General features: G+C 45.2%; 1 protein-coding gene across 11 annotated transcripts; it reads left to right on the top strand.

Annotated features, from left to right (window-relative positions):
- Window positions 1-21598: 21598 nt before the first annotated feature.
- Window positions 21599-59714, top strand: LOC142580743 (kynurenine aminotransferase-like). 11 transcript variants are annotated; one of them, XM_075691170.1, is made up of 13 exons: window positions 21607-21887; window positions 23329-23379; window positions 24664-24871; window positions 28134-28283; window positions 29485-29571; window positions 31062-31181; window positions 37165-37285; window positions 49229-49305; window positions 52154-52243; window positions 54773-54959; window positions 57147-57217; window positions 58740-58826; window positions 59468-59714. In XM_075691170.1, the coding sequence occupies exons 3-13, from the start codon at window positions 24674-24676 to the stop codon at window positions 59534-59536; spliced, it is 1257 nt and encodes a 418-aa protein (XP_075547285.1). In that variant the 5' UTR covers window positions 21607-21887; window positions 23329-23379; window positions 24664-24673; the 3' UTR covers window positions 59537-59714. The 11 variants fall into 11 exon arrangements, with proteins under 11 accessions (XP_075547289.1, XP_075547291.1, XP_075547290.1 ...); XM_075691165.1 differs by having other exon boundaries at window positions 21612-21887; window positions 24727-24871; XM_075691171.1 differs by lacking the exon at window positions 21607-21887 and adding an exon at window positions 23012-23117.
- Window positions 59715-72089: the final 12375 nt, after the last annotated feature.

Raw genomic sequence — 72089 nt, 5'->3', positions numbered from 1 at the left:
GTTGGCTTATCATATATGACTAATAAAAATCGGGCCCCTCGGTTAACCCCGTTTCTTCTCGTTTATATATATATATATATATATATATATATATATATATATATATATATATATATATATATATATATACTGACGATTCGGCCATGGGACCGGTCTTCGTCGGAGTCATTTGCTCAGGCTCAGACCTCCGACAAAGGCTAATCCCACGGCCGAAGCGTCAGACAAGTTCTTTTATTTTTTCTACGTGTACGTGCTTTTGTTCTTTTTTACTATTTCTGTGCCGGTTTCTGGGATTGTATGCTTCACTGATATATAGTCACAATCATAAGAAGTCAATGAAGAAGGACACGAAAGACAGATTAGGGCAATTATTTGTAGTTCTTAATTAAAATAAGGAAATGATAAAGCAATGAAAGTGAAAGTGGGTGAAAATAACAAATGGTCGCAGGTTGGATATGAACCCATGTCTTCGCATTACGTGTGCGATGCTCTTAATGATTGAGCTACCGCGGCGCCGTTTCCCATCCACTTTCTGGGATATAGATGTTTGTGTAACAGAACCCTGGGAGTGTTAGCCAGAGCCACCATTCACGGCCAAGGCAGCGGACGGGGAACATCCTATCTAGCGCAGGCGTCGCGCAGTACGTGATCTTTCTGGATTAATGAAGCTAGTCAATAAACACACACATGCTACCTGAAAGTTTTTACAGCAGTTTACGTGGCGTTGCGATTGCAAGTTCATTTTTCTCCGTGGGATCGGAGTACAATTTTTACTCCGTCCGGCTGAATTTTTTGCGTGGTGCATATCATACTTGTGCGTAACGAATTACATGTCATTAGTTACTTGTTCCATTACATTTTGTGCTAATTTTGTAATTTAAGGATTACTTTGTTTAACTTTGTTTAATTTATTTACTTTTTCCAGTAACCAATTACATATAGCTAGTTACTTTATTGACGATACATGATAGATAGATTTTATTCATAGGAAAGAGAGAGAGGTCGACCTGAGCTAGTGCGCTCTAGTCTGCTACTATGCACTGGGGATGAGGGAAGGGGAGTAAAACTACTGGGATGGATTATTATTATTATTATTATTATTATTATTATTATTATTATTATTATTATTATTATTATTATTATTATTATTATTATTATTATTACTATTATTATTATTATTATTATTATTATAAGAGGAGTGGTGGGTGCTTATGTACATTTGACGGTGGCCCTACTAGAGCCACTCGTCTAGTTCCGTGTCATGTAGAAACTTCAACAAGGCTTGAGTTGTCCGCATTGAAGTTGGAGAGTCAGGCCATGGACCGAGAACAGCTTCCTCCGACATTGGTTGCCTGCCAACGCTTGCTGGGGAATTATCCAACATCCTTCGCTCCAGCATATATGCTGGGCAGTCGCACAATATGTGTTCCAGTGTTTCAGGCGTCTGACAGTGTTCGTAAGGAGGGCTGTTCGACTGGCCTATGAGGTGTGCGTAGCGGCGGGTGAAAGCAACGCCCAGCCGAATCCTGCGTACCAGTGACGCTGTCCTCCGCTTAAACTTCGATGTCAAACAGAATTTACTGTCTTGCTTGATCATATGTAGACATCTGTGGATGCGATCAAGGGTGGGTTCTGTATGCCTTTATAAGGTCCTGCACGAGTGCCTTGATCATTGAGTTGGTGTCAGGTGGCGAGTAGGCAATCTATACTTCGTCAGAGGAAGGGAATGCCGATCTTGCCTCACTGGCAGCGAGTTCATTGCCAATGACACCGCAATGACCAGGGACTCATTGAAAAATGATCGAGTGGCTGCCTCGCTGGGCACTCTGACGAAGTTCGGTGATTTCCAGCATGAGCAGATAGTATGGTCCTTTCTCTAAAAGTATTTTAGCACCTGCAACGCTGATTTGGAATCGCAGAACACCGTCCATTTATGAGGTGTCGGCGTTCTCATAAAACGGACATCCTCCCGTATTGCCGCCAGTTCCGGAGCCGTAGATGTCGATTTGTCGTCCATTTGAAATCGCCGGGTAATGCCAAGTTGCCGGATAAGAAGTGCAGTTTGTGGCAGATGGTGTAACCGAACCATTGGTATATACTTGTACAGACCCACTATATAATGTTTTACGGGACAGGGTGAGCTGCTTTCACGAGGCAAATTTCAACAGACGATGCCGCTTTGAGAGCCTGAATTCGGCGTGAAATGCAGTAGAACACACGAGATCGTGCCATGCAGCGACCTCGCGGATTTGCAGACAGGCAAACCCATGCGCTCAGTATTTGTTTGTTCGGCTTAACGCTCCACCAGATGTTGGCCGATGAATTAAGTCGGTAGTGATATGTCTCGATTATATATATATTACAGATTGTACCGTGTGTGTAAGCCTCATCTCTCGGGGTCCATCAGCTGCAGTGTTTAAATAATAAAAGACCGAAATCGCTGTTTCTCCCGAGGGAACATCAGTGATGTGGCCAATCGCCTGTACTGTTATTTTTCCGCTGGTGCGCATGCATTTACGTTGACCGTATGATTTGGTCCTCTGAGGTCATTGCGAATATATATATACAGGGTCTTTAAAAGTTACCTGTGGCAGATATCACAATTCTAGTTCATGAGTTGGTCTATTCGAAGCGGCGGACAGTACTTGCATAAAAAATTGAGATGCAAAACCGACTAATTAATAAAAATTCACTAATTCAGTTTTTAACTAAATACATTATGGCCCATATCGCAATTTACAAATAATAGCCGTGGAGTTCGCAAGGCGAACTCCACTTGGAACGATCCACTTAGAACGAATTTTCAAGATGACACCAGTTTCGAGATACAAATTCCCAAACATTGCGGAGAAATGCATTGGCCGTTTCATTCAATTTGTTAACAAAACGTCGTTTCATGCACTGAAGCACACAAGTAACTGGAACGCCAGCGCACTTCTCCTCAAAGTTCGGGAATTAACATCTCAAAACTGGTGTCATCTTGAAAATTCGTTCCAAGTGGATCCGCCTTGCGAGCTCCACTAAAGTTCTTTAGTGAATTCTTGTTCACTAGTTGATTTCCCATTTCAATTTTTTGTGCAAGTAGTGTCCGCTGCTTCGAGTAGACCGGCTCATAAACTAGAATTGAGCTATCTACCACAGGCAACCTGTCAAAAATTTTGCAAGTGTTCGCTGAAACGCCCTGTATATATATATATATATATATATATATATATATATATATATATATATATATATATATATAAGGACGTTGACATATTGGACGCCATGGATAGGTCGCTGGATGATTTCATACTTCTTTCTGAATCGGGCACGTGCTGTGTGAACGAGCTGTGGTGCTTCTTTAGGAACCTAGTCTTAAAATGCGTCAGGGACTTTGTTCCAATGAGACTAAGCATTCAACAGCGCACACGCCCATGGATTACAAAGGAGATAGTGCGGCTGGAACGGAAGGCTAAACGAATAAGAAAACAGCACCGTCAGTGTACCACAGAGAACAATGCCAGTAAACTTTCCAACATACGACTGCAACTAAAGGAAAGCGTTAAAAAAGCAAAGGAATACTATCAAAGTGTATCTTTGAAGAATTTTCTGCTGTCTTCCCCGGCAAAGTTCTGGCGTCATTTTTCTTCGAAAAAGCAACCCTTGTCTAGTTTCTGCATCGACGGGGATACCGTAACTGATAAAAGTTTGATAGCAAAGTCTTTCAATCAATTTTTTCTGTTCGGTATTTACGGATGACGACGGTCGTAAACCAAGCTACCTTCCAGTTGATTGCCCGCCAATTGCAGATATCTCAGTGACCGAAGAAGGCATTTGATCTCTCTTGTTAAATTTGAATACAAAGAAATCGCCTGGAATGGACGGCATACCTACTGCCTTTCTCGTGAGATATGCCGAGTGGTGCTCAAAATATCTGTGCATCATATTTAGCAAGTCTTTATCGCGTGCGGAAGTTCCGGATAACTGGAAGTACGCAAAGGTTACCCCGATACCCAAATCAGAAAACAGGTCGCTTATCACTTCGTACAGACCAATTTCATTGTTACCCACTTGTGCAAAAACCCTTGAGCATATTATATTTAAACATATTTCGGTCTTTCTTAATGAGAACAATATCATTGATCCCAGGCAGCATGGGTTTCGGATGGGACTGTCTACAACAACACATCTACTGGAAACTGTCCACGAACTCGCAGCAGTTCTAGATAAACAGGGCCAAACTGATTTAATATTCATAGATTTCGAAAAAGCATTCGACCGTGTGTCTCACACTAAACTGCTGCTAAAGCTACAAACAATACTTAAAAATGATTCTTTGATTTCGTGGATTTCAGCGTATCTGTCGTTAAGGCGGCAAGGTGTGTTTATTGACGGCGCGCGTTCTGGATCAGCACCGGTTCGATCGGGCATTCCACAGGGGTCCGTCCTTGGGCCTCTTTACTTTCTAATCTTTGTCAACGTCTTAATAAAAGATGTAGACGTGAAAATTCGTTTATTTGCAGACGACTGTATAATATATATAGAAGTTAATAGCGTAAATGATCAGGTCCGCTTGAATTCTTTACTAGCCAAGGTAGAAGCGTGGTGTGACACATAGCAAATGAATATTAATGCAAAGAAAACGGTTGCTATGTCAGTAACACGAAAACGCCACCCCTTAAAATTTTCTTACAGTTTCAGTGGTAATAATATATCTATGGTTAGTAGCTACAAATAATTAGGCCTCGTAATTTCATCCGACCTTAGATGGAACGATCACATATCTCATATTTCAAAAAAGGCAATGCGCCAGCTTGGTTACTTGAGAAGGTCGCTTCGACAGTCCACACAAGAAATCCGTCTTTTAGCGTACAAAACGTATATTAGGCCAATTCTTGAGTACGCCTCGGTAGTGTGGGACCCGTACACCCTGAAAAACATTACTCAATTGGAAAATATTCAAAGAAAATCTGTTAGATTCGTGTTTAACTGTTATAGCTGGCACGTATCTTCGACAGTTCTTAATAACGAAATTAACCTGGAAACATTAAAATTAAGGCGATATAGGGACCGCTTGAAATACATGTATTTACTTTACCATGATATGCTGGGGATAGATAAGGATATGTTCATTACTTTAGTCACTAGGCGTGCAACACGATCTAATCATCAGAAGAAAATAAAGGAATTTTCTTGCAGAACAAACGTATTTAAAAACACATTTTTTCCTCGGACGATAGGTGAGTGGAACGCGCTCTCTGCGAGTACAGTGGAATGCCCGACCGTCCAGTCATTCTTCAACCAGCTGAAGAGCATTTAGACTTGATGTTAGATGTATATGTATGTATGAATGTAATTTTTCTTTTTTCTTTTTGATTTACAATATACGGAAGTGCTATTTTCGCTTCCTTGTCATTACTATTTGTAAATTTCTTGCTGCTCAACCTACCGAGCATGCGCGATGTCTTTCAGCATACCACTATGAATGCGAGTCCTTGTTATCAATATTGCGTTGTTATCAATATGCTCTGTACAGCTTTTGCGGTTCAGCGAATATCCGTATTTTAAAATATATTGAAATTCTTTGATGCTTTTTTCGTTGGAATGCTCTGTACGGCTTGTGCGGATCAGGGAATATGTCTATTGCAATGTATTGAATTCTTGTAATGATTCTTGCTGTTAATTTTTGCTTTGTTCATCTGTATATCGCGCTGTCCACTCCTGCCCAAGGCCTAAGACTAAGGCCGGCAGTATCCTGTAAATAAATAAATAATATATATATATATATATATATATATATATATATATATATATATATATATATATATATATAAACATCATCAGCCTGGTTACGGCCACTGCAGGGCAAAGACCTCTCCCATAGTTTTCCAACAACCCCTTTCATGTACTAATTGTGGCCATGTCGTCCCTGCAAACTTCTTAATGTCATCCGCCCACCTAACTTTCTGCCGCCCCCTGCTACGCTTCCCTTCCCTTGGAATCCAGTCCTTAGCCCTTATTGACCATCGGATATCTTCCCTCCTCATTACATGTCCTGCCCATGCCCCCCCCCCAGTTCTTTTTCTTGATTTCAACTAAGATGTCATTACGTTGCGTTTGTTCCCTCACTCAATCTGCTCTTTTCTTATCCCTTAACGTTACACCCATCATTCTTCTTTCCATAGCTCGTGGCGTCGTCCTCAATTTGAGTAGAACCATTTTCGTAAGCCTCCAGGTTTCTGCCCCGTAGGTGAGTACTGATAAGACACAGCTATTATACACTTTTCTCTTGAGGGATAATGGCAACCTGCTGTTCATGATCTGAAAATGCCTGCCAAACGCACCCCAGCCCATTCTTATTCTTCTGATTATTTCAGTCTCATGATCCGGATCCGCAGTCACTACCTGTCCTAAGTTGATGTATTCCCTTACCACTTCCAGTGCCTCGCTACCTATTGTAAATTGCTGTTCTCCTCCGAGCATGTTAAACATTACTTTAGTTTTCTGCAGATTAATTTTTAGACCCAGTCTTCTTCTTTGCCTCTCCAGGTCAGTGAGCATGCATTGCAATTGGTCCCCTGAGTTACTAAGGAAGGCAATATCATCAGCGACTCGCAAGTTATTAAGGCATTCTCCATGAATTTTTATTCCCAATTCTTCCCAATCCAGGTCTGTGAATACATCCTGTAAACGCGCTGTGAATAGTATTGGAGAGATTGTATCTCCCTGCCTGACGCCTTTCTTTGTTGGGATTTCGTTGCTTTGTTTATGGAGGACTACGGTGGCTGTGGAGCCGCTATAGATATCTTTCAGTATATTTACATATGGCTCGTCTACACCCTGATTCCGTAATGCCTCCATGACGGCTGAGGTTTCGACAGAATCAAACGCTTTCTCGTAATCAATGAAAGCTATATATAAGGGTTGGTTATATTCCGCACATTTCTCTATCACCTGATTGATAGTGTGAATATGGTCTATTGTTGAGTAACCTCTACGGAATCCTGCCTGGTCCTTTGCTTGACAGAAGTCTAAGGCGTTCCTGATTCTATTCGCGATTACCTTAGTAAATACTTTGTAGGCAACGGAGAGTAAGCTGATCGGTCTATATTTTTCAAGTCTTTGGCGTCCCCTTTCTTATGGATTAGGATTATGTTCGCGTTCTTCCTAGATTCCGTTACGCTCGAGGTCATGAGGCTTTGCGTATACAGGGTGGCCAGTTTCTCTAGAACAATCTGCCCACCATCCCTCAACAATTCTGCTGTTACCTGATCCTCCCCAGCTGCCTTCCCCGTTTGCATAGCTCCCAAGGCTTTCTTTACATCTTCCGGCGTTACCTGTGAGATTTCGAATTCCTCTAGACTATTCTCTCTTCCATTAACGTAGTGGGTGCCACTGGTACTGTATAAATCTCTTTAGAACTCCTCAGCCACTTCAACTATCTCATCCATATTAGTAATGATATTGCCGGCTTTGTCTCTTAACGCATACATCTGATTCTTGCCGATTCCTAGTTTCTTCTTCACTGCTTTTAGGCATCCTCCGTTCCTGAGAGCATGTTCAATTCTATCCATATTATACTTCCTTATGTCTGCTGTCTTACGCTTGTTGATTAACTTCGAAAGTTCTGCCAGTTCTATTCTAGCTGTAGGGTTAGAGGCTTTCATGCATTGGCATTTCTTGATCAGATCTTTCGTCTCCTGCGATAGCTTACTGGTATACTACCTAACGGAGTTACCACCGACTTCTATTGCACACTCCTTAATGATGCCCACAAGATTGTCGTTCATTGCTTCAACACTAAGGCCCTCTTCCTGAGTTAAAGCCGAATACCTGTTGTGTAGCTGATCTGGAATTCCTCTATTTTCCCTCTTACCGCTAACGCATTGATCGGCTTCTTATGTACCAGTTTCTTCCGTTCCCTCCTCAGGTCTAGGCTAATTCGAGTTCTTACCATCCTATGGTCACTGCAGCGCACCTTGCTGAGCACATCCACATCTTGTATGATGCCAGGGTTAGCGCAGAGTATGAAGTCTATTTCATTTCTAGTCTCGCCGTTCGGGCTCCTCCACGTCCACTTTCGGCTATTCAGCTTGCGGAAGAAGGTATTCATTATCCGCATATATGAAAAACAACTTCCCGCAGGGGGGAACCGAACCCACTACCTTCGCATTTCGCGTGCAATGCTCTACCGATTGAGCTACCGCGCCGCCGTTTCGGTTCGGTTCGGTTCGCCGTTCGGTTCGCCGTTTCGGTCCGGGTTCGGTTCCCACATGCGGCAAGTTGTGTTTTCATCCACTTTAATTTGGATTAATTTATCTCGTTTCTTTATTTCATTTAGTAAGCACAAGTAATTTCCCATATATGTTGTCCTTGGTGTCAGTGTTTATTGGCTTCTTATGATATGACTAATAAAAATTGGGCTCCTCGGTTAACCCCCATACTTCTCGTATATATATATATATATATATATATATATATATATATATATATATATATATATATATATATATATGTACAAACAGGCGAATTCACGTGCATACAGCATCAAATACACAGTATACATAGAAAGAGACTCCCCTTGTATTTGCGCTAAAAGAGTATACTAGTATCGATAGTTGTAGTAGTCCAATCGCAAAATCTGTAACAGAGAAATGGTTTGGAGAGCGTTCTTTATAATTTATTTTTCCTTACGTGGAAACAATGTTCGCTTTTGTGGAAAAGAAAAAAATGGAACTTCCCTCTGCTTTTCGATTTTCTTTGCTAAGGTATACTGTGAGCCAGTTGGTTGCACGTTCACTTCAGCTTGGCGCAGAATGCCTTGGAACGTGCAATGCATAACGTTCGTGTGTGCTCGAAGGCACGAGTGACGCTCGAGGCCCTTTCGTGAGTGGCCCCGAGTCCTGGCCGGGCCCGTAGTTTCAAGCCCGGCCCGGGCCGGCGGCCTCACGCCCGATCCAGGGCCCGGCCCGGGTCCGCCGGAAAACGCTGTCGACGGCCCGGGCCCGTGCAGTGTTCTGGCCTATATCTACACCAGTGTAAAAATTCCGCTGCTGTGATTCGCAGGTACGGTGTTTTCGACCCAAGTAACGGAAGAAGCAAATAGTTAGAAAATAGATGTCCCATAAAAAAAGGAGACCTGTTTTCACGTTTCCATGAAATCGAAGAGAGCGCCGTTGTTCCAGGAACGAAAAGACAAAACAAAGGACAGGCCCCTTGTGGATGGTCTTATTCGAGGCCAGGTCTTCGTGTCTGAAAGCAAAGGCCGAGTTTTATTTGTATGCGTGCCCCGGACTATAGGTATTTTAAATATATGAGAGGGAGTCTACAGCGTATTAAGGAACTATTCGCCCCATTTATAGTCTCGTATTTTGCCCTTTTTTGCTTCAAAACACGGAAATTCAGCGAAGACTCATTTATTTATCTGTTGAGAAAAGACGGAGCGAAAGAGCCTCACTGGACCAGACAGAAAAACAAGAAAGAATGATGAAAGCTCCAGGAACTCCGCGGACATCTCCGAAAGATGTATTGTTGCAAGCTGACGTATCGCATTGTAAACACGTCGTTTCTACCTGCCACGGTAGCCCAGTCGCTATGTCGTGGCGCTGCTTGCCTTGAGGTCCCGGGAATGCACCCGGCTGAGGTGGCCGCATTTCGAGGGGGCGAAATGCAAAAACGCTCGTGTACTTAGAGATAAATGCGTGCTAAACGACCCCGCATGATTGAAATTAAGTTGGAGTCCCTCATTGCGGCGTGTGATATAATCCGATCGTTGTTCTTTCCCGTAAAATTCCAGAATTATTGTTTAGCGTCTTTTTCTACCCAGTATGACTAACCTCTGGCGTGATGACACTTTCTACGTTTTTGGCGCTTATAGCTATGGCCCAGACGAAAGTTTTCTGGGTGCACGCGAAATGTTATTTTTTTCCTAATTACAGCCCAAGTGTCACAAAAAAGAAAAAGAAACAGAAAAACATGGCCGACGAAGAACTGAAATTATAAAAGTTATATATATATATATATATATATATATATATATATATATATATATATATAATATTTATATATATAAGATTATTATGCTATTTATGACTGATCAAGCGCATATATGTTTGTTTTCGTATGCTAAAGGGGCGTACAACGCAAGGTCGCAATTCAACGAAGCCACTAAAAGAGCGGTTTCAATTCAATGCAATTCAAGCTACCAGAGTGGCAGGAATTCGATGATAAATTCGCCGTTGTGTCGGCGCTGCAATCGGCAGTGACGTTTCTCAAGCAACCGAGTAGGACATCAGATCACTGTGCGCGCCATTTAATAAGCGCGGGTCTCATTCATTTGCTTTGCGTTATGATTCTTCCTTCCTGCGCATTTTGCACGTAGGGCAATCACCGCTTACAATAATAAATGGTGTTACGGACTTATAAACGGCGTTCTATACACGTCCTACTGGCTGAAAGAGGGTGTGCTTCCTGCCTATTGATCTAACAACCTGCCACACACGTCAATGGCAGCGTGTGTTTAAAGCTGTTATCCACTAGGAGAGCTTCGGGCAAATTGGTTTCCGGTGAAGTAATCTTGAGAGTGGGCGCGTGTCGCAGCTCATGGGCGCCGTTGCACGTAACTGCCAGCCATAATGAAATATGAGCCCATTCGAATGTTAGCCAAGCTCAGATGACTCTTACACCAACGCAGGCATTCAGACAGCAGGTACACTTCCTGTATGTTAAGGGTTCATTCCCAACCCTTAAGAGGCCGGCTGTGCCTCGCGGGTAATTCGGGCCCCTTTTTCGCGGAAATAGCATAGGTACGTATTTGGTCACACCGAACCAGCGGCATGTCAGAGACACCAATAGTTGCAAGGTATTCTGTCGCTCCCATTTATATGAAGACGCCAACTCATTAGGATTTCAAAGAGCAGCGTGCTCAGTGTAGCCCCTCTGTGAATTACGCAAGCACATTCGTGAGTACTTCAGGGTTCGATGTAAGCGCGGAGTGAAGGCGCGAGCAAACCCTAGTTTAGATGGGCGGACTCTGTCGGCACTGTGAAGGGGTCCGCAATTAACAGTGAACTCACAGAAGCAGGCATCGGAACTTGCGCTTATATTGCAATCTAATAAATGATCTCATGGTGGTGTTGCATAATATGCTCACGTTTCTGACCTATGAATTAACCTTCGACGAGAAGTACGAGGGTAGTCCGTCAAACGGATCCTTATGTAATCAAAGTGGGATCATCACTGCCAGCGATAATAAGCACCGTCTCAAAGGTCGACGATATTCGGAGGACATGCACAACAACAACGGTTTAATGACGCACAATTACGAATATTTGATGGAGTTCACGGTGATTCATCAATTGGAGGCTCTTAAGTTGAATTTGAAAGGGTGTATTCCTTTTGGTGAAGTCGTTTAGGTTGCGAAAAGGCTATATCATTCTCTTGAATCATAGTGTCACCGGTACTTCATTTAAACCAAGTACGAAATTGACGCATAGCAACAGGAAAAATGCTTCCACCCGCACGGGTTCTAAAAGGGCGCATTTCGTGTTTACACTCTCCATTTCACCTTTAAGACCCACATATACTCATAACTACCCCAGTTTGGAGTAGTTGGAGAAGTATGGAAGAGGCCTTTGCCCTGCAGTGGGCGTAACCAGGATGATGATGATGATGATGATGATGATGATGATGATGATGATGATGATACTCATGACACCCCATAATAACGGCTTGTAAGATAAAATAACAAAATCCACTCTAAGAAAACTTTACACCTTTCACGGTTTATCTTGTCCCCAAACAACAATATTCGTCATTTCCCTTGCTTGCATTTCCTTTTCTTTAACATTTCGCACCCTGTTCTTCCATGTCATTTACGGCATGCACGCTATCAGCGTGACACAGCATTCTTGACAACAATTTAGCCAGAGCAGGGTTTTCAAGAAAGAATACACATGCAAGACAGACAGCCATTGTCGTTTGGGTGATGAGATAATGCCCAAAGAGTGTGAACTTATTTACGCTGTAATAAAAAGATTAGCACCAATAAGGGTTCTGAATGTGTATATTAAGATCTACACTCGTTTTGCAATATTTAAGCAATCCATATGCAGAGTATTTAAGCGCATTGCATATACGCCTATTTACATTGTGTTCACTTGCACCGATTTTGATACCGATAAACGGGTTCGCTTATGTTGAAATTTGACTTTGCAGCTACAGGGAGATTAAGGACAGTTTTCAATTGTAACGAATGTATCTTTTGTGTTGCCAGGCGTTAGATGCGATCTGGTGCATGATTTCCTATGAAATGAACCAGCTTGATGATATAGAAAAACTTTTAGGAATAGCAAGCTTTTCTATATTATAATGATTTTGCGGAATATAATTGCGTGTCAGCACTTTTATTACTCTAGCAGAGCAGTTCCTTTCTTTCTTTCTTCCTGCTTTTTTTTCAATATTGACACTAATGTTGCAGGCTGCTTTACGCCTTCGATATGACGACGAATTGTGAGTCGCAACTGTAAGCATCCACGTTACGTTTCCTGCCACGTACGACCAACTCGAGTATTATCAAAAGTTTTGTATGGCTTGGACAGCGCTGAAGTTGCAGAAACACATCTCGCAAGTTTCGGGACAAATTCTATGTACAGATACCGACATCAGAAGCGGTGCAATATGGCAACTGTGCGCAGTAGTGGGTAGAGTGCATAACTTTCAGGTGATGTCCCCGAGCTCAAATCCACCGCCGTACATTATTTCGGCATTCTATCCACGCAGTAATTATTTGTCCTTTGATTCAAGTTTGCGTAGGTAAATAAAAAAGAAACTTACTTCATTAGCACCGCTATTGGCGTAAACATTTATATTGTGCTTGCCACAAGGCGGCATATATACTGTACCCTCAGTACAGACAACGTACAGATGAGAATGAAACGCACAAACACGAAAAAAGGTCCGCTTCAAAAGGGCGTGTTGCTGGGCAAGCTGGTGTGGTTAACAGGGCACACACAAGGCCTTTGTTCGTGTCCTGTTCTCAGCGTAGTGTCTGCTTTCCACACCACTAAAAAGAATGTACAATAAAAGGTATGTTTGTTCGACGTGCGTGCCTCGTATGCGCTTTGAAAATGCGGCGTGTGAATAGCGAATAAGCTCACATATAGACTACTCGCAAACTTTAGAAGGTTACGAGGAATTAACACGCAATACACAATTGACAGCGCAGGTGTTAGCCTCTCGGTGGTTCGCATTTATCGTGTCCGTCCATAAACAAAAATTATGATCATCAGCAATGGCTCATACTCCTCTAAGCAAGCGAAAAATGCAATCGCTCATTACCATCGTGATGGAGCGGCTACAAGCACTCAGCGAAGTGAAGAAAACAGTGCATACATTCATTGGAATCACGCATACAACGTACGAAACAGCGTACGTTTCAATAAAGAATAAGCTCAAAACAAGCATCTGTCACCATCAGCAATGGCTCATATCCCCGTAAGCAAGCAAAAATGCAATTGCTCATACGCCCGCAAGGGAGATGCTACAAGCGCTCAGCAAAATGGAGCGAACAGTGCATACATTCATTGGAATCGCACATACAACGTACAATATACAGCGTACGTTTCAATAAAGAATAAGGTCAAAACAAGCATCTGTCACCATCAGCAATGGCTCATATCCCCGTAAGCAACCAAAAATGCAATTGCTCATACCCCCGCAAGGGAGATGCTACAAGCGCTCAGCAAAGTGGAGCGAACAGTGCATACATTCATTGAAATCACGCATACAACACACAGAACAGCACGCCTTTCAATAAAGAACAGACTCAAAGAAAGCATCCGAACCCTCAGTAGAGCATTGCCTACCCCACTCAGCATTTGTAGCGGTGGTTTTGCAACAGCTTCGCTGGACATCCACTTTCGCAGGGCCGGGATGGCGAGTCCGTTTTTTTTTTTAGTTAAATAAAGCACCACCAGTGCCCATGCAGATAATTGTTCAGTTTGTTCCTATGACTATGACCTAAAGGGGATGGAAAGAAGGGTCTGTGTTTTGGGGATTTCTGGAGCCCATCACGGTGTGCTTTGCGATGTTCGGCTGCGTCAGCTGTGGTGACATAGGTCTCAGGTCACTTCATGAGGTCGATCGGATCGCGAGATAAGGCGTGAACTCGTTCATTGTCCTCTATCCCCTGGTGACCTAGAAACGACTTCAGGAGAAACTGTAATCTAGGATCTTTGTGCACATATTTGGTTAGTGTAGTCCCGGTATGATTCTGGTGTATACCTTTCGTAAAGGCAAGTAATGCTTTCTGGCTTTCGCTACGATTTTGTCAATGGCAGTCTCGTGTGTGTGCGTAGGAAAGTGTCTCCTGTAATGACCTCAATCTCTGCCTCTGCAGGAGACGGAACTGCTTCGTGCCCTAGACAGAGTGGAAGCACAATAGTCCTGTACGAAGTCAGGAATAAATATAATTCAGCACACGTATGCAAACATGTGTCTATAATGCCATGCCAACCAACCCAAGCTGCGATGTTTTTGCAGGTGCTTTCTTTTTTTTCTTGGCTTATTTTGATTCACCTCCTCTCAGGCTAGAATGCACTGCTACTATTCTCTTTCCAACAAGTACATCCACGTCCTTCCTGCATGCATACGCCGCGGTAGCTCAGTCTATGACGTTCTGCTGCTTGCATTGAGGTCGCGGATTTCCTTTCCGGCCCTGGCGTCCATATTTTGATAGCCGCGAAATGCAAAAAAAAGAAACGCTCGTGTACTTAGATTTAAACGCACATTAAACAACTTCAGGAAGACAAAACTCATCAGCAGCACTCCACTCCGGCCTCTCTCGTGAGCCCCAGTGCTGCTTTGGAACGTTAGAGCTCATCACAAGGCCAGCTCCTTTCGAATATGTTTGGGGATTTCTCAATGTGCATGAACTGTAGCAACAATTGCCACCGCAAGAGACCAATCAATAACGACTTATATAGCTGTCGACGCACTCCGGGCGCGTGTTCGCCATACATCTAGAGTTCCTGACCACCTCCTCGCTAGCTTGCCTGAGGAAAGACCCAGGGCACCGTTTACCTTCTCAATTGCGGCTAGCCAGTAGTCTTTGTCATTCAGATACTAGCCATCCCCAAGATACGCCGTTCCCTCTGTGGTGCTTGGAAAAGTATCCTGTGAACCTTGCTGTTCCAGGAATTGTGAAGAACGTTAGCTTGACCACCGCGGCTCCCAAGCAGATCACATTAGAACTTTTGCATTGTTCCTACGCTAACCGAGTACATGTTTACACAGACGGTTCGGTCTCAGAAAGTTCATAGGGTTACATTGTTATACCATCTAGATTGGTTGTCATCAAGGTTAAGGCTTCACACGCCACGACATCTACAGGTTCCTGATTGGCCGCTCTGTGGAACATACATTTAAAAGGAGCAAATGGGAAATATTTGCAAATGGGCAATATATTGTGATTCGAAAGCAGCCCTCCAAACCTTGTGAGGTTCATGACGTGGAAATTACGGCCAGTTGGTGTCCCAAATCAACGAAATTTGCCATTGTGTTTCTGAATGAGGACATGATATAATCTTTCAATGGCAGGTGGAACATTGTGGCATCATTGGTAATCACCTCGCCGATGTCGCTGCCCAACGTGGCCAGACTGGAGCGCCGACACTCCTTATACTTTCATCGTGAGTAGACGCTGCAAGAGAGCTTCGCAATCTCGCTCGGACCATCACGTTGAGTTACCGGCGTACTCCGCAGAACTTTAACAGTCGATTATACAGCCTGGACCCATCCCGGAAACTGAAGCTACCAACAAACCTTTCATGACATGACGCAACACTGTTGTTTCGGCTGTGGCTAGGAGTAGCATTCACTAACTCCTACAACTATCGTATTCGAATGGCGGACTGACCAAAGTGCTGTAAGTTCAAGTGTAAAGTGAACATCGATCATTTTCGGTGCCACTGTTCTCGCTACAATAATCAACGCCAGAGTCTCCAGTGTGCCTTCAATAGACTGGAGGATAGGCCATTTACATAAGCAAACGTCTTGGGAGCCTGGCCTCACAGCTCATCAACCCAGAAAACCATTCGAGCTCATCTTTAGTTGCTGAAGGCGACAGACTTGAGTGCCCGACTGTATACATGGTGCACCTAGCTTAGTGCATGTGAAAGTGGGATAAAAACTCATGTCTTCTCTCTCTCTTTCTTTCACTCCCCCTCCCCAAGTGTAGGGTAGCAAACGGGACTAAGTCTGGTTAACCTCCCAGCCTTTCCTTCCTCCCTTCTCTCTCTCTCTAGAACTCATGAAACAAATAAATTTTTCCCGCCACTCAAATTTTGGCTTGTGCGCCGACGATGGCAGACCAATAATCATCAGAAGAAAAACCCACTGACACCGGCCACGCTGGAAATGCCAAACATGACGGCGACATGTACCAGTCACAGTTTACGAAAGATAGCACACGAGCTTAGTCATGTTTGAAATAGGCGAACAAAATGTGCTGGAACATTCTTTTACTTTATTTCTTTTATTCGTACATACGTATGTCCGTCCAATTCTTACGTTTTACTTGATACTACTTACACCGTTTCATTTCGTGTGGTTTGTGTTCGATGCACAAGTTTCACAGATAGATTGAGAATTTCTTTTCCTTTCGTTTATTAACGGCTGCGCACTTCTGGAACTTATAAAATGCATCCTTGCTGGGTTTCTGGCAGCACTACCAGATGGCGATCGCCTCCGCGCCATCTGGTGGTGCTGCAAGAAACCCAGCGGCGCATGGGAATGCCAACTTATAACAGCCGTTCCATAAATCATAAATCCAAGTGCGTAGCAATGCAAGTCACTGCTTGCCAGCGACCACTTCGAGGACTAAAGTGGTCTCGTGCAGTGAGCACGCAGGGCAGCTGAGGCCGTTGGAGCCCTGGATACAGGACCCCGGCCCTGCTAAACTTAGTCAAGAGCGTCCGAGAAGGCCCTGACGGACTACAACATAAGACCCTGTAAATGGAGACCGATACGTGATTTTTGTATTCATATAGGAGATTGTGGCCAAGTACTGCATCAGGTTGGTTGGCCAATCCTGCTCTGGTGACGGGGATCAGGCCGCACTCCTAGCCTGTTCATGCAATTTTATTAACACGCGGATTTTTTTTAATCTGGTGGAAAATTGCGCGGCACCGGGATTCGAACCACGGTCCTCTTGCACGCGAGGCGGATGCTCTAGCTGTACGCAATCGCTGCGGTTACGGACTGGACTCCAAGAGAAGGGAGGCGTAGCAGGGGGCGAAAGAAAGTTAGATAGGCAGATGAGATTAACACGTTTGCAGGGACAACATGGCCACAATTAGCACATGACCGGGGTAGTTGGAGAAGTATGGGAGAGGCCTTAGCCCTACAGTGGGTGCAGCCAGGCTGATGATGATGATGATGACAAGTTTTTTATTATGATGATGACTAGAGCGGCAGGTGGCGGATGGACGTGTTTTTCCAGAGCTCCGTGGCGGCGACGAAAACATGTTTATTTTTTAATAGTTTGAGCTTGCTTCTGTTTTTATACTTGCTGGGTTTTTTTAGCCTTTAAATAGGTTGGAAGCGGCAAGGTTATCAGCTATTACGCTTTTTTTTTCCTGTGTGCGTGTGTGTATCGGGCATATTTGGTTTTGAAGGACAGTCAGGACGTCCTTTCGTGCCACGTGTTTCAACACGCGCACTTGTGTGGGACGTTAAGTATTTTTGTTTTTGAATAGTAGATCGGAAGTGACAAAGCTATTCGCTATTAGTCCCTCAGTGTAGACGAGGGGAAGGGCTAGAATGGAAAGTAAATCGAGTCGATCGGCAGACACTGTGATGTCGATGCTAGACTAAATAATGCGGAGGATTTCGAGGATGGGCCTGTGAAACGGGTCGACGACTCAAAAATGAGCTCAATATGGAGCGTGATGCACAGAAGGCGGTAGAAGAGAGACTTCGAATAGCCGAGAAAAAACTGAAGAGGGCCACCGTCACGAACGAAAATGGTAGCGACGATGGAACACCGTCTCCCAGCGTGACAGGACCAGAAGTGCCGACAAAGCGCGCGAAATGCGTGGAATGTGCATAACGTGCGCTTTGGGCAGCTGGAAGGTGGTTCACCTACATTGAAGTTACCATCGATGGAAAGCAGAAACGAAGGAGTCAATGACCCGTGTCAAGTTCGAATCACGCGGACAATGATGGCAAAGGGAGGCAGGAAAAGTCCTCGCCAGTGGGAGAGAGTGAAAAGGTGATAAATGCCGGTGACTCGAATCTGACTTGTGCTCAGAGGCGATTGTAGAGAGGCTGAAAAGCGACAAAAAAGTGGACGTAGGGACGTTTCCAGGGCAGACATTTGGCTATGTGCAATGCAATGGGTATGGTGCAGATTGAAGTATGCACGGTGCCGGAGGTGCTTTTACGTGACGCTAACGTACAAAGAGCGGTTGCGGCCGCTAATGAGGCTGTATGGAGAGTGAGCCCAGAGAAAGGTTTCGAGGTTATGGAAGTAAAGAGGGAAGTGAGAAGGTATGGTGGTTTTCGACGAGAGGGAATTCACTTCAAGCACAGCCTTGGACGAGAAGTGGGCTGGCGACTGGCTTGTCGCACAATTGCTTTTTCGGGAGCCCCACGTTCGCTCAGGAGGCCAGGATAAGTAGCAATGAAGAATGCTATTCTGAGGTCTCCTAGGGGAACCTCAGATTAGAATCACTGTCAATAACAGAAAAAGAAGGAAAAAGGAGGAAAACGAAGAAAGAAGAGAGCTCGCCATGCAATAGGCTACATAAACATGCACGGCGGCAGAAGGAAAAAAAGTCGTTAAGCACTGAGGAGCAGTTAGAGAACAAATATGGTGTGTATGCGTTTGCACAAAGGCACTTTAGACACTTAGAAGAGCCACCAATGACTCAGAATTATGTTTGAGAAGGGTGCAACAGAACCAAATCGGAAAAACGGGAGGGGGAGTCGGAATGCTCATACACCAATGAGCCAAATGGGAAAGAGTAAATTTAAAGTGTCAAGAGCATCTTTGGTTATCAGGCACAGTGAGTGGAAAGAAGACTTGGCTGGGCGTGACGTACTTATGGACGGAAGAAAATTGAAAGGAGAAGAATCAAGAGTTAGTGAAATGCCTCAGTGCTGATATTAAGCGTTTCGGGAATGATGCTGAAGTTATCCTGTTAGATGACATGAATGCCCACATACAGGATCTAGAAGGCTACACCGATCACAACGGGAAGTCATGCTAGATCTCTGTGAGCAACGTAACGTCGTTATCAGGAATACGTGGTCTAAATGTGATGGCCAGGTCACATGGAAAGTCGGAAATAGACAATCGACCATTGATTACTGTCTCATGACAGAAGCAATTTATGATAAGTTGAGAGAAATGATCATTGACGAGGAATGGTGTAGCAACGCAGGGAGTGACCATAAACACGTCATTTTGAATATACGACATCTAGTTGGGAAAGAGAGCAAGGAGCGAAGAACGGTCAGTCCAAATTTCAACGCTGAACAAATAACAAATATAGACGCAAGAGTCGAGAAGGAACTTGGCAGATGGCCAAGCAAAGAGTGGGAATATGGTGCGCTTCTAACTGTAATGACGAGAGAAACGAGAAAAGAGAAGCAGCACGTTTGTTGTAAAGGAAAAAAGAAACCGAAATGATGGTGGAGCAAGGATATACGCGATGCGATCGATGAACGACAGAAAGCATCACGAGAGCATAGGCAGGCAAAAAAAAAGCAGTTGCTTCAGAATGAAGTAGACCGAAAATGGGAAATGCAGGTGGAGAAAAAAAACTATGAACCACATACTGCTTCAAGCAAAGATTAAAGGCGAAAGTGAACGTTGGTTGCCAGAAATACGTGAGAAAAAGAAGGCCGCACCTATAATATTTTGGAACCACATAAAATTATTAGGCAGGAAGTCAACAACAGTACAACAACATATCGCATACGAAGATGGGAACAAACTGGAAGGGGGCGCGGCAATACACTACATTCGAAAAATAACAGCCGAATCATTTCAAGGCAATGGCGAGGTGGCTTCTGAAAAAAAAAAGCACATGAACGAGGACCAGGTGGAAAAATTAAGGAGATGGTGCGGAGAAATTTCAACTGGAAGAAAGCTGAAGAAAAAGATGCTGAGCGCACAGACACAAGGTTAGACGAGGTTCCCGTTAGGCTGATTAATAAGCTAGGACCAAAAAGCAGGGACGCTCTATTGAAAGTAGCAGAAAAAAGCTTACGAGATTGGCGAACACCAGACAGTTGGCGACAAGGTAAACTAAATTTAATTTGTAAATATAAGGGGGAAAAGATAGAGTTCACTCATATAGACCGTTGACTATGACATCGGTAATATAGAGGTTAGCAATGCATAGACGGCAGATCATAATGGCATATTGGGAGAACTTCAGAATGGCTTCAGAATCGGTAGACGTCTGGCCGATAACTTATTTGTCCGTACTCAGTGTATTGAAATATCCAGAGAAGAAAGGAGAGCGTTACATGTATTTTTTTTACTATCATGTGTTACTACCTTCATTCCAGTACGTCCGCCTTTCATTATTATATGAAGTGCATTGTCTAACTCGTAAGCTCCTACTGCCAGGCAGTAAAGACTTTTTTTCTATTTTTTTGTGTCTGCTGAACAAAATTTATATTATGTCTGAAGAACGGCCTTTAAGCTTCCTATTGCATATCATTGTATTCCATCGACTTTGTTTGTACTGTGGAATTAGTCTCACTAAGATTCCCTACTGGGTGACTAACCACTTCATTGGCAATAACTATAGGCTAGGTTTAGAAATAGTGAATGGCGAGCGCATTTATGAATGCATTTGTAATGCACGTTTGTGTCGATATGCTTCTCTCTCTCTCTGTCTCTGCGTGCGTGTTTGGGCAATCTTTCTGCTGAAGTAAACATACAGGCATTCCATCACGTATCACGGCCATGCTGCCTAATCAATGTCATGTAGCGACGCTGCACGCATATACCAAAGCTTCACCACGTTGTGCGCTCGATTCGTCTGGCTCGTCAACTGTGTGTTGAAGTTTATCCATGCAGGCACCTGACGAAGGGCGTGCAGACGCAAAGACGCAGTAAAGCACCGCATCGTCAAGACTCACTATACGCAAGTGGCCATCCAGCGAATCAACACTTCAGCCACTATGCGATGCGCCATGTGAAGCAATGGCAGTGCTAACTTTCTGGCAGGCTACGAACAATGGCGCCCATCAACACCTCGTGCATTCCCGCCTCGCTGTGTGTTCTGTGTAATGCGGTGACAAACACAAGTGGTACACGCAAAGTAGCATTTACACCACCTCCCGACAGTCGTTTGCCGTCAACGTCAGAAACAATTATTGTCAGTCAACGCAAGCAGCACAGAAATCCTCACTTACGTGGATTCCACAGTGCGTGGAATCTGCAAGCTTATTTGCCTTGAATTTCTTACTCCAGTTTGTTTTTATGCCTATATGAGATAGATGACTGATAAGCAAATAGATTGCGCTTGTTGTCATCCTCTCGTAAAAAAAAAAGCGACGCGAACAAGGACAAGAAAATAACGATGCCGACATCAACATCAAACGGCAAAAATAATAAGAAACAAGGAAAGAAAGAGGAATGAACACTTCTCTGCTGAATGGCTAATCAGTGCGCCTATCTCCATGGGCTGCCATTGCCCTCACTTACTGATAACTCGACGTTCTTGCCGACACAGCTCACCTCCGTTGCTAAAACGAACTGCCGTACTTGGAGTAGACAGCCGGATATGTTTGTGTGGTGCTTCAGCAGCTGAGGCTTCCTGGTCCTTGTGGCACCGACATCATTGCTGTACTGAACACCGCAGCATCTTATATAGCATTTTTCCGTGAGTGCAACTTCAAACCTGTTTCGACCAGGCCTTATATATCGCTATATTTAGTGTAGTGCATTTGTTGCACGCAAAAAAAAAGAGAGAAATGGTTAACTGTGCGAGTTGAAATAAATTTATTTAGTTACACTTAGAGCAACTCCATGGCCACAACGCAAAAGCTACTCAGAGGGGAAACAGCAGGACAACCTCAGGCATACTAGTATGTCGCATCGCGCATGAGGAAAACACGCGTTAGAAAAAAGCCTTTTGCCTTCATGCTCACTCATTATAAGAATTTAAAACGAAGGATTGCATGTATGTGCTTCGCCAGATCCTTTTGGGAATTATGTTGTCAGTTAATGTCTGATAACTTTTGGCTGCAAGTTAGCCGTTTACAATTTTTTACAAGTTTACAAGCTTTGTTTTCAACTGAAACCGTCCGTCTAAGCAACTATGTAATTACGTATTCTTGGCATCTCTTCGCATGTGATAGCTGACCACGTGCGATTTAAAACTGGGTGTTTGTTAAAGTGCAATAGAAATTCCCTAAAGCTAGGGAAGGGTTAATAACGGACCTATTTTCTTGAGAATCCTTTTATCAAAAAGTTATGCATTCGAAACTGACAAGAGGTAGTATGTAGAGAAGTAATATTATGTGAATTATATTAAAACGTATATTAACCGAAAAAGTCAGACGATTGGTCTTATACGAGTATATAGGAGGCTTAATTGAAGGCCGCCATTCGAGGTGTTCATAACCAGTTCCCGAACGTACACGAAGTTGACGTTGCTAATTTCTATAGCGTAATGAATTCCGGTCCATTTCACCCACGAATTTAAACTGACCTGCAGAGGAGCGCAAGTGTCACGCTCTTGCTGGCGCCGACGAGTGATATGACTGTTTACGCCTCACCTTCGGCCGAGCATGAAGCGAACGTCATTATGAAGGACCTGATCACGCTCGCATGCAGCGGTTTGAGTGCAGCAACCCGCAATTACTCTTTCTACATGCTCGTTCTACTGAAGCGGCATGCTATGGCACCCGCGCATGGTTTCAATGTACAGTTTTAGCAAAGCGTTTCCGGTTGGCTCCGCTCAGACGGGCGTATCATAACAATTTGCACACAGCCGCTCAACCGAACGCTACCGAGAACACATATGCACGTGCGCACAACGCTCATAGCGGCAGCTGAACGTAGAACGCTGCCCACGTTTCGCTAGGAACCCAATTCAGCGGAGCGTCAGGTGCGTCAAATTGCTTTCTTTATCGTTTTACAACCAAACTGAGAGCACGTCAACTCTGGAAGACGCGCTTTTTAGTTAAGCGAAATCGGTGCATTCTATGCAGGCACCGGTGCGCGTGAAATGTGTGAGGAGCGGAGTGTAAGCAAGCGCTCTGCTAAAGCTGTCTAATATTTTTCGCTGTTCTCTTTTGCTTTTTTTTATACGAACAAAGGCTCAAAATGCAAGTGGCGGAACGAGTACAGGCGATGCAACAGCCGACGAGGTAAGCTACAACAGCTTGTTGTTGTGTGTTGTTGTTTTTGTCCTAGTGGGAAATGGATCATGCACTCAATGTGGCGTAGTGGTGTAAGGCGGTGTAAATGTAAGCTAGTGCAAAAGAAAAGGCGAGAACAGAAGCAGTAGAAATTTGGTTCTCGAAAACTCAGTATCACCCGCTTATAACTGTATTTTCTTACGTAGAATTTTTGACGTACATGACGTTTTGCTTAAGTCTGCTTCACTGTGATGCTCCTGTATTGGTCGCAGGGCTTTGTCAGGCACTGTATGCTTTCTGTCATGTCGTGCAAGACAACTTCCTGTTGCAACTTTCTTTGGGTAAATGGAGAAATTAAGAAAACAATAACATGAGGGATCCGGTGAAGCGAAATTAATTACTTTTTGAGCAAGATAACCGCCTTGAATCAAGAAGAAAATAAAAAAACAGTGCGAGTACTCTCATATTGTGCCCAAGGGTACAGTGAGCCATCTGAAGCAATTAACGTGATGCTAACGATGTTTTAATGCACGGGGAAGATATTAATTAACAAAACGTAGAGAAGAGCATTCCCTCGTGTGTGTGTGCAAGGTCATGTCTTGCCGGAAGTATCAGGCAGAGTGCGAAAGGAGATGTCGCGTGATCCTGCATTTTTACGCGACTGACAACTAATGGACAATTGGATACTCGCGTTCTGTTCTGGACAGCAGAGCCCAGGTGGAGCATTGCCGGCAGTTATTGCGTGAGTAACACCGCCTGCAGAAACATCAGAGCCACCACCACCGTCACCTTAGGCTCCAGAAGAAAAACAAATATAGGAATGCACATCAGCGTCAAGAATATGGTGTCTACAAAATAATTTTCTTCAAGAAGAGAAGCTGCGACAGGATATAGGCAAAGTATCTAACATGTTAGCATCATCTGAGAGAGCGTAGGCTTGAAAGTGAGAAGGCGCTACAGCAGCCCTTTAAGGGGGAAAATTGTGCCAGTATATGACAACGTAACTTGATAACTTATTCTACAAAACCGGAAGCAGTCTATCCCAGGGAAAAAAATGTTGTTGATAACCGGAATGATTAGTATAGGATACGGCATGTCTGTTTCTTAATTTTCTTCTGCTTCAACCACCCTGAAAAGGCAAAGTGCTTAGTTTCCTATCTAAATTATTTTGATACGCGTTGACTGCCCCGCTTTCGTTTGTGCACTGTAGTACGGTGTAGTTTATGCGGTGTAGTTTGTGCGCAGTATGAACCCCATTTTTTTCTGTTCCATTAACGGCAAGCGAAATTCCAGGCTTAAGTAAATGTGGGAGACACCGTCTGAAACCACGTTTGCCTACATAATCACGCTCGCCAGGGTGCAGTTTTCATCTCCTGGTGAGGAAAGTGATATTGTCAACTTGAGTCACGGATTTCCTGACTACCCACCACCGGTGTTCCTTCTCAACGCACTCCAGGACGCCATCGCCTGCAATAGCATGCATCAGTCCACTCGAGGATCCGTGAGTAACTATTCTGTTGACTTTATCAAGGCCGGATTTTAAACAGGATATCCGCTTTCGAGCGTACGGTTTGGTAAGGATTAGGATGGGTAGTTACGACAAGTCTTCTTCACGTAGTTGTTAAAAAGTTTATCATTTCTTTTCTACAGAGCAAGCTTTATAACTACAAGTTTAGGGGGGGGGGGATGAAGGGGGGAGGCTTGCGATGTGACTGATGGTAGTGTGAAAGAATGCCTTGTGTAATAACTTATGGTCGTGGAATTCAGTGATAACCAGTGGCTATTCCGGCAAGGTAGATGGCGCAGCACAACGTCACTTACATTGTTCTTGAGGAAGAATCAATGGGAAACTAGTGCACAGTGGTCAAACTTTTTCGTGAATATAAAGAGCACAGTAAAAACGACAAAAAATGTGAAGGGACTGCCTTCAGTGATGCGCTACGAAATTGCAAACTTCGAATCACGGGACAATATGTAAGTGGCTACCTGAGCACTGCGGTCGGGAAGGCAATGAACTTGCAACTGCCGAGACAAGAGCTTCCTTGCGTGATAGCGGTATAGTGCACGTTGCTGTCGCTAGACCTGATACAAGCCTACTTCTTGGTTATCTGCTACTTGTACTGCAGCTTCACATCTCTTCACTGGACTCTGCCAGAACGTCACCAAGAGCGCCCCACAACTTTGACACCGAAATGAGGTTTCGTATGCCACCGAAATACAAACGCTGCAACACAAGCGCGAAAAAAAACCTGGACACAAGTGAAGAAAGTCACCAAAAATACTCGCCCAAGTTTCCGCGCTAAAGTTTAATGACACAGGTTTGCTGCACATGACACGACTTGGTATGCCATTCATTCGGTGGTATGCGTGCCTCATCGGCCGTGGGAGGAGCCCAGACTGCGACCGCTGCAACGTACCAGAGGCGCTAGCGCATATAAAGGCTTGTTTAAGGGGATAGCGTTAAAAAGCCTTTATATCCAGCGTAGGTGGCGGCGTCGCACGTCGCATCAGCAGAAGGAATTACTTTCTCTTCTTTTAACCTCCCCTTTTCCCTTTCCCCAGTGTAGGGTTGCCAACCGGGCTCAGTCCTGGTCAACCTTCCTACCTTTCATTTATCATTTGCTCTCTCTCTCTCGAACCAAATTCCGTACCACGCATACTCAACCACTTTTCTACCACCTGAGTTGCTCATACCTTCTCTTTCATTCTTTATAAAGTTATTCTTCAGAATTTTGAGAACGGCAGCCCACAAACAAATGTAATGAAAAAAAAAAACGCCGACAGTGCACCATCCTGTGTTAGCTCTTCTCAGACTTATCATAAGAAGCCAACAAATACTGACACCAAGGACAACATAGGGGAAATTACTTGTGCTTAATAAAATGAAACAAAGAAACGACAAATTAATGGAAATTAATGTGGATGAAGAAACAACTTGCCGCAGGTGGGAAACGATCCCACAACGTTCGCATGCAAAGGTTCATTTTAATAAGCACATGTAATCTCCCCTATGTTGTCCTTGGTGTCACTGTTTGTTGGTTTCTTATGATAGACTAATGAAAATCGGGCCCCTCGGTTAACCCCTTTTCTTCCCTATTCTCAGATTGAAATATTAAAAGTGCGAAACAATAACAGGAGATCGACCCATGCAGGAGGCCACGTTTCTATCAGAAAGCTTATTTTCGTGCATATATTTTCTAGCGTACGCCGCCAGCGTTTCCCGGTGGACGTTACGGTTACATAAGCTGCAATTACCGGGAAGCATGGAAAGAAGTCAGGGGTCCTTGAATGATATTGCGTTGCAGTTTTAAAGGCGAAGCTTAAGCGTCCACCTAACTTTTTATATTATACATGTTTTTAATAAAAAAGAAACTATGACATGTGGAGTTATCGCAGAACAGCTTCTAGGTCATGCGGACATACTTTGCAGATAATAATGTTAGTTTGGGAAGACTGTAATCAACATAAGTTTGTCAAAGAACTCTTATAGTGTCTTGGAGGCATGTTCATATGGCAAATTTGGAGGCAGTTCCATTATAATGCACCCCCTTTTTTTTCCTTCTAGGAAATCGCGCTTAAGTAGGAATATTCATCATCAAATTTCGGCGCTCAATCCAAGCAATATCGAAGCCGAGCTAGCCCCACTGCTACGTGAGGTGGAAACGCTCTGTGACGAAGTGTGTGACGAAGTTTGCACGATGGCTTGTCGCGGCAAATACTGACACGGCACGAGTTGCGGTAGATGCTTTCCAGGCAAAACGTGCCGTATCTGCATCTGCCGCGACTGGTAGAGACGTTCAGTTTCAAACTTCGTCGCGCGTTTTGTCGCGGGCCGTTTATGACAGTGCGGCCGCCTTTTCTGAGCTCTCGGCGCGCTGTGTTTCAATATTGCCATGATCTGGCATTGAAATTTGATTATGAATATCGTAAATGAGGTGCAATTTTCTAGAGAAAGAAAATGGTGCTGCAATATAATGTGGCTGCCTTCATATGTGTGATTTAATTAAACGTGCCCCCCAAGGCAATAACTAAAGCTATTTAACAAATTTATCTTCATTTGTCTTTTGAAACTCCCACTATTAACGGTAATTGTATGTCCGCCTCGCCTGTGGAATCTGCAAGAACGCCAGTTCGCTACGCTCGCAACTTTCTTTATAAAAACTGCGTATCGCAAAACCTAAAAAAATATATATATGGTACACTGGGTCTGCCCAGTATTCCTGCAGAAGCGACGGTCTCTTGGAAACCTCAATATTAGTCCATTCTCGAAGGACTTCATTTAGGGTGCTTGGCTAAAACTAAGATGCCAGCACCAGCAATGCAGGTCATACTGTATTTTTTTTATATGAGTTAGGACTTTACGAATATGACATTTACACAAGATAAGCTTTCAAAATGTGTCTGTCTTTGGACCGCCAACATAGTTGCTTCACTGTTGCTGTCATAATCATTCTCCATCCCTCCTCCGTTCCCCTTTTATACTGCTGAGTAGTAGGTTAGAGTACGCAAGCTTTGGCCAGCTTATGTGCCTTTTTCTCAATAAATCCTCTCCCTCTATCTTTCTCATCACTGATAGGAACACAGCATTCAAGGTCTATGGGCGCCATTTCATAAATTTTATATAAAATGGCCAAGGGTAGCTGTGACGTGTTTTTATGCAAGAAGCAGTTCAGAGTTAATGCCATTAGCCCCTATCTGCACGTTCTTATTCAAGTGCGTCCTCACTCACCTTGATTTTATTTTCTTTATTTCGCTGCTTGCAGGGCCATCCGCGGCTAGTCAATGTCTTGTCCCAGATGTACTCTCGCTTAATCGGTCGAAAGATTGACCCAGAAAATGAGGTGCTGGTGACAGTCGGTGCCATAGAAGCACTTCACGCAGTGTTCCTCGGTCTAGTCAACCCTGGGGAAGAGGTTAGTGTGAAATGGCTCATGGCACAGGGCTGTTGTCGTTCAAGTTGGCTTTTGGTTTTCGTTTAGCTTGGCTTTTGTTTTCACCACAGGTGGTCAAAATTAATCTCGAGCTCCCGACTACGGTGTGCCTCATGATAAGACAGTGGTTCTCGCACATCAAATCTCAAAATGTAATTATTAATTGTTTCTCTAAGGTTGCTGTTTCCACATCTGAAAATGCGTTTGCCTTTAAACTTGATCTCATATTTACAAGCTCAACGCAAAAAAAAAAAGGGGGGGGGGGTATACGTGCCAAAACCACGATTTGATTATGAGGCACGCCGTAGTGGGAGACCCCAGAAATTTTGACGTCCTGGGGTTCTTTAACGTGCGCCTAAATCTAAGTACACGGGTGTTCTCGCATTTCACCCCCATCGAAATGCAGCCACCGTGGCCGGGATTCGATCCAACGACCTCGCGCTTAGCATAAGCTCAATGCATGAAAACGTTTATAAGCACTATTACACCTCGCTGGAATTGTTCAAGGTGAAATTAAAAGTTAGCCATCGTTCTGCGATGCTGCAGTCTCGACGCGATTTTTATTTGTCATCGTTAAACATAGTCATCTGTTCGTGATGTGCCTAAACACTCCGCCGCGCGGAAGGCAACAGTACCTGGACATACACGTGCCTATACACGTGAGCTTTCTTTTTTTTAATTGTGCGGCCACCATTTTACATACGGAAAGCGCTACATAATAGGCCGTTCGCCGCAAGCAAGTGCAAGTGGCGTTTTCGAATGCACCTAGGATTGACTGGGACAGTAACGTCAAATATAATTTTCTGGTTAGCAGTAATAGACAATCATGGATAATATAAATATCGTGGAGGCTTCTTCAAATGATTTCAACATATACTTAATTGGCCTCATTCGCATCGATGGCTTCGATTTTTAAAGGTACTAGCTGGGTCAGCTCCTAAAACATTTTTTTACCCATTCACCTCCACCTCTTTTCCTAACGTCTCAGAAGTAGCAATAACGTACATGCTCATTCAGTTCGATGCTCTAAGGCACATTTCCTGAACATTCCATTTGATTACCAAATTTCATAATTCGCACACCTTTGGATTATAAATATATAAACAGTACACAGTTCTGAATTCGCAAAAATGAGGCAGCCTGCATTCAAGTAACTTCACTGAACATTGTTATCTTTATGCAGGTGATCATCATCGAGCCCTTCTTCCCCCAATATGAGCCGCAGACATTGTCGGCAGGAGGAGTGCCAGTTTTCGTCTCCCTCCGCCCTGTAAGACACCTTCATCACACAGGAAAATGTCCGCTTTTGCCACATCATCCGTATTAACGTTACATCCGACTTCTCGTGTTTCGCATGCGTTCGAAACATGCATTTAAAGTTAGACGTTCATTTTCAGCGGGAATATGGCAATTTGAATGCATAAATATTGCCACCAGCAGGACATTTGATGCGGTGCCTCTCTACATTGGATTAGCCTGTCGGGCCATCATACTTTGTAAACAAGCGCGGTTTAGAGAGCGTCTTCTTTCGCAGTTCTAAACTCTAGTCGTGACTCACGACATCGACTTGGTGGTTCCCTTGTACGTGCAATGATTACTCATGAACAGATTACCACGTTTTAGCATTTAATTCCACACGCAATGGTTATTGAAGGAGTGCTGAAACCTTAGACTCAGAGAAAACTGTGCAGGGGTTCCTTATCAAAACGTCCGAAGTCTGAGCCTGTCTCCCCGCGCTTGTCCTGAGCTCCGAACTGCAATTTTCTTGTTCTGGTTTCTGTTTCGGTTCAGCGAAAACGGCCTAGTTTCACTTTAACTGCGAAGCGAAAGAAGAAAGTTTGAAACCGGTTTAGGCTGGTTTTTGTTGCGGTTCCATAACCTAAGATTAATCGCAGGAAAACAGCTTAAACTTGTTTTGTACAACAAATTGACGGTGCTCATGAGCTGCACGGAAACACTTCAACAAAAGTACGTGTGGTGTTATTTGTTCCGCAAGAAGTTCAAAATATATCGCACTGTGGAATATATCACACCTCAGAAGCAAATGGGTCATTTCTGTGGGTCATACTTCAATATACAAACCAGTGAAATCAAAAGCGACCGCTGCTCGCATCGGGTCTTGATTTCAACGATTCTACTATTCAAGTCTTCCACATTCTGAAGACTATTTCACGGCTACTAAGTTTCAATGCTCTGGAATTCAAAACTAACTTACGTGCAGCCAAATGAGAAATGCTGAAAACTGCCCTAGTGATGCTGCGACTTTTGTAATTACAGCAAGCTCGTGTACATTTCCAAAAGACGTAGCACGGAATTGAGCCACTAGTGCAGCCAATGCGTGCATGAAAGCCTCCAGATAAGGTGACCTACCTAAAAATGGGTATCTTTTATTTTTACTTTCGTTCCGGAGTGAAAAAAACCAGAACTTCCCATTCAGCGTCCCATTCGGCTCCTATTCAGCGTCCGTTCCGGTTCGCTCGAAAATAACGTTTTTTTTTCGGTTTTAGGTCCAGTTCCAGTTCGATATCCCTGCGCTTAGCACTGAAAATGTACTGAGACATGACGTTACAGTCTGAGAGGTTTCTTAACAGATCGCCAACGATGCAAAACTGACCTGTCACTGTTATATGAAATCAACGATTCAACAAATTCTCCATTGAAGATTTCTAAAATTTGTGATATAGAATACGCTCAAATACAACTTGAAGCAATTTATTATGTTGACCTCGTTTAGCACTTCTTTTTTTCTTTTTTTTTCAGCGTAAGGAAGGCCTAATTTCAAGTGCCGACTGGGTTCTGGATCCGAGGGAGCTCGCTTCCAAGTTCAATTTTAAGACTAAGATGATTGTCATCAACAATCCACACAATCCACTCGGGAAGGTCTGTCATTTTTCCTTATAGGCGTGGCGCAAATTTGGTGACCCGGGAAATGTTGAGCCATTACACATAAATAACAGGTATTTGTTTAGGCTTTGATATCTCAATCTTCGAAATATGTCTTGAAGACTGACGCAGGGTGCTTGCAAAGCTTCGCTGGCAAACATTTTGCTTCGAAATTTTGATGAAACTGTTTCGATTCGCGTTTTTTTGACCAGCTCAATATATTTATTCTCAACAGTACGAAGACATAGTAAAGATATCATGTCCACATAAACTGCTAATGGTACTGTATAAAGTCCTAGTGGAACGTATGACACCAATGGACAATACCAAATGTCGTTTCAATTAAAGTGTGGAAATAAGAAACTGGGCCAGAACCCATCTCACAATGTCTGTCGACCATAATTTGTTTAGCATTAAATCAATATAGAGACACAATGTATTGCCACCGTCGAAACTAGCTATGTGTGAGGCGTGTACTGCAGCGGGATTTCTCTTTCGTGCTTCCCTAAGAACACTCGACGTCATTTAGCGCCGCCGCTGCGAAGCCTGCACGTGTCCTCCGAAATGCATGGTGCGCCGAAGCGTCCGGAAGCTGAGAAGCGCGTCATGATCGAACCGGGCTTCCCTCTCAGCCTTCTTTCTGGACACGCTGCGCCATCTAGTGGCACTGCCGAGAAGTCCGCGCATTGCCTCCGAGACGAGATGCGTAGCACGCTGATGCCTGCGAATATTGAGAATCGTTCCCTCGCTTGCCACGTACTCAGTGGCACATACTCAGTAACCCAAGTTCGCGAGACGCTCATTGAAGAGCGGCACATGCCCAGCGTGTTCACAGCGGAGCTCGCTAAAGCACTGGGATGAACGGCGATAAGTGGCATATACGCAGTGCGTTTGTGGCGCAGCCTGCCAATGCGTCGGGGGGCTATCCTTGAGGAACACTTGTGACGTGGGTTTGATCGCGCTCCCCGTCGGTTAAATTTACCGGATCTTTTTCGACACTGTACACCGGCACGTCCGCAGTGGCATATACCTCCTTAACCAAGTTGACATCAAAGAGCTTCATTGAAGACCAGCCCGGACCGAGTGGCGCGTACCCAGTGCTCCCAATCCGTGTCAAAGAGTTACCTCGAACAGCGGTACCTACCCAGTCCCGCATCTGAGTGGCCCATATCAGCGTGAAAGAGGTTTGTTGAAGAGTGGCACGTATGTACACACTGACACATACTCAGTGACCCATGTTGGTCCGATGGTTGGTTTCAAACGCGGTTTCCTCAACACAGGAGGCCGATGCGCCCATTCGACCACGGACTAAGTAGAGACACAAGTAGACGGGAGAACGGTTAGATGCCAACTTACATAGATACAGTCATACAAACATAGGCCCTGGAAAGTGCGTCAAGTACGCATTAATAAGATAACGGGAAATGAAAATAAATGAAAACATGACTTTTCGCCGCCGCGAATCGAACTCACATCTTCTGCATTACTTGTTCTTTGTGTCCCAGAGAGCGCCTTGCATATTATTAACCGGGCCGACTCTACTGGGACGGTCCCAGGTAGCCACTGTAATGATCCCAATCCAACGAATGCCCGGGAGATTCTAGCTCATCAGCGTGCAACCAGAAAAAAATACCCTCCCCCTCACCCACAACTCAGTGGAGAGGAAGCCGCCAGCTGGCGCAAAATTCAGACTGGGGTATTCCCCCAACTTAAATTACAGAATGTCATGTTCCCCACTCGCTACAGGCCCGACTGCCCGTGGTGCGGAGGCATACCAACACTACAACAGATTACTTGGGATTGTGAAGCACACCCGTTCGATAAAACACACCACACAATGGAGCAATGGGAGGCACAGCTAACCAGCTCAGGTCTGGCGGGACAACAGTCCTTCATAAGAAAGGTCAAGCGGGCGGCCGAGGCCAGCGGGGCCTTGGACTAAAGGGTCTCCAACCACTGCACGTAAATCGTTTGTCAATAAAAGTTTCTCTCTCTCTCTCTCTATCTTTCTCTCTCTCTCTATCTCTCTCTCTCTCTGCATTACGCATACAAAGTTCTCCCAATAGAGCGATTGCGGGTTCTCTCCTCCGGTCCACTTGCCTTTCCGTCCGTTCTTTGTTCGTGCACTTTCATTTTACATTTTCTTATAATTTATAGAATTAAATTACCACGGCAGTTAATTTACCTTATGCTTTCCTTGAATTCATTGTCTGTTATCATCATGCGGTTCTGACGAACAAAAAACGAGCCACTCGGTTGCTCTTCTTCTCGTCCTTGTGAAGCGTGGAAAAAGAGAGAGAATAAATTTTAGTCACAGTGATCACAGTGGCCTAATCAAGGGTGAGGGTCAGATGGCGAGGTTCATAAAAAACATAGAAATGGGTCGAGAATATATATTTGGTGAAAGCGAGATAGAATGTACAGGTTCTTTGTGGAGTGGTGAAAAAAAAATCATCCTCCAGTCCACCCTGTGAAAGTGGATATATAGCGAAACTGTTGCCGACGTTAGACAAGCACAGCCGACGTTAGACAAGTACAGTCGGAATCAAAAATACGCGGCCCATGGCGCCGGGCGCAGGAGCGGCTGCGGGGCCACACCGCGGCGCTGCTATCTCCATCGGGCGCCTGCCTTGAGGGTGCACCGAGTAACGCCAATCTTCGCCCTCACTCTCGTGCGGCCAAGTCACGCGCTTGATAAAATTCAAGTGCGGCGTTCGGCTATTTCGCAGCTGAGGGTCAGTTGGAAAGAAGGTTGGTCAGTGCGCGCTTGCCTCCTTCCCCGCGCCAGCTCGCGTTCGGCCGTTCGGCTAAGCGCACAGAACGTATGCCTGACAGTGTCTAATTTGGTTAGAAAACTGACGTTAGAAGCCGTTAGACAAGCACCACCACCACAAGCGACTTACGTCACGCATGCACGCGCGTGTGCGGCAATGCAGCATACATCCTCATTCTTCTGGGCCCTCCGCCAAGCTCAGTTGCCTTATTGAGCTAATTGAATTTTCGATAGTAAATTGCGTCAAAAAATTCGTAAGGTACGACTTACACAGAAGCTGCACACATGATAGCTTCGGATTGTAATTCGAATATACGAGAAAAAAATACATTTTAGAGCGCAGCTCTTTGGCGTCCGTTCCTGGGTTTCGCGTCGTCGTCGGCCTCGTAACCAGCTCCGCCCCCCTTTCATCCCCCCAGCGCTAGCAGCGACCGACTGATACCGCTGGATGCCGCTGACGCCGCTAGAGAGTCAAGATAACGTGACTGCATAGAACACCATCGCCGCCATGCAGAAAGAGGAGGAAAGGGTCCCCCCCCCTGTTCTTGTGTGGCGGATAGGGTGCTCTTCAGTTGCCGACGCGCCGGCTATTCGTTGTCCCTGAAACCAACTCCGCAGCTGGGGTTGACTCACTATCGGCGTCAGCGGCATCAGTCAGTCGCTGCTATCTCTTCCCTCCTCCCTTTATCGTGTTGTCCGCTTGCTGCGCGCGCTTCTGCCCCCATCGTTTGCCACTGGGTGTACACGCCGCCCCCCTCCCCCCTCTTCCTGCGAGTCTCCGGTTGTCAAAGCGCCGGCTCGAACTTAATTCCTTTCTTCGCTCCTCCTCCAATGCAACCCCTGTGCGGTGGCAATCAGAGAGCCAGATCGGTGGCGGCGGATCTGTATATGTGCACCGCCCGAGCCGAAATTGCCGCTGCCGTTCGCCCTGTGCGGTGGCAATCAGAGAGCCAGATCGGTGGCGGCTTGACATAAAGACAAACAGCAATTTCCTAACACTTATGCGGGAGAACATCCCGTTCCTATCGCTCGTAACGCGTCCCACGGCTGTGACAACCTCGCGAGGCACTTGTATAGATCTCGTCTTTTAGAATCAAGCATTGGTGTACCAAGTCGAACATATATCAGTCTATTTCTCCGACCACAAAGCTTCCTTCATGACTGTCAAGAACTGTTAGTGGAGTCTTTGTTAAAGGAATACGTGTGAAAAATAAAAAAAAATTCTGTGATAGCGCATACATGTGTTGCTCGATTTCTTTGCCTCAATCTATCGAAAAGGTGAAAAGGTGAAAAGGTGAAAGGTGAAAAGGTGAAAAGGAAAAGGTGAAAAGGTGAGCGCAGCTTATTTGCTGCGCTCAAATTTCGCATTAGGAAGTAACGTAATCGTCGGTAATTTTTTTCTTTTACGCGAAAAGTGAAGACAAAGCCCTTTTCCAGCGGCCGTTTGAGCTGTGTCTGCGGGACCGCGGCCGCTAGGTGGCAGCACCGTTTCTTGGGTGAGCACAAAAACAGCACACCAAAAATCCCGACCAGCTAAAGCCTAACAGCTTCGCTCTAACAGCTTCGCTCTAAAGGATTACAACAAGTGCGAACAGCTTGAGATAGTACAAACATCACAAGGCTTTATCGCGAATGTTTACAGTGATAATGAGATTAAGAAATATTTGTCCGCGGCTCATGTTCGAAAGTGCCCGAATAGGCATCGAACGAAGGAAGTGCTCAGACTGAATGGAATTGAAAGAAGCGTGAATCGGAAGCCTTACTGCTGATGGACCCACAATGTCTGACCGCATGGCCAACGCAGCGCCAATTACTGTAAATCTCTCGCTGAGAATGAACAACGCTGCGCTCTGAACATCTCGCATTCGCACTCACAGCCGCCAGCATGTAATAGACCTATTAAAAGGCTCTCTCTAGATATGAAAAGCGCAGTGATCGTGCCTTCGCAACGCTTCAATACAGCTGTAGAAATTGCCAAAGGCAAGCGTGAGCACTTGATGCTTCTCCTTTCCCCCAGGGTGGGGTAGCCAACCGGCCTCTCTCTCTCTCTCTCTGCTGCTCAACAGCAGAAATTGCGTGCGTCGCTGACATACACAGCGCGCTAAAGCAAAAGAAAACTCCGAGAAAATGTTGACGCTAAAATTGTACCACACAAAATAACTGTTACGTATCGAAATTTTGCTGCGACAAACTGGGTTTGCCTAGTCCGTCCGTCCAGCCGCCCGTCCAATCTGTTACTTTAATGACGACCGTTGTGGTAATCGACATTATTTTGCCGTCGACAAACCGCCTCTTCATCCTCCGCTTCGCTATCACCATAGGCAAAAGAAGAAAAGTCCACTACCACCACCACTGCTATTCGAACTCTTGTAACAACAACGATGTGTGCTAGGAAGGCCGTGCACGCCCTTACCACTGCGCTATCGCTCAACAAAAAGCTCGGCAATTAATGCGGTGTATATTGAGCTCCACAGACACTCTAAGAGCGGTGGCGTCATTGCATGTATGTATATTGGAGGTCATAAGCAGTACTTTTGTGGACGAGAATGACTTTATGTGCACTGCATATATATTGTACTGGATAAAACAACGGTATGTCAATGAGCAACTCTTCGTCTTCATGCGTGGGGAAATAGCGTCGACAGCACAAAGAGACATAGGGGATAATTATGATAATTAGCCTCAAACATGACACATAACCACAGTAAAATGGCTGCCAAGAATAAGACTATTCATAACTTTCGTGCATGCATGTCTTAACGACGCGCTCATAGGAGTCACGTCCACCTGCTTAATCTCCTTACTTCCCTCGGTTCTCTCTCTCTCCCTCTCTCAAGTAAGACGACAAAGAAAGTATGACTAACAGACTCTACCCTGCCTTTAGCTCATAGTATGTCGCTACGATGTCCATATCATCACAACTCAATGTTATTGAAAGCTTTGCATGTCTCAGCTATCTCCTGTCTTCATAAAAAAGGACATCTGCGTCTTTTTCGTCATATTTCTAGTTTCACGAGAACCAATGACATTGATATAAGTGCGTTGTACTTGTACCTTCCTTACTAGCGTCTGTTACCTTCTGGACGACTACTTTTGAGCACTAAGCAGCAGTACTCAGTGCTTGTTATCGTTCCTCTCCGAAGCTCGTGATTTCTTGCGACTTCACGACAGCTGTTGGTGTAATTTTCGCAATTTTCGATTGCACAGGTTTTCTCCCAGGAAGAGCTAGAAATGATTGCGGACCTGTGCAGGACGCACAATGTTATCTGTGTAATGGATGAAGTTTACGAATGGATCCTTTACGATGGAATCGAGCATATCAGAATGAGTAAGTACAACGTTAATGCATACCACACTGGTGAAGTACACTGACAAGCAGGATGTCAAGAAAAAGAAATACCATTGAACAAAACAAACGAATTTGCACAGTGACGCCGTAGAAGAAATAGAACACTGTATGGACCGTTGTTTCTGGTCCGGGCCCGAGCAGGGCCCAGTGTTTTCACACCTGAGCCGTAACCGACCCATCCCTGCTCAACCCTTTATCGCTTGAGCCAAACCAAGCATCTTACAGTTCTTGGTTATTGTGAAGATATCAGCCGCACGGAGATTTTTACTAGCGTCTGATTTGACTGCGAGCTTTTCCAGTAGAGTTGTTGCTGTCGAGTGAAACAGGTAAAAGGGAGAAAAAAAAACATCGTCTGTTCAACATGGTCGCGATTTATTTATTTATTTATTTATTTATTTATTCATTCATTTATTTAGTCATTCATTTATTTTTTTATACTTCAAATACCCCATCTGGGGTTTTACATGAGGGGTGGGCATATATAGGTCATATTTTCAGTGAATGCATTGAACGATGAATGACTGGAGTGGTGCACCGCTTCAGCAGGCAGATGATTCCAGTCTTTCGCTGTTTGAACGAAGAATGAAGATGAGCAGGGGGTGGGGGGCGAGCTGGAGGGGGATAAACAGGCTTTGAATGGTTATGATGGGATGAAGTGCGATGCGCAGGCTTGATGTCGGTCTGGTGAAGCAGCGAGTGATAGAACTTGTAAAAAAGACATAGTCTTGCGGCGGTGCTCGAGGGTTGGAAGGTTAAGAGATGGCTTGAGTTTAGTGACGCTAGTGAGGTAAGCGTAGTCGGCGCGAATGAATCTTGCTGCGCGACTCTGCATGGATTCCAATGCTGTTGCCAGGTTAGATTGGTATGGGTCTCACACTGAGTATGCGTATTCCAGTTTGGGCCGAACAAAAAAAAATTATGGGCTTTTACGTGCCAAAACCACTTTCTGATTATGAGGCACGCCGTAGTGGAGGACTCCGGAAAATTAGACCACCTGGGGTTCTTTAACGTGCACCTAAATCTAAGTACACGGGTGTTTTCGCATTTCGCCCTCATCGAAATGCGGCCGCCCTGGCCGGGACTCAATCCCGCGACCTCGTGCTCAGCAGCCGAACACCATAGCCACTGAGCAACCACGGCGGGTGTGGGTCGAACAAGTGTTAAATATTCTAGTAATTTTACTGAAGGGGGAACAAGATGTAGATTACGGCGTAGGGGTAGCATAGAACACCATTGGCATCTTTGCTAATGCTGCAAATGTGTGAGGACCAACCGAGATTACTGGACAAATTTATACCCAAGTGCTTATAAGAAGTCACAGCACATACTTCAGAATCAGCAATGATGTAGTTCGCTGAAATAGATGATTGGCGACTGTGGAATGTAAGCAGGGAAGTTTTATTGATGTTGAGAGACATTAAAATAAAGCTGTCTGTCTGTCTGTCTGTCTGTCTGTCTGTCTGTCTGTCTGTCTGTCTGTCTGTCTGTCTGTCTGTCTGTCTGTCTGTCTGTCTGTCTGTCTGTGAGAGACATTAGCCAATTATTACACCGGGTTTCAATGACGTTAATAAAGGTCGGACTGGAGAGCACGAGAATCAGCGTCGTTAGTAATAAGACGATAGATTACGCAATCATCAGCAAGTAAACGAATTTTCGAAGAACAACCTTTCAGTAAGTCGATAATGCATATTAAGAAGAGTAGTGGTCCCAGAACAGTGCCTTGTGGCCCGCCGGATATAACGTTTGATAAATTAGACGAGCATTGGTTAGCGTAAACGAAATGTTGATGGTTACTCAGAAAGTTGCGTATCCATTGGAGAACACAAAAGTTAAGATTATGACGCCATAGCTTTAGGAAGAGCCATTCATGAGGAACCTTGTCTAAAGCCTTTCGGAAATTAGGAAGAAGGCTTCTATAGGTGCGGTACGTTTTGATCAAGATGTGAGCTGATGTCATTAACGAAGAGAGCTAGTTGAGTCTCGCAGGACATGCCTTTCAGAAAACCATACTGATTAGGAGTGAAAAAATTAGCAGAGGTTAGATACTTTACAATATGATAATCAATCATATGCTCCATTTGTTTGGAACAAACACTTGTGAGGGAAATTGGACGGTCAATGCGGCACGATGACGATGATCCTTTTTTGGAACTTGAATTATCTTACCTGTTTTGCAGTCTTGCGGCACCACTCCAGATCATAATGATTTCTGGAAGATATGGCACGAAAATATGCTAGAGATGTACGTAGTGTTTTTAAGCATTTTAGAATTGATTCTATCAATGCCGGCCGATAATGTTAACTTGAGGGATTCCATTAGTTTGGTGATACCGTATGCCTCAAGTGTTATGTCTGGCATGGTTGGGTGGTTGAGGTAAGGACAGTCTGGGAGGTCAGTGTTAGGTTCAGAAGTGAACACGGAAGACAAGACAGAGTTTAGTACTTCAGGTGCTTTATGGTCAGAAGCACGGTTATTGTCGTCATCATGTAATAATAATGGTTTACGGTAATTTGGATTAATGTAGTTCCAGAATTGTTTGGGATTGTTTTGCAGCATGCTAGGGGAGTGTTCTTGAGTGAAATGTTCGTTTATTTGTTGCGGCCAAAAAATCAAACGCCTTTTCACTGGTGTGATATTTTTCCCAGAGGGGACAGGTATTGGAATGTTTGGCTTTGCGAAATAATCTTTTCTCTTTATGGGTTAGTCGTTTTAATGTGTTGTTGAACCATGGGGACGAAGGTCGCTCGGTTAAAGTGATCGTTGGTATGTAAATCTTAGCCAGTTCGATCGTTTTATTTTTAAAAAGCGTCCAATTGGTGTCTACTGTGCGCTTCGGGAAATCTATGATATACTAGTTGTAAAACTCGGTTAGTACATTATTAATACTGATGTCATCACTTTTATTGTAAAGTGTTAGTTTCTTTTAGTTTTTTTTTTTTTTTGCTCTGAGGTTGTTGCCGGATGATTCTGCATGTAGTACTGAGTGATGACTTAGTTCTGGTAGATGTGTTGCTGAAGAAACACTGTCTGGATGGGATGTTAAGATAAGGTCGAGTATGTTAGAACACTGTTTACTTTTTCGTGTTGGGGTAGATACCAGCTGCGTCAAACCAAAGGTGAGACATGTGTTAAGAAAATTACTTTAGATGTTATTCTTAGACAGCGGTGTGACTGCTTCGTATCATGTTATACCAGGAAAGTTAGTTACCTAAGAGCAGTAGTTGCGCATAACTGAATGACGTCGTAACAGATTGCAGTGCGTCGTGGAAGTAAGTAGTAAAGGAAGCATAGCATCTGCGTCGGGGTCGATAGCATATACCGATAATAATTTGTATGTTTGAAGGACTGCCAAAACAAATAAAATTTCTAGAGGTGAAGTGATATCGACAATAGAGCAACAAAGGCTACGATGGGCAGCTATCAGGTCATCTCCTCCGCATTTTACCTGCACGATCCCGCCAAAAAAGGTCAAAATCAGGGAGGAATGAGTAAAGCTCTGTGTTGTCGATGGTTAAATTCAACCACGTTTCTATTAGTACGAGAAGCTGACAATCAAAAGAATCAATGAGACTACGGAGTGCTTCGCGTTTGCACTGCAAGGTTCTTATGTCAGTATAAACAAACGATGCGGGGATGCTATCTGGTTTTGCGGGAGTGTGCGATGGTAGCTATGAAGTTGATATAACTCTATTTGTAGCATTATCATACTTGTAAGTTCTGTTCTCCCTGATTAGCTTATCGTACCGAAGTTTAAAAGGTTTCTGTTAGGACTCGCCAAACTCGATTAGTTGTTTACGTGCGTGCCGAGTGTTCGATGAGTAGTCTTCTGATATGCTGTGGTTGGACATTCTTAGTTGAGTAGCATTTGAAAGAATTAGTTGTTTTACTTTAAAATGCGCTTATTTGACAATTATACGTCTGTTTCTCTTACTGCTGCATTTGCCAATTCTAAGTGCGCTCGATGTCTAAGGGGTCTAACTTGATGTCACGCTTAGAAGTGCGAAGTTCCGCAATCTCGTCCTCCGATTCTTGCCACGTTCCCCGCTCTCAGCTACGCCAATAAACACAAGGTTAGAACGGCGAGCCCTGTCTTCCGAGTCACTTAGTCGTGACGACATCTCGGAAATGGCTTTTGTATTTTTATCGACAACTGCCCTGATGCAACTAACTTCGGTCTTCAGTGCAGTTGTGGAGGAAACATCGTCTTCAGTTTTTTGTCAGTCGCCTCTTAATGTCGTCAAAAATTTTATCGTTCTGCGATAGTTTGGTTTGAATTGATTTCATTTCCCTTAGAAGAGACACCTGACTTGAGCTTATTCTCTCCAATGCTGCAATTATGACACAAGATGCCCGCTTAGAACTGGAACAGGTGTTGGGGCCGGGATTCGATTCCACGCAGCCAGGGAGTGCGAGAAGTTGTAGGACGACAGACGTGCAGTGGCGAACAATGGTCATGCAGCAGCCTGGGCTTGGCAGCACTAGCAAAGCGGCACGATACACAGTGTGATATGAACGGCCGTACTACATCTGCCAAACGTTTGTCAGCAATGTACTACGAAGGAAAAGGTGGCTACTCATGCACACACCGCTAGCCTTGAACATAGAAGAATTATTGCAACGTGCAATACTAGAATTACAGCGAGTAAAATGGGCGAGAATGTAAATTTAAATAGGCTAATATATCGGAATTTGCAATTTCGTAATACACCGCCGCTAGAACCGGTTGCAGCTCTATTATGCAGGGTAGTTCCCACGCAACTTGAGCCAAAAATTTAAAAATTAAAGGCGCGTCGGAAGCGAATTGAACCGAACGCATAATATTCGAATATAGTAACTCAGGCAATATATTGTTTTCCCCATAACTCACTAATTAATTAAGTTTAATTTCCTAACATTTGAATTATTTGCTGAGGACCCCAATTATGATGCGCAGATTTGAAGAGCACCTTCAGAAACCACCGATCGAGTTTCCTGTACAATACGTCTCACGTAGTCCTTTTTTTTCCGGGTTGCAAAGAAAGCCCGCGATATATGAAAAAAGCCACGTGACAGAGCGCTTGCGCAGTGGTATTGTGCTGATCTCAAGCGTGCGTTCGGTGAACAAGGTCGGTTAACGTCTGATGACGGCGCCAATTCATGCTGCTCGCCGAAAGCTGCCGTCCAGATAAAGAACGCCCTTACCCGCCGTGGTTGCTCAGTGGCTATGGTGTTGGGCTGCTGAGCACGAGGTCGCGGGATCGAATCCCGGCCACGGCGGCCGCATTTCGATGGGGGCGAAATGCGAAAACACCCGTGTGCTTAGATTTAGGTGCACGTTAAAGAACCCCAGGTGGTCAAAATTTCCGGAGTCCTCCACTACGGCGTGCCTCATAATCAGAAAGTGGTTTTGGCACGTAAAACCCCAAATATTATTATTATTATTATTAAGAACGCCCTGCTGCCTCCCAGTCGCCGGTCGCGATGCAGTCGACCTTGTTCGCCGAACGCACGTCTGCGAGCAGCAGGATACCACTGCGCAAGCGCTCCGTCACGTGGCTTCTTTTCATATTTCGCGGGCTTTCATTGCAAAGCGGGAAAAAGGACTACGTGAGAGGTATCATACAGGAAAGGTCCCGATCGGTGGTTTCTGAAGGTGCTCTACAAATCTGCTTATCATACTTGGTGTCCTCAGCCAATAATTAAAAGTTGGGTAACTAAACTTCATTAATGAATAAGTCATGGGGAAAATAAATAATTGCTTGAGTTACTATAGTCCAGTGCGAATAGTACGCGTTCGGTTCAATTCGCTTGCGACACGCCTTTTATATTCAAAATATTGGCTTAAGTTACGAGGGACAGCCTGTATATATAAACAGGCGACACGTAAGGGCAACACTCATGGCTGGCTATATATTGTCACATGAGACAAGGAATTTTATCCCTTTATCTAACTTCATTTTAAAGCCATTTTTTCAGTTATCAATTGAAGTAGTTGTGTTTCGTAGTGTGATCGAATATCATCTTTGTTTATTTTGGTTATAACGTGCAGCTTCTTACAGTGCATGCACAGCGTAGATAAGGTATCTTCTTTGTTTGTTTGTTTGTTTGTTTGTTTGTTTGTTTGTTTGTTTGTTTGTTTGTTTGTTTGTTTGTTTTCATTAGGTTCAGACGTTGCATTTCTTCGTTCCCGCTAATTCTCAGCGAACTCGTAAAGCGCCAGAAAGAACGAATACAAGGCAATGAACAGGAAGGACGCGCCATTTAAAGTTTAGAAACTTCGATGGAAGGTCTAATGCATTCTGCGTTCTGTTTCCACATCCCCTTCACCAACGTTTTAAGCTAGGTCTTGTGGCATCCGCGTTGGTTGTCCGGCGTTGTCGCTGTCACTCATCTCGCCACTTGCATCTCGCCTCAGCACGAAGGTCACCTCTGCGTCGACCATAGCCTATGTTGACCTACGTTAACCCCAAAAAAGTGGGGTGTAGTTTTTTTTTCGGATGGCCATTGGTACCATTTTGCCGTAGATCGAGGGGCACCGTTAGCTCACGCACTAATGGGTAAATGGGCACCCGCTACTACGTCGTGACCTGGCTACCTCTGCTTTCTCATAGGCCGACGAGCGCCGCTTACGGAAACACCTGTGAGGGCTGCAATATTTACGGTCTTCAATTTTGCCATGTCAGTAATACGATAATCGGGCGTATTACAGGTTCGACTGACGCCCGAGCCCGATCAAGCGCGAAGCTTGTCGAAGCCCTGCCCAGGCCTGCATCATAACATGCGTATATAGCCGCTTCGCGCCTTCCCTGCGGCACATGGCACATGGGAAACAGGAACTCGTGCTTTTGCATGAATACGAGGAAAGCAAGTACATACGATGTTATGTGCGTACAGCAAGCGTACACAGGCCGGCAGGCACTTCACGTAGTGCGCTGTCGCCAAACTGCGGGACCTGGTGCGGCGCATTGTACAGCAACATCCTGAAATTATATAATGCCACTTAATATTTCCAATTCACGAGAGCAATTCAGAATCTGGCCCACCGCCTTGCTTTGTGGATTGTCGGGAATCGCGTTGGCCACGGAAAATTTCGAATTTCCGGTCACTCCGCAGACGCAACAGGAGTACCACTCATCGTGCAAATTGTCCCGACTTTAGATTCCCAGAAGACCCAGATCACTCGTGTTTGATTTTCACGTTCGCCGCCGCCGCAGTAGCGTAGTGCCTGTGGCGTTGCGCTGCTGAGCTCGAAGTCGCGGGTTTGATCCCAGCCGCGGCGGCCGCATTTTGATGGCCCTAGCGAACTGCAAAAAACTTTCAAATACTTAGATTTACGTGCACGTTAAAGAGCCCCTGGTGGCTAAATTATTCCGCAGTCCCCAACCACGACATGCCTCCTGACCAAATCATGGTTTCCGCACGTAGAACCCTGCAATACATTTTTTTATACCCGTTCGATATCATTATGGCTGAACTCGAGTGCTATATTTGCGGAGAACTTTTATAGGCTATGAAGCGAAAGCTATGGGGGCGTAGCTTCTGCGCATGGCTGTATTCGTACGCTATAGTCCGGGCGCGCTTGGTACCGGTTTAGGTTTCTCCAACCTCGCACAACCTCTTTACTTTATCAAGGCAGATGCAATGAACTCGGCGTGAATCAATATTTATTCGCATACCAAGTTTTGAACAGCGAGCATCGAAGCCTGAGTTGGAGCTCCGAAGCAGCCATGTGGCGTCGATTAGGACTTGGACGGGCAACCGATGCTGGCGTCGGTAGAGCCGGCGAAGCAGTCAGCTCGCTCACTCGTTTGTACGCATGCCGACGGTTGCGATTCCCATATGGGTTTGCTTGGTATCCGCGCAGACGCTGGACAAGCTATTTTTGTGCGCTTCAGCAGTCTTTTGTTGCTATAATTGGCCACCAGCCTCTCAGGGGAGTTGATTAGCGGGAGAGCAAGCGACGAACACTCACCATATGACACGGGCGGGATTTTGCGTTTGATGGATGTGTAAAACGTGCGACACTCTCGGGTGTGCGAGAACTCGAAAGAGCAAACTAGAAACGCAATAAAATACCAATAGCTGACTGGTGAATGTTGCGTATCATTTCAAATTAGGAACTGTAAAAAGCAAGAAAGTACTGCTTTCTATTTTCCACGTGAGAAAACGAGAGCAAAACTGCAGTCCTACTTCCAGCAGCGGTGAAAGAGGCGCGCTTAGTTTCCGTAGCCTTCGCTTCATAGCCAAGAAAAGTTGTCCGTGAGCATAACTGCATCTGCACAAAAGAAACACCGCTAATATTCAATACAGGCGGAGTGCGCCGTTCATGGAACAGAGCAGACAGTGAAAGTCAAACTGTATAGGGGAAGAATCGGGCGAGCGTTTGGCTTGAGCGATAACTCAGGGTCAATCTTCCTAGAGAGATAGCAAAGAGAGGAAAGGCAGGGAGGTCAACCAGACGAGCGTCCGGTTTGCTACCCTAAACTGGGGGAAGGGAAAGGGGGAACAGAAAGAAAGAAAGCGGGATAGAGGGAACACTGTCTGTGCACGCAGCAAAGTGCTTGGAAATCAGTCAAGTCAAAGCAAGTGCTCCGTCGATACGTTAGGCTGCCGTCAATCTTGGTGGTTCATAGCTGGTGATGCACGTTGAGGTTACCAGTGAAGACCAAGGATCCGGTGGGCGTCAGCAGTACGTTGCAGTACGTGGCAGTATATTTTTAAGCTAAACACCAGCCGTTCTGACTTCAGTGCGAATATAATGATGCGGGTGAGCCATGATGCTTACTCAAGAGTTGCAAGTACTGAATTGAGAGCATCCAGCACTTGCATTGCACTTCGCGCTGACGGAGTGTGCAGGTTATTTAAGAGTATTCGAAGGGTATTCATCAGAGACCGGAGCATCATAACGACTTGCCGGTCTTCTTCGGGCAATTTGTCAGGAACCCGCGCTGTTCGCTCTACAGCCGTGTGCAGCTGCATCACTTGACGTGGCTCCGGCTCAGGTTGTGGCATCAGCTGCGGCATCACCTCCGGTTGTGGCATCGGCTGCGGTATCGCCTCCGGCTGTGGCATCTCTTCCGGCTGTGGCATCGGCCGTACCACCTACTGTGGCATCGGCTGCGGCATCAGCTGTGGTTTCGGTTGTGACTTCCGCTGTTGTTCTGGCTTTGGCTGTTGCTTTAGTAGTGAGGACCAAGTTGTATTGTTCTCCGCCATGGCCTTGTCCGATTTAGATTGAATTGCGCCAGGCCTAGGGGGCAGAGGAGGGGGTGATGTCGGATGGGACGTACTCTTCATAGAGGTATCAGCATTCTTTGAAGTCCGGCGGCGTCGGGAGCGTCGCTTTCTAACGGCCGCAACAGCTTCCCGACGAGACGAATGGACTCTCACCATCTGCTTCAGGATCGCCTTTTCCTTCTTCATTTTGGGGCATTCCTTCGAGGAAGCATCATGGGACCCAAGGCAATTGGTGCATTTGAGAACCATAGCTGCACAAGAGTCTCCAGCGTGGGGCTCGCTGCAGCGTGAGCAAACTCTCGTGTTCTCGCACACGGCACTCACGTGTCCCAGCCTCATACAATTGCAGCATTGCAGTGGCCTTGGGATGAATGGTCGCACAGGGTGTCTAAAGTGGCCCACCTTGACATGCGAAGGGAGAGTCTCGCCCTTGAATATAATTTTCCCACAGCGGGATGTGCCGAGGCGATGCACATGTGTCATGGCGACGCCATCAACGGCAGGCTTCACTAGGATTGGCAACTCGGCGCTGGAGATGGAGACGTCCACGTCGTAGATGACACCAGTAATTGAACCACTGTTCTGGGGGATGTACGAGCGGAGCTTAACGCCATCTAGTTCTGTAACTGTAGTCAAATTTCTCAGCGCAGTTTCATGTGTGACGTCGATAGCCAACACATTTTTTCGTGTGTTGACTCTAACGTCTCCTATCTGATTTGGCGCCACCGCTTCAAGTTGCACTGATACGGACTGTCTGTTGAGTCGCCTCAGGTTGTCGGTAGCGAGTTCTGGTACAAATAGAATCGTATTGACTGAGGTATTCTGAGTTGGTCCTACCGTTGGCGTGCTCGAAGACATGGATGTCCTGGTGGTGTGTCTTCGTTTCGCCTTGCGGCTCCGCACAAGCTCGAAGGCGTCATCAGAGAAGTCCTCACTGCTGAGCGAGTAGACGCTGGTGTCATCGCCGTCGGTGTCGCTCTGGAGGCCGGTCCGCTTCCTAGACGCAATCGCCGCTGAAGTCGCCATTCCCGGCAGAGGCACGGGGACGTCAACTTGCATCCGTACCACGAACCATGCCGGCTCTCCAAAGATGTACGCAGAAATAAGGAAAAGACAGCTGAGCTAGAGAAATAGCGTTCTGGCTCGCAGACACTTCGTCTTCGTCAAACTTCGTCAATCTTCGTCAATCTTCCTAGGTTCTCTCGAAGCAGCCGGTGCCGTATAGTTCGCCCATGTCATGTCCGTGGGCACAAGAGTGAAGGACAAAGCGTTTAACCGTCACATTTACGCAGCTTTGCACTCCCCTGACAGGCTTGCTATTCTCGCCCACCTTCAGCCTATTTCCAAGGGCCCAATGGTAGACCGAGATGACAGATTTTTAGGTGCTAAATGAGAGACAATGAAGGAACAACAGAGCTGATGGCGGAGGATGAGGGGAGGGGGGCGCAGGGAGGGTAGAGGAGGGTTAACTGCGCGTCGTGTGCGCCGTAAGGTCTAGATCGAACGGCGGCTATTATCATGTCTGACGCCACAGTGCCAAGCGTGTTTCAGAGCATCGCTCCACCCTGACGCTGAAATGACACGCGTAAAGCGGATTTCGGTGTGTAAGGCGTATACGGGGAGAACGGGTAGTAGTTACAGTTGTCTTGAGGGTGCAGCATGGAGCCAGATGTGGTGATGCCGGCAACACCAAGAGAGACTGCTCAATCCTCTCTGTTTCGTTTTTGTTATTCTTGTTTTGTTTTTGAATGGACTGGCATGACGCGCGACGAGCGCGCGCCTGTTTGTATAAGCAAACATGTCACCTTTCCTTCATAGCCGCGATTCATGTCTTTAGATAATAGTGCATCGGGAAGGAACAAATATATATGGTGGCAGAAATTGAGAGAAGAGACTACTTGCACATATGGGGATTACTTCATTTACACTCTAAGAACAGTTTACACCCTTTGGCGTGCCCCTTCTGCCACACAACGATAATCGTCATCTGTTGTAATTAGTTGTTTATAAATATAATAAATAAATAAATAAATAAATAAATAAATAAACTAGTAAATAAATAAATAAAAGGAAAATCACAAATTACTGCTGACACCTGAACGGCGGCCAGCAGTAGTGGGGAAGGGATAGGGAGTAAAATGACACAAATAGTGGATAACAAAGAGGATAGAGTAATAGAAAGCATCTAATCACATAGTGTTCAGTTCCGGCCAAAACTCCGGTACTGGTATGGTTTTCGGTGGAACTTGGGCTTCCGTTAGACACCGTGGCTACAGGGCATTTTATTCGCGCCGACCGCATTTAAACATAGATGTGTGAGACAAAATGCCTAGACAGTTGTTTCATATGCTAACAGAAGCGCGTTGGGAATATTACGCGCGCTCCCGCAAGCGACCACACACGAGTGTGACTGTGTCAGGACCAACTGGTTACATAGTCCTTGAAACAATTTAGCTTCCACGAAGCATTTACTTATAGGAGCAACATGGTCCCACGCATTCTGCGGCTCTTTATGAGCTGACATAGCATTACTGTTTATTCGATGACACTGAGGCACGTTTAAAATTCTGGAGACGTCATGGAGTCTTGCCCTGATATAGCATTTGTACTAAACCTTACACTTCATTACACTTACGCTTGCGCCTAGTTGATAGCAATCATCATGGTTTAGTAGTAATTGAAGAGTTTTTGCCCTTCTTTTACAGATACGCTTCCTGGTATGTGGGAAAGAACTATAACTTTAGGAAGTGCTGGGAAAGCATGCGGTGTTACTGGCTGGAGGGTGAGCTCCTAAATTTCTTTTCAGCTCCACGTGCGCTATAAGATTGACTGGACAACTTCAATTGCTTACTCCTGAAGCCTTGCCTGCCCCATAGCTTAACACAAAGAAAACCACGAGCAATAAGACCAAACACTTGTGGATACTGGTCGTTTTCAGTCGCTGAAAAATAAACTTTGCCCCATATAATCCTAAAACGTATTAATTAAGCTACGAGGCAGATCACAGTGTCGTAATAAAAGGTTATCTCATGTTATTACCACTGACTACACGAGGATGCAATTTATTTTTCTTTCTTTAGGTGAAAGAAACATGACTGGATCTTTCGTGAATTACCGATGCTTTGACTTTTTTTTTAGCTATTCTATTTTTCCACAACCCTACGTACCTGCCGCGGTAGATTAGTGGTTATTGCGTTGCGCTGCTCAGCTCTCGAGGTCGCGAGTTCGATCCTTGCTGCGGCGGCCGAGAAATGCAAAACCTCCCGTTTACTTAGTGTCAAGTGCACGTTAAAGAGCCCCAGCTGGTCAAAGTGAATTCTGAGTCCCCTACTACGGCGTGAGTCATAATGAGATAGGGTTTCCGGCACGTAAGAAGCGAGACATTTTTAGCAGTGCTCGCAAAAAGCGTCATGGAGTAGACGAGCCCGATGCTCGAGGCCATTTCGAAAAGCTCGCATGACAAAATATTCACACCCAGGCGTTGAGCTCTTGAGCGTTTACTCTTTAAACACCCACAGATGTACACATGCCTACTGAGATTACAGTATAGAGAAAACGGCAAAAGTGCTTATAAAGGCTAGCGAACGAAATTTTGCAGCTCGTAAACAGGCTAGTTTTGTATGGTCTATAAATAAGAGCGGCCTCCATGCAATATGTTACTGTAAAAATGCTAGTGAATGCACCATAAAGTAGACGTCTTCGGTACCTAAACTAATATGTAAAACTCCGATGTTTCCATGCGACGGCAGTGACGCATGACCCGGAACGCGGCGGTTACTCGGCTAGAACTCCGACATTTGGCGCCGCACGCGGCTTCCGTGCTGGAAAATCTTGGAGGCGGCATGCTAGGACTTACGCCATATTCGCGAACCCCCAGGTGCACGCGTCGTCTACTTACGTCTGTTTAAGGGGAGATGCTACAGTAGAAAAAGGCTTTCCTTTTTTATATATTTTATTTTATTTATTTTTCTTTTGAAAATTATGTATTTCGTTTTCCCACTTCTTTTGTCAAGTTCAGTGTCTCTACTTTTATGACATCAAAGATCACAGGTGAATTTTATTTTGAAATCGATTAAAATCACGCTCAAAGAGCGCAAGGTGTCTCTTAAAAGCACGAAATTGCGCTAGCGTCCCACGGCCGGCACAGCGCAGCCGCTGGCCATTGCGGATCTCGTGAGGAGTTCAGCCCAGCTCTATTCTCGGAATGACCACGTTTGCACAAGCTGCGGCGGAGCAGGAAATAATAATAAGAAAGCATGTATATGCTGCGTTTGCCGAGCGCTGCGTGTGGGTTTTAAAATATAAAATGCCTTTTTCTGAAAACGCAATTCTTTGCAATTTTTTTTTAGTTTGCCTATCTTATTCTTCGTACTTTCAATACTTGCGTTTTTTTTTTTTTTTGGCCATGTTTTATGTAAGATGAAAGGAGTGCTGTTATTATGGTGCTGTGCCGTTAAAAGCTGCTAATGAAACAATTAGACAATTAGCAGACCTGCAGGCTTGCGGAGATTGATTCAAGTGTATGTACTGCTCATTTCGGCGTGCATTTCCTAGCCCCTGGAGAGTTGCTGTGCCCATGGTGCACAGCAAGCCTTAAATCTTGGATATTTTCCATTAGAATCTTCTTACAAGTGCAGCCAATCCCACGGAAAAGTAGTTTTCTTTTGCATCTGCACTTAGTTGTCCCCAAAACTGTTGAATAATTTTAACAGAAAGGAAAGTTAAAAATTTTCTCCGAAAAATTTACGCATGAAGGATGAACAGTAGAAATGGAAAAGGAAGTTTCAAATACAGGAATGCTAGCTAGCTTCAGTGCAGTTTGCCCGTGCGCCATTTATTATATAAAATGTGGCACCACTCTTCTTAGCTTAATGCACCGAACATTCGTCGCACGAAACAACTCCATTTTGTTTTTTGTTTTTCTTTTGCGAAAAAAACCCACTTTTTTGTTTGATGATAAATTTATGTCGCCTGTCTTCAACGTACGATAGTCTACTGTAAAATGTGCCATAAAAAATGGAAACCTCTCACAAAAGCATCGAAGGATGTCCTTTTAAAGCCCACCTCCTTAAGGGGGTTGCACTCATAAGCCGCCAACACCTCATGTCTCATCATCTTTCCTCAAGTAGCCATTTATGCAAAGTATAAAGTCATCAAGCAAGCTTTGCCAAATATAATTATACTATGAAGGTATTGACAAAGGCAATGATGAATTACGGACTGAGATTATGTTGCGAAAGTGATGCCTACCAGCAGGGCGCTTCAAGATCAGTGAAAGCAGTGATAAACGTTTCCCTGACAATATGCGCTGTTTCACTGAGGGCCTTGTTTCTAACTAGGTATGAATAAAATGGTATCGTCTTGTGACGTACGTTCGAGAGCTAAAGTTTACTATATCCTCGATATGGGGGGGGGGGGGGGGGGGAACAACGTATCCAATGGGTTTCAGCACTGTGCTGGTCAACTGGCAGTAAATTATAAATCAGCGTTGTCTAAACGCGAACGTAAGCTCAAGTTCGCAAATTCGGCATGTCATGCTCGATTATGAAGTCTGCTCCACATCCTTCAAAGTTCTGCGTGAGAATGGGTTTCTCACAGCTGGCAACCAGTAATTTTCTACGTTTATACAGGTAGGTTGGGCTTATGGCCCTGAGCACCTGCTTAAAGGACTAAGACTGATACACCAGAACTGCATCTACACAGTCAGCACTTTAATGCAGGTGAGCGGATACTGCTTTTCCCCCTTATATTTAATATACCTCAACCGTCCTTAGAGCGGAAATACATTTCACGCGATATCGTGCGACAACTGGTCATAGTATGTCTGAAATATCTAGATACAGCGCTCTGCTGCTATAGTTATTGCCAGAACTCAAGAAGTGGGAGGAAATAAGCAAGATTTGTAGAAATTGCATAGTCCTTTCATTAAAGCAAAAACGTTGAAGTGGTACAGCTCGCAGAAAAAAAATATTGAAAGCTTCCCGAAGCCTACCGCGTGGCATAATATGTTCGAAACGGCACTGACAAACCCCTGTCTGCTCACTCTTTTATGCGACTGACTAGTTCTCATAGGTTTTCCTGTGATACATGCCAAAGTTTTGGACTGGGCGCTGACGCTGGTGCATATTGAGTGACGCCAGTTGCGTCGGTAGTTGGGCTGACGAGGATGTATACCCCTGTCACACGGGCACCCGCGAACTCCATTGAACTCCTTCGTCTTTACGCCAATGGAGTTGCGCTCCGTGTCACACGGTCTCCCTTGCGCCAAGGAAGTTAAATGGAGATTTTGGGCGAAGGGAGTTTGGCAATGACCATTACGGTTGGATGGAGTACTCTCGTTCCCAGGCAGCTACAGTTCTGCAGAAAACCACGCTAGTAAAATCGTCGTAACTGGTTCATTTACAAATTTTAGCATTATTTTTTTTTTGCCTTGGGATATATGCCACATAATGGAAGTTTTAATTTATTTTTAAGGGCATCAGCACCTGTACTCTCTACACCAATACTTCGCCACGCTGCATCGGGAAACGTCGTTCCGCCATTTTGTTTGTTTTTATATGCACGGGAGCCGCACGTATCGTTCAAGCCGTACGGCTAAAATTCTCCGGGTGACACGCACCATGAGCGATCCAGGCGCACCGCGAACACACAGACACGCGTGATTACACAGCGGAATCACAACTCCAAGCGCACCGGCCCAACAACGTGACCCGCTCTGCCCACGCACGAAAGCAAGAGCGCAGTGTGGCCAGCATCGCTTGCAACTTCGCTATGCTTGGAAAACAAAAGTCTTGCGGTAACGTACCGCAAAGGTTCTCGCTGTGATTTTATATTACATACTGCGTTAAAAAATGCACATAGATTACTTTAACGGCGACTGTATATATGAACAGTTGCACGCGGAACTAAGCGCAGCAGCGCCGTTTGTACCCCGTGCGGCGCCCGTCGAAAGCTCGCGCTGTGCCGTGTAGCACGGCCGCAACTCCATTGCCGTCAATCTCCGTTAGGGAGTTTCATGCGAAACAGAGTTCGCGGGTGCCCGTGTGACAGGGATAGTAGACTATTCTATTTGGGCCTAAGAAGCGTCACCGCGGCCGGTCAACGGCTTCTAGACAGGCTTGGAATTTTGAGACATGACGGCACACCGCAAGACAATCGGGAGCCGGCACATTTGAATGGGTTTAGCGGGCGACGCGCGTTCTTGATATTGAATGCGATTTCTTTGCCCACACTGGGTGGCTCTGCTTTCTGCTCGGTTTAGTTTGCTCAATTTGTACATGTGCTTCAAAGTGAATAATTATAAATTTTAAAGCACTGATAGGGAAAGCAAGCAAAAATACTGCTCAATTGACGATCGCTCTTGCAGTACCTCTATAGAAATGAGGCGAATGCCTATGGACACTGCAGCAGACAAAGGGACTATAACATGAATAGTCTGCCAGGCACACCGCCAGAACGGTGAAGAAAGAAGTGTTTGAAACAGAAGTGGAAGTACAGCGTACCTTATGTTCTGACGCCGACAAATACCAACGCGTCCGCAATAAGGTTTTATGGCACATAAATGCGCCGTGTAGTTCGACATGCAGGTCTAGAGCAACATGCCTGGAAGGACATAGCAAGGTGGGGAACACTGCAGTGTCCCATTTACATGTTCCTACCCCCCTCCAGCGAAGCTGTGAACTTACGGAGCGGTCACGTACAGGTTAGAAAATTATCCAAGGTTGACATTTTCGATGTGTAATATAGAGTAATGTTAACGCTAAGAAGGATAAGTAAGTTTTCCACTCTACGAATGCGTTATCTGTATTGTCGAGCGACGCAATTTTTCATGACAGACTTCCCGCATTTTGTGGCTGTTCCACGGTGAAATTAAGAAGGCTGCCATCCACTAACTGGAATTCAGTCTTAAAGCTAATCTTACAATTTTTATTATAGTTACTCGGCAAGTCTTGTACCTCTCATAACGGCTAGGTTTGTCGACTTTTGTGTTTCTTTCGACGTATTCGTCAGGGGATGTCTGCGAAATCCACGAAAGAGGTGAGGTTCCCTCACCAAACGTCGGCCCAGGAGGCATCTTTTGTTGGACCATTGTTGATCTTTTCAAGTGTCTGTTTCCTTATGAACCACCTGTGAATGAATGTCTTGTTTGGATTTGTCATTGCACGTCGTTGCTGAGTCATGTAAATGGGACTGATGCAGGGCTCATTTCTTTCATCCCATCATTTCTTCTTACACTGCCAATGAGGAAGGAAGCAGTAGCCGTAGGTCTTGAGAAAGAAATGGACCGGATGGCAGATCCCACAGGATATTGGAACCGCCAGTCCTATTCACTCCAGAAGAAGCGCGACTTCATCTCCCACTTGCTCGGATCGCTCAGTGTGACTGTCACCGTTCCTCAAGGAGCTTACTACATTTTCTGCGACTTATCAAATCTAGGTGAGGGTTACTGCTGAGAGCCTGTGTTTGTGTTGGTACAGGAGCAATGCGTAAATCCACTGTTTAACAGGGATGGAATCTCGGCCGTATTCAGGGCCGAAAAACTGTTGTGCTTGAATACGCACTCACGTATTCAAACACAATTATCAGACTAATAGCAGTAGTCAAAAATATTAGTGAAGGCTGCCGGGCAATGACAAACTATACGGAAGGGTTTAAAGCTGTGTGTATGTCATCCCTGGATATTCCGGGACATTGTGGCTTGTATATCTAAACATTTAAACACCGGGTGTGCTACGAATAGAAGACAAAACTCGTGTATATTTGACCCCGGCATCCACTGAATCAAAATTTGTATACGTACAGCGCCCAGTACACTTGCGTAGAGCAAAGTAGCTATGTTCTCATAGGGGTGCGTTTGCGCCGTCTGTATACCTTAGAGCATGCACAAGTTCAAGACAATCTGTTTTAAGCATGCGCCGCGAGGTTGGCCGCAACTCGCGTTTCTCGCTGTGCAGTTGGTTTGCACTGCTCAAGCTGGTTGGCTCGATAACCCTATCGCCCACTATATACCACTGCCGCATTCTTCGCTGCATAGTGAGAAACATGTGTATCGAGGGCCTACCCATTGCTCAGCGCTAGCTCAAAAGCAAGTGTCTGGATCCAGAGGTACAGCGAGCAATTCTGGTACTTCTGCGCCATAAGTACTTTATCTGTATTGTGAAGCGAAGCAGTACGTTGCGACATGTTTCCCACATTTTTGTAGCTGTTCCTTTTTGAAATCAATAAGGCCTCTCATCCACTCACTAGAATTCCATCTCAAATCTATATTTCAATATTTTATTACAGTTACTCGACATGTCTGGCAGCCATCAATAAGTTGTTACCTCTCTATATCATTCATTCCCTTCACCCCTTTAGTCCAGCACAGAGTAGTCAGCCGGCCTACAATGGCGAACCTCCCTGTCTGTCTTCCTCTCTCTCTTTTAAGTACGTGCAATATGATGCGCTAACTTTAGTTTCTCCATGCAGAATTCGCAGTGCTTGTTACTGTTTGACCACCACGAAAACCCTTCTGATTTTTAACCAACAAGACCATTAAGCCCATCGCTCCTTCAACACACAATCGTGCACTTGTGCAGAAACTTGGTCGGTTGAGGGGTCTCTGCAATAGAAAGAACGCCACCTTCAAAACCTAACTTTATTCAATGGCAGGACCTGCAACAGTGCACATTGCTGTTTCTCATAGTTTCGTCCCGCAATGTGTATATGGAAGGCTTCCTGGGAAAACAATAAGTGGATTGCCAGGGCATTTTGCTGCAGGTTTGCGGTCTGATATCTCGAAGCCAGTGCTATATTCTCGGGATGTGGGTATTAGGTGGATATTTACCTTGACAGATAACCGCCGTCGATTCTGCGACTTAACACATTCGCTTGAGCAATTACCCTTTTCCAACCGGTTGTTTCGATTTAGCGACATGCCGGTTCTGAGCTCCTAAATCGGAACAGGACGCTCGAGCATAAAAAAAGCTGGACAGTATGTCATGTGTAATGGTTCAACAAAAACATGTCAGCTTCTCACGCTTCTCACTTCAAAAGCATGCTGAATGCGGAGTTTCCTACGACGGTGCGCTAATTGTTATCGTCAGCTCTCTGCCAACTGTTCTTCAGGCTGCCATAGTATGCGAGGCGGTTTGACTTCCGAATCGGAAGACGCCCAGCGAGAAAACGTGCGGATGTCAGGGCATTCTTTCTACTAGGCACACTAGAACGGGGTGTACATTCGACATCTCTGTAGCCCCTGTGCTCCTTTTGAACGTTTAACCCCGACAGTGAACCAAACCAATGATATATATTAGAACATTATCATCTAAGTTAAATCATTAACGTAATGTGACTTTATTACTTTGAGAGCAAAAAAAGGATGCCTGAGCACTGTATTGAAATTTCTATTCCGAATTCAACAGGAGGTTCAGATCATCGAAGACAATAGGGGAAAACTAATATCTATGTATGTGTTTGCTGCTGCGACAAGAATACTTGGCTGAAACATCCTGTAGGACTTGTCGTTAGTATATTAATCACATATTATAAAAGTGCCCGATATATTTGATTTTTTAAATTATTATTCTCCTTTTCGATTCAAACTCTCAAGTGTATTGATGATATACCCTTTTCTCGTTTAAGCATCAAAACTGGAGGTACAAGGCAATGAACACGAACCTCAATTGCTCACAGAATGGTTGTGCAGAAAAAAGGTACGTAGGTAATGTTGTGGGATTAGTTATCGCGAGCCCCAACATTGTGTTAGGTTTACTCTCATAAAATTATTATCCGGGTTGTTTGGTACGTACCCGAACGTGAGGCATGGCGCAGAGACGGGGCGAAAAAAAAAAAGAAAGTACGGAGTGCTTCCTTCGTACCTTCCTTGCGCTGTCCTAGACGTTCCTGTTGCGTTTGTTTGAACGAGATAACCGTTGTGTTATTGTAAAAGTTGCTTTGCAGGGCACGTTTTCTGCAACACAGCAGTAAGCTTGACCCTTATAGCGTGAAGCGTGAATCATTGTTTCAGTTCGCAGTGGCGTTGCTGTGCGAAAAGTTTTTAAAGCTTTTTGCTGCACGTATACTTAACAGAAATTATATTGCATCTGTTACACAAGAGGGCTTCGGTAACGCGTTTTGTATGGACCTGCACCGGTTAGTTTGCCAAGAAGCGCCACTCCTGCACACAGCTTGCTCAAAACAGCGGTAGATATTGATGTGAATATCCAGTGCATACGACGTATTTCCTTAGACCTGTAACAGCCTTCTTCAAAGTCGTGTGTGCCAGAGTGACATGTTGTGCCTCTTGTGGCAGAATATTTCAAGACGCGGGCATTACTTGGACAAGTCAGGCATGCAATTCACGATTTATGAAATTTCCAGTAATTATTTTTATTTATATGCACCAGGGCACATATTGCAACTTCGGAATTGTAGCAGGGAAATATTTATCAAAACGCTTCCCTGGTCTATTGCGAGACATGTTGAACGTAGCTCATTTGAAGAACGAATATCTCGCGGCTGGTAATAATTTCAGAAGCCGCTATAGCGCGTTTATAAAGCTCCGTTCAGGTGCTCCAGTACGCAAAAACGGTGCTCTCAAAAATAAGTGAGACGCACGAGATGGCTCTAGGCCTGCGGTGACGCGAGCCAGGCTGAGCGCCCATATATCGGGGGTTTCATCAGCGCACACTTTCATAAATTTTTTAAGGTTGCCTGTGGCAAATAGCACACTTCTAGTCCATGAGCTTGTCTACTCGAAGAGGCGGGCATTACTTGCACGAAAAATTGAAATGCGTACTCCACTTATTAACAAAAATATTATGATTAAGTTTTAAATAACCTGTGTAATAAAAAAGCGGGCAAAATAAATTCCCAGTATGTTGGGAAGAGACTTATGCAAGGTTTTATTTTCAGGAATAAAAACACGCGATCGATAGATTGTTATCTATGCCCAACATGAGTACAGAATTTCGGCTCATAATATGTAGAGAAAGGGCACAGCTCTCTGGAATCAGTTATACATGCCACTTCTCCAGGGTGTCATGAAAAGCGGACCTGCACCTGTTTATTTAATCGCACTATTATTGCTTCTAAACATTCACATGAAGTTTTAGGAATAGATGCGAAACAGGCATTTGATAGGTGTTTATACCTTTTATCTCCATCATGTTCCGTTAAGCGGATGTACGCGGCAAATAAAAGTTGATGACAGTGACAAAACTAAACACATTTCAGAAGCTGATGACCACTCCTGGTAGTGCGTTCTACAGTAAGGATGCCAAACCCCTTGCCAAGGATTTTATACGAATTTGTTATGCGAAGGTGAGGACCAGCGAAAAGTTTTTACAATATTTATGTTAGATTTGCAACAGTTGCGACAGGAGTGGCAAAATTGAAGAATTCATTATTGCGGCATTATGTGACTTTTTTTATATTGCTTTATGGGGCCAATATGCATGGTGCTGCAAAAATATTGTTGAAATGACTTTAAAATACAGAAAATGGTTTAACTAAGCGGTATCTAGAATATTTTCTACCGTAAACCGACATATTTTTAAATTACTTGAGGTTGTGATTAAACAAGTGGTTATGAAAATCACACTAACTATTTAATCAAAAAAGTCAGCTGGTTGATTCAAATGCAGGACTTGAACACATCATCCTCGATCATCATACAAACTACCAGGCATGAAAAAGGCTGATGCTGCTAATTTCTGCGGCGTAATAAATATCGTTGAATCTCATTAACTGCTAACAAGACTAGCTATCACGCCTTTAGTAGACACCCTCAAATGGCATGGCTATTCACGCCTCACCATTGAGTGAGTACGAAGCGAGTTAGATCGTGGCGTGGTAAGGACCCTGTCTTCATGCCCGTCCGACGCATTTTCGCAAAAACCATGTATATGCGCGTAGTGCGTGCCTAAATCAATTTTCTCTCTGATTTCTTTCAAATATTCCAGGACGATACAACTCTTCTGAAAGCTGCTGCTATACTGGAAGGACTCAAGACGATGTTGAGTAGAAATTAGAGCACACGAAGGAGTGTGAGTGCAAAATGTCGCTTGCAAATGACAGCAACTCATTGATGATTAGTAAGGAACATGACTGATTTCCAACATTTCTGAGTTTTCTCCTGGCGGCTGCACTTTGAAATGTTATTACACTTGTCACCGGTGTGTTAACTATAATTAAAGTGGCTGTGGTGAATTCGTGTCACAAAAAATTGGAAGCTGCAAACTGTGGTTGTGCCTTAACCTTTTGTTCACCAAATACGTGTTTTAACGTGTCGGGATTACCAGAACATACACAGCGACAACACCGCATGCACGCTGACAACGTTGCCTGCGCCGCAGGGTAAATGTATACTGTTTCTACTCCTTGCTCCAGGAGTTTTAACATACTTCTTAAGGTCAGTCCATGACTGACAAAGACTCTAATTGAGGGCGGTGCAGGCGACGCCCGTTACCCATGATTCCGGACAAACGAAAGGAAACCACGCATCTTTCGTTGGAAGTTCACAACTGAGCAGCCACGACTCTGCAGTCGAACGGAAACAGAAAACAGAGTTCAACACTTCCCAGCTGCACACCGCAGAATATGCCATAAAAACTGCACGCGGGAGAAAAAAATTATGGTGGCAAGAGTTACGCCAAGCAGCAGAACTGTGCGAAGGTGTGCGCGGAATGCAACAGCGAAAGCGAAGGCATAAGCGAAGGAAGGGTTAGCAAGTGGAGCTTCTCTTTCCCTATACGCTAAGCTTCATCTGAGCCAGCTCAGTCGCGGAAAGTGGCTGATACAAGCCGTTCCATGTGCGCTAAATACCAACAACATTTCAGTACGTGGCCCAGATGGCTGCAATAGTAAAGGTTTCCAGCACCCAAATGATGCGTAGTATTGACGTGACGTATATGCGTTCTTGTCGGGTTTTTGCGTCACTGCTGGCCAGAAGACTCTTTTCGATTAGCATTCTTAGGGCACTTCACGCACTTTCCAGGCTATCATTGTCTGTTTGTCTTGTGTTGTCTTGTCTTGTGTTGTCTGTCTGTCTGTCTGTCTGTCTGTCTGTCTGTCTGTCTGTCTGTCTGTCTGTCTGTCTGTCTGTCTGTCTGTCTGTCTGTCTGTCTGTCTGTCTGTCTGTCTGTCTGTCTGTCTGTCTGTTTCCCAGCCAACTTAGGTGACTCGGAATAAGTTAATGGTCTAATGGGTATCGAATCGGGCTGCTTTGCTGATGAAATAGGATTCGAAACGAACCACCGGACCAACTTAGGTCACTACTGGGTATGTGGTATACTGGTTATGTGCTGCTGCTAATGAACCCCTTTGGAGCCCACTTGGAGCACTGCGGCACTGGGTATGAGCCACTCAGTCTGTGCCACTCTTCAATGAACCAGACACCAACTTGGGCGCGGGGTATGTCCAATTAGGTATGTGCCATCCTTCAACGAATCTCTTTGAGCTCAACTTGGGTAACTGGGCGTGTGTGACTGCTTATGTATGACACTTCAAAGACAAAAAGTATCCTTTAAACCGGCCCTGAACCACCCCTCGGGCTTGGTGAAATAACATAGCCCGCGGTTGGCATACGCTGCTGTGAACATCTCAGCCAAGTTGTGCAGTCGTGCGCGGCGAGTGGAGCTCGCAAGCGGAGCGCGAAGTCACCTTTCTCTCAAACGCTCTCTTTTCAGCGGGAGCCTGCTTCCCATTCTCTTCTGGACTCTTCATTTCGTAATAAAGCTGATTCCCATACGCGGCTGCTATTGGTAGTTGCGGTCTGCTACGTAGTGTAGATACAACGGCGCCGCGGTGTGCTGCTGCGAGTGCACTGGCTAAGCGCACTGCGGCTCGCTGAGGACAACCGCATTTGGCTCACATTAGCGTGTAATAGGCACCGAAATCGGAAGTCGTGCCGTCTTACTTAACATCCAAAATGAAATTTGAACGGCGCACCACGATGACATTTGAAGCCGGAGCGTTGTGGGCTCGCCCCACTCCGCCGTTTGCTAGCCTCATTTTGAAAGACTATTTTTAAGAGGAAGCTTTAGCTCGGGCCCAGCTCCGACGCGGCCTATTCAAATACATGTAAAACGCGAAAACGTTTTTCCGAGATAACCCGGGGACCTACTATAATGAGATTTGTTGCATTTAAGAGAGTTAAATTTAAGAGTTAAATTCTAGTGACTGTTGGAAGCGGAATTTCGTTTTAGGGCCTGAGTTTAGTGAAAAAAGATTTTCAAAAATTCGAAAGTTTCAAAAAAAGAACAGAAGACCGAAGCTTACAAATTAATAGATTCGCATCAAGAACACATATCGCAGTTCTGTAAACGGCCCCCACTAGACCACTGAAAGCGGACAAATTCTATATGTCATTTTATACCTTTCGTGAATTTGTGACGTGTACAAGGGTTCTGCAAAAGCTGTTTATTTATATTAGTAAATTTTTTTTAGATTCATGTGTAACATATCACTTTTGTCCGCTTTAGACGTACGATTATATGCAACTCACAGAATTGTGATACCGTTTTTCATTTGCTGAGAGACAGAGTTGTAAACTTGATAGTCTCGTTTTCTGAACATTTTCAATTTGTGCCACTTTTTAATAGAAAATTGATGACCCAAGTCGAACATTCGAAACCAACAGTTACTAGATTGTAAGTGCGTCTTTTAAATGTTACAAACCTCGGCAAATTGGCGCAGCAGTTACCGAGAAAAACGAATTCTCCTTTCACATGTATTTAGATAGAAGCACCCGAGCTAAATCTTCCTCTTAAGTGAATTTTGTTGACACGAATTTTCAGTCAATGAACGCATTAATTTCTTAGATTTACACATTAACCTTTATAGTGAGCATACATATTGGGGCTATCAACCGAGAACAAGCAAGCAAGCCATTCTAGCCTGATATATATATATATATATATATATATATATATATATATATATATATATATATATATATATATATATATATATATACCGGCTGTCTCACGTCACTTGAATTAACGATTTTGAAAAAGTCGTTAGTCGCTGCTGAATGAAAAAAAGGGCATAAGGTTTGCCGTCGCGTGGTGCTCCTTAGAGTATTTTTTTATATTCCTCTTTATTAGTTAACTAACTAAGAATAACTATGCAGAATATTTAATATTCACTTTAGGGCGAAGTGCGTTTTTTTTTTTTTTCTTTTGCGTTGTAGAGGGGGTTCTGAAACGAACGATTGAATTTGTGTGGCAACGTACATGCTACTTGGCGGCGATTTTTTTTTTTCAGCATATAAATAAAGCCCGCGAAATATGGCATAAAGCCACGCGACTGCGCTCGTACGCTGTCGTATTGCAGCGCTCTCAACCGTGCGTCGAGCCTATCGTTTTCTGCAGGGACGACGGCGCTTCCTTTCCGCGTGCCGCCGCCAAAGTTGCTGACGCACTGCGAAGCCGATGCCTAGAGTCGCGGCCGCTCACTTCGCCACGGTCCGCGCGCACGGTTCTTTCGCCCGAAGCGCGATTGAGATCGCTGCACTACGATAGCGCACGAGAGCGGTCACGTGGTTTTATTTCATATTTCGCGGGCTTCCTTTAAACGCCGGATAGAAAGCACCACGAAGCACGTACGTCGCCACACAAAATCGGATCGGCCGTTTCTGAATCCCCTCTACAACGCAACGAAATGCACTTGGCCCTAAAGTGAATATTAAAAATTTTTCGTAATTCATCCTCGTCAATTAACTAATTAAGCGGAATATAAAAACGAATACTCTAAGGAGCGCCGCATGATGGCAAGCCATGTGCTGTTGGTTTCAATCAGATGCGGCTAACCACTTTTCTCAAATCCTTGGTTCAAGTTACGTGAAAAGCAACACTTTCAAATTTCTTTAAAAGCTGCCTGTGGCAGATATCATAATTCTACTTAATGAGCTGGTCTACTCATACATTGCAAAAAAATTGAAATGCATGATCGACTAATTAACTTTCTGCTTCAATGCATAAAACGACGTTTAAGAAAGTAACTGGAACGCCAATGCATCTCTCCGCAAAGTGCGGTAATTAATATCTCGAAACTGGTGTCACCCTGAGAATTCGTTCTAAGCGAATCCGCCTTGCGAACTCCCTGGCTAGAATTCTTAAATTGCAATATGGGCCATAAGGTAACGTATTAGAAACATAATTAGAGGATTTTTGATAATTAGTCGATCATGTATTTCAATTTTTCAGTAGCAATAGTGAAATGTGCTATCTGCCATAGGCAGGCATCCTTTAAATATGTTTGAAAGTGTTCGCTGAAACACCATATATATATATATATATATATATATATATATATATATATATATATATATATATATATATATATATATGTGCGAAAGACAGGCTATAGAAAAGAATGAGGGGACCCAAGAGGCTCGCTGTTTCGCTAGTTACAACCACCATACGACGAAACAATGAATCCATGAGGCAGCCGAGGGGAAATTAATTTATCTATATCTATAAGAACATCATTTGTTCTTTAAACATGTACGTTGGAAATGCGCTATGTATTGTAGGTCTAAGCTTCTGTCCACATTAATTAATCGCGTCTTACGCCTCACTGCGTTTGCTGTCTTCTTTCTGCGAACGGCAAAATCGTGACACCCTTAATGCGGCCCCGTCATGAGGGTAGTTTCTCCTCTCATTCTTCTATTCAAAGATGTTATCGGAAATCGGAGTTGACGAAACAAAGGGCTTCACCGGAAATCCACTGATTCGGCAATGACGGAGACGCAAACACTGCCTTTACTCTGTGCTCCCGGCGCGTCAGATTCCACCTGCTGCCCAGCCGATACGAGCCGTCCATTCAGAGAACGCCTGCTCCTACGCGCCGATCTTATTGCGCGCGTCATCCGGCCACGCGGAAGATAAAAGCGGGCGCCGTATACTATGCGCGCTTCGTACAATCAAAGCCGCGATGACGTGGGCGCGTTTGACCGGCGAGGGTCGGTCATTCCTCACTATGGAAGAGAGAGAAAAGGCGAGGCGGGTTTGCACTTCGGCGAGTCGGACCTCGCCTTAATGACGGCCTGCTAGGAGAACAAGTGGCGGGCTATCGCCTCCACTTCCTTCCTTCGCCCTCGCAGAGAAACCCGCCCCGCGTGGCGGCGCGAAGGAGCGCAGGCGTCAAAGGTCCTGGGAACTTCGCCTGCGGCCACTGCACGACCGCCAGTGTATTGGGCGGACGGCACGATCGCTGCCCTGCCGGCGCAGTGCGCTCTCGGCTTACAGGACGGAAGTCGGACCTGCTTCGTGAGCGCCACGCGATGCCTGCTCTCTTACGCCTATTACCCACTCCCACTTTATCTTTCGCTCCTTCCTGCACCTTTAACTACGCGAATATAGGTAAAGCTGGACAGTTGCGACGAGATTGCGCCCCAGTCCAGCAAAAGACAAACGAAAAGAAAAATTGAGGCGAGAAATGGCGTAAGTTCGACCTGGCCATCTCATTCGCACTGGCCGGCGGTTGAAACGAGCCTACACAAGAGGGAACGAGTGGCTCCGGCACTCTGTAAGCGACACCGGAAACGAGGCGCGAAGCAGCGTCTGAGACGCATTTGCGGTCGCGGGATGCGATTTGGAAATAGCAAAGCTCCAGTGTCGTCGTAATGAAGTAGTGACAGTGGTGTGCACTTTGACCCGGCTTGGATTCGTGACTCGCCTACGCACAACGATGCGCAGTGAACAACAGCTTCCATATATAACTGCAGCATTGCATTGTCCGACTTGCGCAGGCTGCCCCGAAAGAGGGAGAGGCTCTGCAAAGAATTTGAACATACTAAGTGAAACGAATGTAAAGGATGCTTTTAGATTTGGTGCTCTGACCGTATTACGGCTGTAGCCTAAGGTTCCGTGATTGTCACTTCGTGAACTTTCAGAATTCAGTGCTCTCTTTGTTACACGCCTTTTACCGTGTTTACGGTTTTAAGGACCCAAGCGTGAATTCGACGACAAAGCGTGTAGTCGTAAGCGAACGCGAAGCAAAGCAGCTGCTTGCATTGCAGCAGCCACATAATATCCAGACGCGCTCCTTTTCTTTTCGCGTTATATCATTGTCCTGCGCACATCATAATGCAAGAGGCAAAGGGGGCTTTCGCCATTCGCCATGCAGTCGCTTGAAGGCAGTACTCAAACACAACTTTAGCCACAGACAGCGGCGTAGCCAGAAATTTTGTACGGGAGGGGGGGGGGGGGGAGGGCTCACGTTGCAGCTCGGCCTCCTCCTTATAGAATTTGTCGAGAAATCAAACACATGAATAATAACTGCATTGCTATTGCCAAAGATGCTGCAAGCCAATTCTTGGACGCTACGCACTGTCAGGACAAGTTAAATTGTTTTTCTTCATAAAAGTATATACTCGTATGTCGAAAAAATTGTGCCCGAAATAACTGATGTCAATGCTTCCATGTTTTCAGTCTATTTTATCAATAACGAAAATGTCACACAAAAAATATGTGATACGCAAAGTTAATCTTTTGAAGTTCCGCTACACACTCGATAACACGTTATCTCAGGTTACAAAATACAAATACTTAGGAGTAATAATTACAACAGATCTGAAATGGAATGACAACATAACGTACACTGTAAATAAGGCAATGAAACAACTTGGATATTTAAGAAGAACCCTTAGTAAATCACCTACAGAAATTAGACTGCTCGCGCACAAAACTTTCATCAGATCAATTCTAGAATATGCAGCGTTTGTTTGGGATCCACACAGAAAGTACAATATTGCCAAACTTGAGAATGTCCAACGCAAATGCGTCAGGTTCATATATAATTGTTATAGTTGGAAAAAATTGCCATCAGCCCTTTTGCAAACAGCCAATTTATAGACCCTACAGGTAAGACGGCACCAGGAAAGACTAAAAATGTTCTACTTAATTTACCATAACCAACTTGGAATAAACAAAGATGCATATTTTCATTCAATTACCCAGCGACAAACCCGTTCTATCCATTCAAAGAAGGTGAGCAAGTTCTTGTGCAGAACAAATGCGTTCAAAGCCTCATTTTTCCAGAGCACAATTCGCATATGGAATAACCTTCCTGCCAATGTGGTTGAGTGCTCGACGGTGTCTTCTTTCTTGACTGCATTCCGCAATAACTAACGATGCTTCACATTGTCGTGGCATATTGTTCGTACTTCGCTTTGTATGTTTTATGTACGTTCTTCTAATGCCGTACTTGTTCGACCAAATGTACATTGTATTCCTATATACTGTATTGTTACGTACTCCTGCCTAAAGCCTGACATCCAGGCTGGCAGTATGTAATAAGTGAATAAATCACACGAACTTTAGAACTATATCAGTTTTAAACCAGAAAAGTAGTGCATGGCTCTGACATGAAAAATGTAAAACCCATGAAATCAATAAGTTGAGGACAAATATTGTAATGAAACTTTGTCCTTCAAGAAGCTTGTTTACATTTTTTACATATGCAACGGCCAGGGAAAAATCTCAATGACGCTGTCCTTTGTTACAATGTATTGCGGAGGAACAGCTGTCATCGGTCGTGTATTGTAATTGCACCTAAATTGTAGTCGCAACAGAGAGCACATATAACAAGCAGGAGTTCTGCATATACGAGGGCGAGTCAAATGAAAGTGAGCCAATGCGAATATATGACAAACAGGGTGCTTTATTTAAAGGTAGTCTCCATGAGCATTTACACATTTGTCCCACTGGCTAACGAGTCGTGTGATTCCCGTTTCGTAAAACTCCTTGGGTTGCTGCTTCAAAAAGTACAACTGACGCTTTCACGTCATCGTCAACACGAATCTGGTTCCCTTGAGCTGTTTATTTTTTTTTTTTGCAAATGCCCCAAAATGTGGAAGTCTCAAGGCGACATGTCTGGGCTGTGTGACGGATGTTGCGGTGTCTTCCGCTTGAACTTTACCAGTTTCTATTAACCACATCAGCGACGTGGGGACGGGCATTGTCGTGGACCGACATGACCGCATTCCTCAAGTTTCCACGTCGTTTATTCTTGATTGCGACACGTAGCTGATCCGCTGTTTCACAATATCGGAAACGATTGATAGCCTCTCCAGGTTTAGTAAATTCGATCAATAATGCCCCCTGACAATAGAAAAAAAGTCAACAACACCTCTCCGGCAGATATGACGGCCTATACTTTCTTTGGGGGTGGTGAATTATAATGTTTCCACTGCAAGCTTTCCCGTCATGTTTCAGGCTCGTAGTAGGGACACCATGATTCGTCCCCGGACACAATTGCAGACAAAAAGTCGTCACCCTCATTGTGACACCGGATCAGTTGAGTCAAGGCAGCGCCGAACCTCTCCGTCTTCTGGCGGTGGTTAAAAATCTTGGATATCCGTTTGGCACACACGAGCCGATAACCGAGATGTCCATGAATTATGGTGTGACCCGAACCGTGACTAACGTCCACACGCCCTGCCAATTCATCTATGCTTGTCCTCCGTTCTTGTATAATCAGCTCATCAGCCTTTGCAGTTGTGTTGGGGGTGATTGCACGGTGGCTTTGGCCCGATATTGGATCGTCTTTGCAACTTTCACGTCCTTCTTTGAACGTTTGCTCCAACTCTTCACATTGGCCAATGAAACGCAATGTTCAAAGTACACGGCAGCCATACGGCGACTAATTTCTTTTTGGGAAACATATTCAGCTGTCAAAAACCTCACGACACCACCCTGTTAAACTTTTGGAGTCTCCATTAGGTCACGCAACCATGTTCAACCCAGTATATAAGAGCATTAAAGAACCTTTGTCGTCACACCTGCGTATCACATTTGTAAATGCGAGACGCTTGTGAGCTACGCGCATGCCTCGCACATAATGAACCGAAATATTATTTGCGCGGGGTGGGTTGGCTCACTTTCATTTGACCCGCCCTCATACATTAGAAATTCGAAGATACAATGGAATATACAAATGCGAAGATACAGCTTGATAATGCGCAAAAAAGTATCACTGGAAACAAAATTCACTTCACGTATACACAAAACGTCGCAACAATATAGTTAAATATACGTATAAGTGTCCAATAAATCTATGTATCTAAGAAAAATCACTGTACATAATGCGCCACACAAGGAAAATAAACGTGTTCTGCAACCACAGATTCACGGATCGCACCGCACCCCCTCCCTCCACTCCCCCTGATGTGTCGCGCGCGACAGGGGGCGGCGAGCTTCCTCCCCGCTTTTCTCCCTCGCGCACACAAGATTGAGCCACCATCGTCGGCCCACCCATGCCACCACCACCCTCCTACGCTTTCACTCGCACATACAACATGCAGCGCGCGGTCACGATGCTCTCACCCTTTGACTTTATACGGAACATGAGGGCGACGGCGACGGCAGGAATGCGCCTGGACTGTGCCCATAATTGCTATCACAATAATATAATAAGAGTATCCGGCAAATGAAGCGTCCCGTGGCCCATTATATTCCGCAAAAGAAGAAGTAACAAAATCCAACTTTCACCATGCGACACTTTGCTGCGCCGCAACAATGACCTTTTTTTTCTATGGTGGGGCGAGGGCACGGAAATGAAAAAACGCAAAGGAAAGCATGTTGGCCACAATCGAATGCCTACATTGGGCACCTACCGTAGGAATATCGAAGAAAACGTGAGACGCTTGGTCCACAGAGAACCATACGCATACTGCTCAGTATCCTACACCGGCGAGACAAGACTTTCCGGAGAGGTTGCGCTCAAGCAAGCGCGTTGTAATACGTCGAGTCCCCGCAGTGATGGCGGCGAGCGTCCATTGTTTTGTTTTTTCTAGTCTGCCACTCAGAAAGCGTCCAAAACTGTGCCAGGCGAAAATCCACTCGGCCAGAGAAAAACAAATGCGCATCGAAGTGCACCTCGCGGTGGTCGTGGCAACACCATAAAAACGCATGCGCAAGGCGTATAAGGCGGCATTCGGCCTCCTCGGGAGCACGAGCACCGAAAAATTCATGGCGCTGGGAGTCCACAACACGCTGGACGAGATAGCCGAAGCACAGAGAACGGCGCAACTCGAGCGTCTCTCTGAAACGAGAACCGGAAGAAAGATACTGCGGGACCTTGGCCTCGAGCCGAGGGAAGGCGAGCAGCAGAAAGACGTACCTATACCGGATAGCATCAACAGAAAGCTCAGGGTCTGCCCGATCCCGAGGAACGTGAACCCCAAGCACAACAAGGAGCGGAGGTTGGCGAGGGCCAGGGCTCTCGTGGACCTCCACGCCAGAGAAGAAGGCGCCATCTACGTGGACGCGGCGGAGTATCGAGAGAGCAGCGACGCATACGCGGTGGTGGCTGTCGGGGCATCGACGGGTGCAACGAAGACCGCGGCGAGCGTCCGGACTCGAGAGGCGCACCGGGCGGAGGAAGTGGCCATCGCCTTGGCCGTCTCCGACCCCGGATGCACTACAGTGTTGTGTGACTCTAGAACGGCAGTGAAGAACAACGCCAAGGCTAGGGTATGTAGTGAGGCTGCGCGCATACTGCGCAAGGCCGTAGACATCGGACGCAAAAGCGCTGTGGTGATCAAGTGGTTTCCGGCCCACATGGGCAGTGACGTGTCGGAACGCGGGAACGTGAACCACAACGAGACGGCCAACTCGGCCGCGCGAGGACTAACCAACCGCGCAGCTGCAAGCACGGCCGACTCGGAGTGTTGGTCGCGGTGCAGTGCCAAGGACAAGATGACCACCTTAAACGAAATAGTGAAGTGGTACAGACTTAACAGACAGACTATGCCGCCACCTCACCCGGGGCTTACCCGGAAGGAGGCCGTGTTATACAGGCAATTACAGACGGGGTCCCTGCTCACCCCGGCGCTAGCTAAGCACGTGTGTCCGAGCGTGTACGCGAGTGACGTGTGTAGACTGTGCGCTAAGGAGAGAGCCACCGCGGCTCACATCCTTTGGGACTGTAGTATAAATCCAGGAGAAGCCAGCGAGAAGACGACGATCCCGCCGCAGCTAGAGGCTGCAATGAGGACCTATGACCAAGATACACAACTCAAGGCCGTCCAGCAGGTCTCGGCAGCTCTAGAGAGGCAGCGACCTCGCGAAACCGAGGAGAAGGGGGGCAGCACCCCCAGGAAGGGGCCGCGGCCCTCTCGGATCTGCGGAAGTAGCGAGGAACCAAGACCTCGAGGAGCACAATGCACGAGACTGACGTAGTGGCCGCGTCGCGGTAAAAGCTTGTCCTCCCTGCGTGGAGGGAGCCTAACCGACTCTGCAGGCATTTTCACTAAAGTTGTTCTCTCTCTCTCTGCGCTCTGGCTGACTCCGGCAGCCCGCGGGTAGCGAGAACAACGACAACAACAATAAAGAAATTGAAGAGGCTCAATGTGGCCTCGTGCATAGAAGTCGAAGTAGAAAAATAAATCAGAACGTAGTTACCTTTGCTGGCTTGAGTGTATTGACATGGATGCTTTGGCGAAGGTGAAAAAAAAATTTATAATATTTTCTGTAACATGACAGCTAAAATGAACCACCACAACGCTTCAACTCATCGAACCTCGCTGCGTGCTTTCTCAACTTGTCTGATAGTCTGTTGATTTGGGTTGTCTCGTTGTATGGTTCAATGTACGAGTTTAGAAAAGTCAATGCAGCTTTGGCGTCAAATGTTTATAACAACATTAAACCCACAAAGTTGCGGAATTGAACATCTAAAGCACGACTTTGGAAATGTCAATGCACCTTTCGCATCAAAAGTTTATCAGAAATTTATGCCCATAATGTTTCGGAATTGAAATCCATTCGCTCCGTAGATTCCGTGGCCTCCGCGAGATGCCGCGATGAGCCCGCTCGCCATCAAAACGCCCTTGAAACTTTATGCTCGGATGGGGCTCGTTGCGTTATGTGACTCCCGGTGCATGGGTGTTGCCACAAAATCCAGCTCGATTTCGCAATGTTCGCGCTGAAATGTCTGTTCGAGCGTGAAAAGTACATTCTAGACAAAATCAGAATGATTTCCGGCGCTGGGGGTTGTTTTAATCGGCGGTGCAAGACAGCACGAAAAAATTTCGGGGGAGGGGGGGACTGGAGCCTCATAAGCCTCCGCCCCCCCCCCCCCTGGCTACGCCCCTGGCCGCAGAGATCTTATAAACAGAATCGAACGTCTGCAGCTTTCGGCTTTCGTCGTCGTCGAAAGGGAAGACACTTTATCTTTTTTTCTTTTTCGCTTCTTTTTTTATATAACAAATCACGTACTAAATACCTTACACCTCGGCTCCCACTTTCCCGTATTCAAAGTGCATAAGTAGTAACTTGGGTTTGCAATTCAATAACCATCAGTATATTGTTATCAGGCAGTCAAATCAGTTGAAACTAAGATTGTCGTTGAATATTTTCTTGAGCGAGGATAGTGCGAATGTACGTAAATTTACTGTTTATGGCTACGTCTTGCGAAAGTAAGGTTCCATGTGGTTAGATTTAACGTTGTCACTTGCTTGTTCGTGAAATAATTATTTTTTTTCTTTCTGAACATATTTTAGGCGAATTTGATAACTGGATGTTCTGAAGAAAAAAAAAGAGGTGGTGTACATTCGTGAATGTTGAATACTCTTCTCAG

Source organism: Dermacentor variabilis, chromosome 1, assembly GCF_050947875.1.
Source record: "Dermacentor variabilis isolate Ectoservices chromosome 1, ASM5094787v1, whole genome shotgun sequence".
NCBI classification, from domain to species: Eukaryota; Metazoa; Arthropoda; class Arachnida; order Ixodida; family Ixodidae; genus Dermacentor; species Dermacentor variabilis.
Note: the sequence above shows the minus strand (reverse complement) of the source record. Positions and strands in the feature narration are given on the sequence as shown.

Coding starts and splice junctions, on each gene's coding strand:
- LOC142580743 (XM_075691165.1), top strand. CDS start 21,685: ATGGGCTGCCATTGCCCTCACTTACTGATAACTCGACGTTCTTGCCGA. Junction 37,286..49,228: donor AATCGAGCATATCAGAATGA/GTAAGTACAACG, acceptor CTTCTTTTACAG/ATACGCTTCCTGGTATGTGG. Junction 57,218..58,739: donor AATGGTTGTGCAGAAAAAAG/GTACGTAGGTAA, acceptor AACACATTTCAG/AAGCTGATGACCACTCCTGG.